This window comes from Hydractinia symbiolongicarpus, chromosome 10 (genome assembly GCF_029227915.1).
Source record: "Hydractinia symbiolongicarpus strain clone_291-10 chromosome 10, HSymV2.1, whole genome shotgun sequence".
Taxonomy (NCBI): Eukaryota; Metazoa; Cnidaria; class Hydrozoa; order Anthoathecata; family Hydractiniidae; genus Hydractinia; species Hydractinia symbiolongicarpus.
Window position 1 is genome coordinate 18,034,230 of NC_079884.1, and position 72,089 is coordinate 18,106,318.

At 36.0% G+C, this 72,089-nt stretch overlaps 3 protein-coding genes across 4 annotated transcripts; 2 read left to right on the forward strand and 1 right to left on the reverse strand.

Annotated features, from left to right (window-relative positions):
* Positions 1–7,004: 7,004 nt before the first annotated feature.
* LOC130612386 (diphthine methyl ester synthase-like) lies at positions 7,005–48,413 on the forward strand. 2 transcript variants are annotated; one of them, XM_057433690.1, is made up of 9 exons: positions 7,005–7,028; positions 9,531–9,672; positions 11,154–11,214; positions 22,113–22,176; positions 33,232–33,340; positions 46,879–46,999; positions 47,664–47,703; positions 47,943–48,046; positions 48,117–48,413. In XM_057433690.1, the coding sequence occupies exons 2-9, from the start codon at positions 9,538–9,540 to the stop codon at positions 48,311–48,313; spliced, it is 831 nt and encodes a 276-aa protein (XP_057289673.1). In that variant the 5' UTR covers positions 7,005–7,028; positions 9,531–9,537; the 3' UTR covers positions 48,314–48,413. The 2 variants fall into 2 exon arrangements, with proteins under 2 accessions (XP_057289673.1, XP_057289674.1); XM_057433691.1 differs by lacking the exon at positions 7,005–7,028 and having other exon boundaries at positions 7,194–9,672; positions 47,943–48,050.
* LOC130612385 (uncharacterized) lies at positions 33,347–46,925 on the forward strand. Its single transcript, XM_057433689.1, has 2 exons — positions 33,347–42,597; positions 42,720–46,925. Exon 1 carries the CDS (start codon positions 38,200–38,202, stop codon positions 39,157–39,159), a length of 960 nt encoding a protein of 319 aa, XP_057289672.1. The 5' UTR covers positions 33,347–38,199; the 3' UTR covers positions 39,160–42,597; positions 42,720–46,925.
* LOC130612387 (uncharacterized) lies at positions 39,165–39,946 on the reverse strand. The gene has a single exon (XM_057433692.1). It carries the CDS (start codon positions 39,848–39,850, stop codon positions 39,500–39,502), a length of 351 nt encoding a protein of 116 aa, XP_057289675.1. The 5' UTR covers positions 39,851–39,946; the 3' UTR covers positions 39,165–39,499.
* Positions 48,414–72,089: the final 23,676 nt, after the last annotated feature.

The following is a 72,089-nucleotide window of genomic DNA, read 5'->3' on the forward strand; positions in this document are numbered from 1 at the left end:
ATATTTCTTGCCGCGTAGCACCTCGTTTTAAACCCCGAGGCTGTGTGGGCTTGTTGTTTAGGTCTAGCCTTATGCCAATCATCGCACTTGGCGGCGCAATCAAGATGTTGTTGTTATACCCCACAATTTTACCAATACGCAGGTTCATATCGGATGGTAGCATGTACACGTGGTGCATCACGGCAAAATTCACTGGGGTCCTGGCATATTGAAGCACCTTTTGAAACTCGGTGATATCGTGGCCTACGTTCTCCTCTCCTATACCGTGACATCATAGCGCTCGCGAGACCCTCGTTATTAACCTTGTCAAACTCTAGTGCGATATTAGTGATCTTGTACGCACTGTCAGCGGGTTTAGCTGCCGTGCTTCCTGAAGACACCGTACCACCATCTTTGATAACGTCACCATATGATGCAAAATGTATAACGAATTGCAGCCTATCGTGTAGCCCTGGCTGGTAGAACGGCAAGTCTCGTGTCAATTCAAACATTTTACCGATAGGGATGCAAAAGGTGTTGCCGTAAGCTGCGACGATCGCTTTTTCCTCGTCCGTTCCTACATGATCAGTCGCTTTGACCTGTAAGGCGCGGATTGTACCGTCGTTGGGATTGATCCCCTCTAGGATCAAGTTATTTTCCCGATCAAACTTGGGCAACCATAGGTCCTTGTAGGTAGCGAGCACCCTGTAGTCGCTAATATTTTGCACCTCGTTGCTATTCAAAGTGATACGAAGATTTTGCACCAGGGCTTTGCCGATATTGCTGACGATAGTGCGCTTCGTGTTTGTTCCCGTAAGTTCCAGATCGAAAAGTAGTTTGATACTAGATGGAAAAATTACATCGTTCTGCCCCATGTTGGGGATGTCAACATACAAGTCCTCGTTCTGATTAATCGTACTAGGGACATGACTTACTTTTACACGCTGCTTCTTGCCTTTTATAGCCATCATTGTTTTAATCTCCGCGTAGGGATCGAGCTTAGTTCCGAATATGTTACTCATGCTTTATTATTAGCTAATATTCGTTTCAAATAAATGCCGATTAATCCAATATACGAAGGAGACGACTTTACGCCAGAGGAAAAAATTTTAGACGAGGATTTCAGTAGGCCTGATGCCAATTTAACGCCAGATCGCCTGGCGGCTCTGCAAGAGCATCAGCAGCAAGATCAGCAGCAATCCGGCTCAGCACGAGACACCACGACAAGGCAGAGGGAAGAGCTGCTAAAATCAAAGGTCGACGATCTTTACGAACACCTTGGTGAGGAGTTGGGGCAGCCAATCGCGAGATATTACAACGAGTTTGAGGCACGGGGAAACCAGCTTCTTTTCGATGGGATAGAGATCACGAAAAGGCATGGTGAATTGAGGAGCGTTGCCGAGATACGGAGGAGGTTAGGTACAAATCGCTTGCGAGCCATGGGGTTTACCGACTATACTACACCAAACAAAGGCAGTAAAGCAATGGCTCAGAAACTCCTTAACGAGATTGTTCATGTTGATCGCCTAGCGGCTCAGCAGGAGAAGGCCGATGATATCGAAATGATGCCGCTGCTCGAGAACGTCCTTGATGAAACGGAGAGCCGGATCGATCGCCTACCGGCTCAGCAAGAGCAAGAGACTCCCTTTGGCACCAGCTTCACAGAGCGTGAAAGAAGAGGGCTCAACCTCGAGCTTCGAACGCTAAAGGGTAACCTAAAGCACTTGAAAAACAAGATGATCTTCTACGACAGCGAGATCGCTAAAGCAGAAGCCAAGGTGAAAAGGCTTGAGACGAAGAAACATGGGGCATCCGAGGAGCAGCTAGCTATATGGAACGAAGACCTTGGTAAGGCTAGGGAAGAGCTAGAACGACTCCAAGATCAAAAGGAAGCAGTACGAGAAGCACACGGTTTACTATCATATGACACTCAGAGCCCACTGAAAGCAATTAAGGAAACGCTGATGAAAATCGCAGAAGGCGATAAATCTCTAGCTGAAAAGCTTAGAATCTTGTTCAAGGAGCAAGGGATTACTATAGCGAGCATCGTCTCGGCTGTTGGTCTACTGATTTCCACCATCGTACTCGCAGTTACAGGTGGAGGTTCCGCAACAGGCGCAGGAGAAAGTGCCGCAGGGAAGGGTTTTATACAAAAACAGCTGGAAAGGCTTGGAAAATTTTTGAAATACTTAGCAGGTAAGGCAGGTGCGGCGCTACCAGGGATTATTGGCACGGTTGTCTCGTTCTTTTTCAGGGTGGCTGCAAAAGTTGTTGAATACGCAGCCAAACACCTCTACATGACAATCGCTGCTGTCGTCGATTTTGTTGTGGCCTACGTTGGGAAGGGTGGTAAGAAGTCGTAGATGATCTAGTATGTTGGCAAAAAAACATATTAGATCGCCTTGCGGCCGTGCTCCTGCGGAGCCGCCAGGCGATGTCAGCGGAAGGGCGATCGCCTAGCGGCTCAGCAAGAGCACGGCCGTCTCAGCATGAGCACCTTTATTTAAGCCATAGATATGCTAAGATGAGACATACCCCCACCGTGATAAGGGTGGCCTTGGTGTCCTCGTGAGGGTTTCCATCTCCTAGACCTGACTGAGGTATCTTTTCAGACCCCAGTTTCAGGCCACCAACCCTCGATATTTCTTGCCGCGTAGCACCTCGTTTTAAACCCCGAGGCTGTGTGGGCTTGTTGTTTAGGTCTAGCCTTATGCCAATCATCGCACTTGGCGGCGCAATCAAGATGTTGTTGTTATACCCCACAATTTTACCAATACGCAGGTTCATATCGGATGGTAGCATGTACACGTGGTGCATCACGGCAAAATTCACTGGGGTCCTGGCATATTGAAGCACCTTTTGAAACTCGGTGATATCGTGGCCTACGTTCTCCTCACGTTGTACCATGGCTTCGAATTTCTGTAGTAGTATCTGTCTCGCTGTGAAATTGTCAGCATCCGAACCTATAAGGGATGCCTTGGCATCAGCTTGGGACCCTAGTAGTAAAATCACGTAAACACGAATGCTCTCGCTAAGCTTCGACAGACCTTCCGATGTCAGGCCTTGGCTCGTAGGCATGATAAACTTGGCCCAATCACCATCTACTTGCGGCCACCATCTACCGTTTGTGAGCGAGGACAAGAGAGCCTTAAACTTGTATTGGGCATTGGGGTCGGCACCATATTCACGACAAATCTGGGCATATCCAGATGTAGAGTAGGGGTTCTCGTTTCGAGAAAAGCCGTCATCATATGGCATGGGTACCTTCATTCTCGCTAGGATACGCCGCATGTGGTAATAGACGTGGAATTTAAAGCTACTGTTGATGAGAGGCACGGAGCCATTCAAGTGTTTGGCGGATAAACCCAGGGCGGTGCTAGCGCAATGACAAGCGAAATTAACTTGTATATTCCCGTAGCCAAGGGCTTGACCGGTCCAATTTACACTTACGGGGTCGTTCAATAGGTTAGTGGGGACTTTTATTGGGTATTTCGTGAACATCGAGAAGGTCACGGGAATGTGCGATTCTGTAGAAACGTAGAGGTCTTGATGTTCTAGATTAATTACACCGAGAGGCCATTCACCTCTATTGGACTTGTATTTTGCCTTGTGGTTATAGCTATAAATGTTCATGTTTCTTTAAGAATAAACATGAGACAGCTGTATGTCACGGATATAGAGAAGCCTACGATTTTTGACGATTACCTAGGGCAGGACACGATAATTGCTCTGAAATCGATAAGTATCAGGCCCGTATGGCTGAATCTTTTCAAAAAAAAGAATGATATCAAGATTCATAAAGCGTTGCCCGGATCGACCGATGATGGGAACTTTAATGTTGGAGTTTTTGAAACCCTCATCACGATCGAGAAGGGTCTATATAGGATCGAGGATCTCGCTGCAATAGTCAACAATCAAGCAGGGAACAGGATCAAGCTCTTCGTACTCAGGAATGGAGCGTACAGGGTTAGGGTTAACAAGGGGTACATTGCGATAGTCGATAAATCACTACTGGACCTTATGGGTTATAATCTTCATACCGAAGCAATGTTTACAGAGGGCGACCATGACAGCTACTACAAAACTGACGTATACCAAAGATTGAGACTCGTTTGCCCCCAACTGGATGAAGACGATTGCCTACTGGATGGGAAGAAATCAAAAATTCTTGCTTTGCTTCCCACCAAAGAGTTAAACGCATGGGGAGACATGCTTACATGGAATTTTGACACTCCAATCTACCTTCCTTTGAAAGGCTCAACAGACAGACTGGAGTTCATGCTGACGGACGAGCATCATCATGAAAAAAATGTTTCGTTCGTCGGAATTACGATGCATTTACTCATAGAATAAATGGTAGATATGAAGCTTTACCCAACTTTGCCGCCAAGTGCGCCTGAGCACGATAGTATACACGAAAGTCAGGTCTACAGACTAAAAAAGATCGAAGAAATTGAGCAGTACCTGCGGTCTGAGATCAAAGAGAGAGAAAAACTCTACAAAAAGTTCAAGCTTTGGGGGATGGGGTTTCGCTATGCTGATCATGGCATGATTGCTGTTACTGTTATCACCTCCGCAGCAGGTATTGCCACGCTTGCAACCGGATTCGGAGCCCCTATAGCAATTGGTCTTGAAGCCGCGGCTCTTGCAGTTGGCATAGGCCAAGTAGGTTTGAAGAATGCTTCCAAAAGGATACAGTATAAGGTGCACAAGCACGAATCCATCAAACTCCTAGCTGAATCAAAACTAGACACTGTATACGATAAGATTTCCAGAGCGATCCAAGATGGTATAATTTCAGACGATGAGTTTACATGGATCATGCAGGAAAAACAGCGCTACATGGTACTCAAGGAGCAGATCCGACAACGAACGAAAAAAGCTGTGAAATCCATCAACGATAATGAACGCGCAGAGTTGCTAGCACAAGGCAGGCAAGAAGCTAAAGATGAAATTTTTAAAAAACTGCAATCTGCGCAGTATGTCAGCGCTACTTAGAGTCCCCACCCGCCTACAGAGTCTAATATGTTGGTCAACATACTAGACGATCACTTCTCCTGTATCTTGATCTATGAGCAAGTCGCCATCATGTACGACACGTCGCTGAGCGAGATCCCTCAAATATTGTTCAAGATTTTTCTCCCATGCAATTTTAGCACAAGGCTCGCAGTACGGTCCGTCCGTTTGTGTCGACGCATCCTTATACTTGACTTTGCATATGGCTTCAACAAGGTCTATTCGCTTCAACGTAGAGTACCCTTTGAGACCTAAGGCTTTAGCTTCTTGTCGCAGTTTGTCCATTTGTTTATGTGAACAGCGCCAGGCTTTCGTTATTTTTGTGACTGTCTCTAGTCACAAAAGATTACTTTTTTTGTCTTTTTAGTCTTCCACTTCCACAAGGTCGTAATCATAGTAAAATTGACCAGGATTCTTCGTAGACTGTTTCTTTCCCAGTGATTTGATGAACATCTGACCTGTTCGACCTATCAAAGCTTCTCTCAGTACACTCGTTGCCCATGCTCGAAATCGTTCACCATCGCAATCGATCAATGTGATGACAGTTGCATCACCTTTTTTGGTCTTGATCTCTTCAACATACTCAATTTTTATGATTCCAGTGAGAACATCACGCCACTTCATAATGCTCTCGTGTTCTGATTTCAAGGCATCAAATTGTTCTGCAGATAGGAAAGGCATCTCTTTATTATAGATTTTTTAAACCTCAACCAGGATCAAAATACTGGACATTACTTCCATAATTTAGAGATCTCGCGCTTTTCTTCCTTATCTAAACACCAATTCCAATATCGATCCGGATGCCACGCCACTGGCATTACCTCATTCCATATTTTTACATAAAAATTACGCTTGTGATGATGCCGCACCAATTCATCATAAATGACATCAAAACCACGCAGCAATACAACAATCTCGATGTGACCATTTTCAGCTGCAAGGTTCATGGCCCAATTAAAGTATGTCGCACCCCACCCTTTGCAAAGCTTAACAATCTCGATGTGACCATTGAAAACTGCAAGTCCCATGGCCCAATTAAAGTCTGTCGCACCCCACTCTTTGCAAAGCTTAACAATCTCGATGTGACCATTTTCAGCTGCAAGTCTCATGGCCTCATTAAAGTATGTCGCACCCCACTCTTTGCAAAGCTTAACAATCTCGATGTGACCATTTTCAGCTGCATTTCGTAGAGCCCAATTAAAGTCTGTCGCACCCCACTCTTTGCAAAGCTTAACAATCTCGATGTGACCATTTCAGCTGCATTTCGTAGAGCCCAATTAAAGTCTGTCGCACCCCACTCTTTGAACAGTTTAACAATCTCTATCTGACCATTTTCAGCTGCAAGTCCCATGGCCCAATTAAAGTCTGTCGCACCCCATTCTTTGCACAGTTTAACAATCTTGATGTGACCATTTTCAGCTGCATTAAGAATGGCCCCATTAAAGTCTGTCGCACCCAATTCTTTGAACAGTTTAACAATCTCGATGTGACCATTTTCAGCTGCATTTCGTAGAGCCCAATTAAAGTATGTCGCACCCCACTCTTTGCAAAGCTTAACAATCTCGATGTGACCATTTTTAGCTGCAAGTGCCATCGGCAAATCAAATTCTGTCGCACCCCATTCTTTGCACAGTTTTAACAATCTCGATGTGACCGTTTTCAGCTGCATTTCGTAGAGCCCAATTAAAGTCTGTCGCACCCCATTCTTTGCACAGTTTAACAATCTCGATGTGACCGTTTTCAGCTGCATTTCGTAGAGCCCAATTAAAGTCTGTCGCACCCCATTCTTTGCACAGTTTAACAATCTCGATGTGACCATTTTCAGCTGGAAGTTCCATGATTGCATTCTTGAACCAACTCATTTCTCTTTATTATGTTGTGACCCCAACCAGGGTCACAATATTGCGTTCGTACGAGAGTGCTGCAGCACAGCGGTAATTGTCCGCGGTATTGACCCTTTGCGCAGAGGATCAATATAGCGAGGAAACAGTGCTGCGCTAGACCCTTGAAATTAGGGTTTTGAGTGAAAAACGGTGAGTGTCCTAGAGAGCTCCACTTTCATTGTGTTCTCTTGTCTCTTAAGGAGACCCTTCACCCTTCATGCATGAGAATAAAGTATATAAAGTATATAATTATAATAAAGTATATAATTAATAAACTAAATAATTAATCATTAATTACAAGTGATAGGTAAATGTATAATTAGTTGTGAAATGTACCTCGTGAATAGAGGATATGAGTATGTAATTCATGCATGAAGAGATCTGGGTCATGCCTTGGAAACCATTCACAATATTATGATCCATGAGGACATAAACTTGTGAGGGGCAACCAAAACGTGCAAACTATTAGGAAATTACCCTCTTTGCCGTGGGCAAGCATTTTGGTGTTATTACCTTGTTATGATTACTAGCAGGTGATAGGTAAATGTATAATTAGTTGTGAAATGTACCTCGTGAATAGAGGATATGAGTATGTAATTCATGCATGAAGAGATCTGGGTCATGCCTTGGAAACCATTCACAATTATTATGATCCATGAGGACATAAACTTGTCAGGGGCAACCAAAACGTGTAAACTCTTAGGAAATTACCCTCTTTGCCGTGGGCAAGCATTTTGGTGTTATTACCTTGTTATGATTACTAGCAGCATGTGTTATCTGTCCTGCCTTACTTAATTATTTTCTTACCCGGCATCCCGATCCATTCCCCAAATTTACAAATTGCGTTCCATGCGTATGATGTTGTATACCAAAAAATGTGCCATAATACAATATTCTCGATTAATAAGTGTGTTTTTACTGAGTAACCAAGACAATTAAATACCATAAAAATAGAACTTTCTAAGTCTTGTAACATTTTTCTGTGACTTGCAGAAACAACAGGTTGCCATACATTTTTAGAACTAAAAGTGTTTTTTTTAGATGGTCATTTCTTTTCAGAAAGGAAATATAATTTATTTTTAAAAGTTATACTCAAGAGGATGATAGTGTTAAAAACATTCACTCTTAACTCTTATACAATTTGAGGTGTGAAAGACGGATCAGAAAAAAAGTTAGTTATATATGTGGATAAAGTCAATATTCCTTTTCGAATAATAAATAAATAGTTTTACAATTGAAAAGATCTTCGTTTCTTAAGTATAAATAGGTAATAAAAAAAATCGATTTTTGAGGGGTTTGTTTGATTCCGAGCATGTCGCATGAAAAGATAATCATTAGTTTCAATAGATTCAATGTTTTCAGGAATCATAAAGTCTTGGACAATTTCTTACATTGGTACAAGGGCCGTTTGCACCAAGTTAAGCTAAAACATCCTCTCACTTCTTAATAATTGAATTCTCTTGTAAAACAGTGTTTGTTTGGGGCAAAACTGCTGACTTTTGAGAAGACATACATTTAAAACGGAAGCCAGGAACAATAAATACCAAGTGCAACTATGAAAGGATCGGATAGAAAATAACAAGTTTTACGTACCTGTTCTGCACTAATGTTTCCACTAAAAGAGCTGACCCTACAACCTTTCGTTTCTTTCCTTGCTGGGCAAGTCAAATTCGAAGTTTTTATTTCTAAGAATTGATAATTCTTTAAACTATTTGGTTGATTTCTTTTATTCAATATATATGTGTGATATGCTTATGTGTAGACTTAAGGTATCCACACTAAAACTGCAGAAAACAGCTTTAATAAAATCTGGATAAAAGTTGCCAGAGAAGAAAATATCAGTTGTTCTTGACGTATGTCAAATGTTCTGGAGCGGTTGAAGAAGATACTTGAGAGGTTGATTTTAATCCTCCGACACTAATGGTCTAAATTTTAGGTCGTTTGGTCTTAAAAATTTCAAGTTATATAATTAGAACTGCTTGGACAACGCTACTCACTAACTAGCTAATTTTATTTAATTACATTAATTTCTTATGAACAACCAAGTTTATTAATGCTCTAAATTGTTTCTGATTGAAACAATATATAGTTGTATTAATAAAGGCTTTTGTAACTAAACATGCGCATTAGCTTCTCAAGTGCTGCAAATATGACTGGTTGAGTGGGACCTATGATTGCTTGACTGCACTATTGATTCAGTGCTATCTCCCTAGCACATAAGTAGACAAGACAGGATACTATGTCTTTAAGCATGCCATGAGGAAAAGTTAGATGTTCTTCTTGTGACCTACTTTCTACTAACACATATGATGCACAGACGTAGCTCAAGTACCAACTGCCAAAAAATATGTTAAGTGTAACCTTCTATCTTCAGTTCATATGATAAGAACAATGGTGGGTGGGTTATATATATACCAGTGAGTAAAAGTAAACTAATTTTTGTCATTTGGTTTTAAACCTTTTACATACTTGTATCGTATATATAATTATGCTAAAATATTACCACTGCTGATGAATGTATTGAAGGCCTACTGTGTGTTTTATGAAATTGATAAAAAGTAAGGAAGTGTATAATTCATTGATTGTTTTTTCTGACATCCTGCTGTTATGCAACAATTAATATGTGAAATTTATTGATGCCTTTATAAAAAGACAAAGTATGCTTTATCTTGTTGGACTTGGACTTGGTGATTCAAAAGATATAACAGTAAAAGGTCTTGAGATTGTCAAGAAAGCTCACAAAGTATTTTTAGAGGCATATACATCAATCTTAAAGGGTGGAAAAGAGGAACTGGTGAGGTGTTTCTTATCCTATTTGTTTTTGTTTAATTAAATAATCCATGACATACACATGTTTTTTTATAAGTATTACTGCTACTCTGCACTTGGCCTTATGTATTATACCTTTCACTTTTGTGGCTGTTCTTTTAATGCTAAAAACAGCAACATCTGAAAATTTAATAGAAGGCTGCTCTTTTTTCACAATGTGTTCAAATTTACAGTTTTTTAGAAAATATAAAAATAAAGTAAAAACTATTCAACTAGATTTATCAGTTGCTCTATTAAACAATTAAAAGCAATTTTTTTGCATTCTAGTAAGTTTAGGAATAAGCACCTTTATTTGTTTTAAAACTTGGTGGTTTTTTGGACACTTCTGAGAAACTTTTGTTTCAAGAATGGGTGCTAAATTAGATGGGACTCTTACTTGAGCACTGGTTTTTTATTTGGTTATGTACAGTATACATTTTATTTTATTTTTTGAAGAGAATCGACAGATAATTCACTGTGAAGGTTCGATTTGGCACCACCTCATGATTAGGCACCCCCTTTTATGAAAATGTTTTAAATAAGCTCCCAGATAATCTCCCTGCCATCTAATTGCATAGAAAAGGGAATGTTTATTTAAGTAAGATGGCTTTTGAAGGGGGACTTATTTAATGTTCAGCAAGCATAATTGAAACTATATTATATATAAATTAATAGCAGAACCAACAAAATTAGTTGTTGGTTGTGTCAACGATCGGAAATTTAAAATGTGTATGACGTATTTATATTGTACAACGTTTCCTAAGAAGCAATGCCCATTTTCAAGTAAATGCAATGTCAAATGTTTCAGTATTTAGTTTTAGTATTTATTCAGTGTTTATATTAAATAAGCTTTTCTTTTAAAAGTGTATGTGCCTGTATCGACAAAAGTCAATGTTAGTCATGTTTGTTCCTCACAGAGAAAATATTTTATTAAGCACCACTGTTAAAGTGTCCTTCTTAAAAAATGGCTCCTCCTTTTAACTACCTTGAATAAGCACACCCTTTGGACGGAGGAGGGATTTATAATAATTGTCTTGTTGCTTAATTGAGCATTATCGTATTACATTGTAGTATTTCTTTTTTAAATACTAAGTACATGTTTTTTCAATGAGAACTACAAGGTTGGTTACATACTTTTGCCTACTGACTAATAAAACACAGAGAAAGTTTAAAAAAAGTTAATTTAAAAATTGACACAACTCTTGCTAAAAAGCATTTTAAAGGTATATATAGGTGGAGCTCTTTAATTTTCCAGAAAAACTCTTTCAGATTTAAGAAACATTCAGGTTGAACCCAAAAAATGTTTCTTATGATAAAACATGTATGCTATCATAATACCTAACAAGCAGTCGTAATATATACAGGTATAGGAGTTTTAAAAGCAATGTGGTAACATTTTGTGAATAAATACACTAACAAACAAATTTTCTTTTCTGGTTTTAAACTAAATGTTTTCAATATTCTTAGGAAACTTTTTATGGAAGAGAAGTTGTTTTAGCAGATCGTACTCTGGTAGAAGAAGAAGCTGGTATGTGTTTGATTGCAAGTTTTACATTACTAGTTTTCCAGAATATGCAAGGGCACCCGCGACACTCTTTACGTAGCTAACTGTATCATCTCACAACTATCAATCAATACACCCTATTGCACATAATCATTTGAAGTTTTAAATTTAGCAAATTAACAAAGCACCTGTTGTCTTTTAAGATGTTTTGATAACAAAATAACACAAGAAAAATTTCATCATAAATTTGAATACACGTTGCTAATATTTATTTTGTTCCAAGTTATAACTTTGTCTAAAACTCGAAAATTATATTTATAATGGTGAAACATCATTCTCTCATGCAGGACATATTAAAACATGATAAAAATTACTCTTAGACAATTGCAAGAGGCACAGTTTAGCATTCCCTCACTTCGTTAATTCAGAATGCGTTGGTTAAGGATACAGTAACCTCCTTCAGGGTCGCATATTTTCCTGATATTTTTAAAAAAAGAATCAAAAATATTTATTGTTAAGGTAGCGGTATGGTAAATTACACCTCTTCTGTATAAAGCATTTCCTTTCAAATTTCCTTTTAAAAAAACATAAAAGTATTTATGTACTTGTTAACAAAAGTTTGTTCTACAATATTATGAAAAAAGGTGGGTGTGGTCAACTGTGAAGGGATCAAAAGTATACCAGTTTACAAAAAAAAAAATGTGCACATCTTCAGCATAGTCTGAATTAAAATCATGTGTCTCATTTTTTTCTCAACTTTAATTGTTTTGAAAATATGCCGTAAAAAATCTGTAATTCTCAAAGCATTTTTTTCTAATATGATTGGGGTTTTTAGGGTGAAATATGTTTATGAATTTTTAAAAACAGGAAATGTAATCGAGAAAATGATTCTGTTCAACTTTCATTTTTGTTTTCTGAAAAATTTTGTTACAATAAGAGTATAAAAATGCCAAAAGCAAATAAAACACTGCAGAAAAAAACAGCTATATTATATAATTTAACTTTTTCTCCAGTGCTTTTTGACTCCCTTATATCTCACACTTTATGCATAAATATTGCCTAAACAGAAAATTTTCAATGCTGAATGTCAGATTATTTTTAGTAAAGGTGAGTCATAACTCACTTCGTGCACAGAAATGTTTGATCGCCAGAACAAAGACATATGGAGTGGAACATTTTGTAACGCTAAATCCTTCAATTTTGATGAAACATTTTGGAATAAAAATTAGTTCATTGGAAAGAGCAATTTTTGAAGTGAAATGTTCCTTAAAAAAAAAAATTAAAAAAAGTAATTATTTACCATACCTTAACAGGGATAAAATGAAGAAAAATCTTCTTTATCTTTTAGTGTTTTCAATAGTGTGCTCAAAGTTTAAAATTCCTTAAATATATTTAATCTGTATAACAATTAAAGAGAGTTATGCAGAATGAATAAAAAATTGCATCTATACATATAACATAGGAAACATTTACACTTTAATAATCTATACAAATATTATTATTTATCATCTATACCTTTTTAATTTATTTATTTATTTTTTCCTTTTTATCCTGTTATGTTATGTTATCCTGTTGTCTGTTTAACAATAACTAGAGCAAAAGTTCTGCAAAAACACTTTACCTTTATTTCAAATAAAATATTCATGAGTTATTAATTATTCATAACATTTAAGTGGGTGTAACCATGATTCTTGCAGGTAAAAGCAAAGGTCTTTGATTTCCTTTTTCTTGAAATAAAATTTTCAGTCGTAACGGTATATATTTTTGTCGAACACTCCCCTCCATCTTGTCAAAATTGTACGAAAACAAATTTGTTGCCAAATTTGTTGCGACAATTATATCTTTGGCCACAAAACTTTGCTTTTTCTAACGCAGAAAGTGAGGAAGTATCGAGTTATTGATCTATCATGCTTAAAAATAGATAAATCAGTCATAAAACAGCTAGTGTAACACAAAGCAAAGTTTTTTAGAGCTGAATAAGAGCTTTGCAATGATATTTTTTTCAACAAACAAAAATTTTACTGACGGGAGTGTTCGACAAAAAGGGTAAATTTTTGTATATAATTTTTTTTTACTTTTTGGATTTTTTTTATGAAAATATTTTATCATCATTCTAGAGATAATTTATTCGGCTTTCAGAATATATGTATATTTGCTAGGGTTAATATAGCAAGCAGAGGAGATATTTTAAATATACTGAGTATGTGTCTCGGGGTTACCGTATCCTTAATTCAGAATGAGTTTGTTTACATCCCCGCTGATTCTTTTATAAAAATTTAGATTTCCCATCCTTGCATACTACATACGATTACAAATATATAAAGGATTAAAATGATAATGAAAACTATAAAAACGGGGTTGCGCAGAAGGCAAATAAGGAGCATTCAGAACCGATTCTTGTGTGCGAAAGAAATAGCCCCTAAGTGGACATAATTTGCTTGAAGGAATAATTAGAAAGTTAAAGGAGTGGTCCAGTGGATTTTTGGATCAAAAATTTAGATTCAGGTACATCAAATTAGTTAAAATAGTTTGTTCTTTTAAATTAATTTATTTTGTTAGCAAGATCTGATATTTTTGCAATGTACTTTCAGGTCATGGCTATTATAAATTCAATTTAACCGTGAATGTTTTGCATATGTGTATGTGTAAAAGTTTGTTGTTAAAACATAAATTGGATTTGTCATTGCTTTAATTATAGTTTACTGTTGGACCTTTTGTTGTTGAACTTGTTAACCAACTTTTTAGCCTCCAAAGTCCACCATCATTTTTACCTCTTTTCTCTGTAAGATTAAGTGGTTGGAAAATTGACGTCATATTGGCTCCTTGATTTGGTGAATCCAATCTTTTATCTTTTATGTTCGCTATTTATGCATGGTATTAGTATGTTCTTGATGAGCTTCATCGACTCCTCTTCTTTGATGTAATGCCTTTTGTTGACACTGAGTAAAAAGTTTCTTAGAAAATCATATCTAAACAAGCTTTGGGTTGTTTTCTCTCTGTATATGTCAACTGCATTCCAGGGAACTGGCCATCAAATGTGATTGTAACCATTGCTGTTATAGTGTGTTTTTTCGTCACTCCATTTAATGGTAACTTATTTATTGTTTTACTCAAAGTAGTACTACTTTGGTACTTGCACCTGGGGCAAACTTAAGGCGTTTAATCAAAGTTTAAAATTAACTTCATTTTTTGAATGAACTTTGCACCTAAGAAAATTCATTGATATTTATTTGTAAAGCTAATTTTAGATAGCGTTGCATTAAAACTTACTGTAGAAACAGCTACAAGTCTTCTTATTACAACACCAAGATTTAACACGGCTCTAATGTATCATTGAACCATTTCATTAAGTATTCCAAGGGGAAGGGGGTGGGTGTTTTTGTTTGGCGTAATAGTACAAACTTCTTTCATTTAAGCGCCAAAAGTTTCTGCTCATACCTCTTCTGAAGTCCTCCAACAGTGGATTTGTTTAGTTTGTTGAATGTGGTTTTGAATGCCCTCACACACACAGCTGAATCATTCATGCTTCTCTATCTCCTGTGATCAAATCTATCCATTTGCCATGTATCAGGTCTTGCCATGAGTCGCGAGTAATTGCTCGCGTGCGCATAGTGCTCACGTAAATGCTTGTTACCCGAGCATTCTATCGCTGGCGTAAATATTAACATTTTGGGATAATTGTAAACGTTTTTCTTAAGAATTGATTGGTCTTTTAATTGAAATTCCTGCACGAACGCTCAACCTGAAACTGAAAAGATATTTGGTGTGATTATTTTCCACCCATCATGCAAAAGTTCATTCACCATTTTGAAAAACGCGTGCGATACGTGCATTAAGGTTAATCTTTGTTGCACATTCATTTTGCAGTAGAAAAGTGGGGGATGTTTTAAATCGTGAACCCCAAACACGATGATCGAGCGTCTACTGGTATAGCGACTCTCTCAATCTTAACTTCCTTTTCTACATGTCCGAAATAGTATGCATGACTATACTGTCGTTTTCATAAATTTATTGTTTATTTTTCAGCAAATAGGAAAAAATATGCTTCGTTTTCAAATTAAAAAAATATTTATATATCTGCATGGTTTAAATAAAACTTCCAAATTCATTCGGAAAGTTCAGGTACTTGTCAGGTACATAAAATTTACCTTAAGGGAATTAATTTTTCGCGGATTTGGATTTGGCGGTTTTTGGTCAAAACCGCAAAAAATCCAAATGTGCCTCATCCGCGAAATTAAATTCCTGCAAAATTTCGAAAACACATTCATCTGCGAAATTAAATTCCCTTTTTTTCTTTAATTTTTTTAATTTTAGATACCGTAAAATTCAGTAAATAAACCTACCCCGCAATTATGAACTATGTTTTGTGTTTCCATGTGAATTTTGAAATACACTCGGAACTTTACGGTATATATGTTAAAGTCTAAAATTTGTGATTTGAGACTAAAATTTGTGAGGTTGATGCATTGAAAACACATTGCTTCTATTAAAAAGGGTTCTAATATCTTTACATCGTGGAGCTGGTTTTTCCTTGATTTGTGTTTTCTTTTGATTTTTATTGGTGGTACAGCTATAGCAGCCTCAACAACATCAGCTCTCTACAAAAAACTCCCGATTATAACTTCATTCTTCGGCTCGCAATAAAGTACAGTGACGATTTTTCTATATCGATCCATTACTATATGGTTCCTCACAGTGCCTGGCATAGACACAGTCACCATGCAAGGAATTTCAAGTCCTCCTTGTAATAAAGGCGATTTTCTATAATGCGTCGCAATCAGTTTTGTATTAACGGTTCCACCTCAATCGAGTAGGAATTTTGTAGCACGTGAGAACTCTCTTTGTCCAACTATTTTCCTTAAATTATCAACCTGGCATGTTTTAATAATAAAAGGATCATACTCATTTCCAGTTTCATGCAAGCAAATCAAAGTTTCGTTCTCAGTTGATTTCCACATTTTATATTTATATTTATCATCAGCTGCTGTAAAGAAAGGGTTAGGAGAGTTGGCCAACATTGATCCTTTTAATGATATTGATCCCCTCCTAGCGTGTAACTCATTCCAAAATGAAGTTCGTTTGGAAAATAGTCTTGAAAGAGACATGTACATACATGAAAACAATCTGGATAGTGATTCTGATTATGAGGATGACCAAGAAAGTTCGCTCTTTCTTTTGCACGAGAATTACTAGATGAATCTTTTCGTAATCTTCTTCAACGTCTGGCTTGTACGTAGGATCAGTATTCTCACAGCTATGTTAAGTGTTCTCACAGCTATGTTGGTGAAGAATTCTGGAGTCAGGTCTCTCATTTTTTCAATGGTGGTACTATTAAGTTTGAGGACAATGTTATCGTCGTCACAATCAAACTCGTAATTATCATCATCAGTTTCATCATCATCAACATTTTCATCGTCATCAACATCGTCGTCTTTGTTCCAGTCACCTTGGTCTAGGAAAAAAGAAATAAAATTTAATAACGATATGATTGATTCTAAATAAAATTATAAGGAATAAATTTAAATTACCGTCAAGACGTGTTTGACAGTGAATGTTTGTTGTATCTGGCGTTACTTGTACACATTGACTTCTCTGTCGAGGTCGCATATTAACTTGATACCCCATATTTCTGACACTAATTGGAGAAGTCTGTGCACCAATGGATCGCAAGACAACTTTTGCTTTACTAACGACAATAGCAGAATCAGTTTGTGTTCCACATGTGTTGCTAGCTTCCACTTCTTTTTTATGCTCTTCCATCACTACGGCAGTTTCTATGACCTAAAATTTCAGATAACATGAAGTATATGCTCGACATGTGACTCCTATTAACAAATATCTATAAATTAACTCTTCTCTTTCTCTGCATTGGGCCCTTCGAACTGAGGCCTTTCTTTCCTTTGGTTGTTCTCGAAAACAAAATATTGTTGGGATTGCATTTTTAACAGCATTTTCGGGATTTTTCACGGGAATATCTGGTGTTGCATTTCTTAACTTGGATCAAAGCATTTTTCTTCAAGATGTTTTAAACAAACAAAGACCTTTTTAGGTAAATTTTTTCTCCGCAAAGCATCTATCCACTCGTGTATCTTCATTTGACGGCAATTTAAATGAACTTTCTCTGGATTATTGCCATAATAGTTAGTACAACCTACAGCAGCACACCACGCCATTTTAAGAAATATTGAAAAAAAAATTTGAGCACATGTTTTTAAAATATAGCGACGGGGGTTAAATTGTATAAAATAAATCTTAAGTTTCTATTATAAATTAGTAATAGGTTTAAGAACAAAACGAACAAACATCGCATGCGGTGTGTGAAAGAAGGCTTCTGTATTTTATATAAAATTGCTTACGTCACAGTAAATCGGTTATGCTATATCGCACTTGATCGTGTTTTTATCAGAAACTATCATGGCGGTTGAAGAAGGCCGCTCTGGTGGCGAAGGTTAAGCTTTGAAGAAGAATATTGTGCATAAGAATTACTTTTTAAGATATATTAATGCTGAATTATTGTTTTGTGCTATATGAAGTTTTTATATGCAAATATTATAAAACATACTATATTCCCTTTAACTTCATCAAACTCAATAAAAAAGTCAAACTCTTCTTTTTTGATACTTCAGTGTGCATACCATCTATCACACTAATTTAATTAATTGCCTTTAAGAAGTTTTAAGCCATTTGCTACTTCAATTATAGACCTTCCAGAAGGCCAAACAATATTAACTAGAACTAAATAATGCATGATTGCCTTTGATACTCGACAAATAATTCTCAGTACTGTTGCCTCGGTAATATTGAAGCGATCAGATACTACAAAGTGGTTCCCTTGAGCACTATGCCTCAAAAAAAAAATACCCCACTTGTTTGTGCAACTTGACCATTGATCTTTCACCATATTGAAATTTCCAATCTTCAAGCACAATTATTCCACTGATGTTTTCCTCAACATAAAATGGCTTTTAAAGGGTATCACTGTCACAAAGTATCCTGGTATCCCAACAGCATCGATACGGTTAGTAGGACTTATCAGCAACCAATGGTAAAATTATGTCAGTTATGTCCTATTCATTTGTTTATCTTCTTCGTTCTCTTCACTTTTGCTTTTGAGGCAGCCATATTTGTTTACAAAAAAAGAGCCGTCTGCTATGTTTTTGTAATTATGCAAAAATTAAGCCAAAGAATATAAGCTATATTTTTAAACTACATAAAATATTAGAGCACAGTGCTGTTTCTTTGGTCACTGGGGCACCTGGAGCAGTTGGAGCATAGAGATTTAAATCTCTGCTGTGAAAGAAGTAACCCCTAATTTTCTTTATTTTCTCTCAACTCACCATTGTTGTTGTTATTTTTACTTAACTAGCAAACCCAAAGGATCATTTTAATTCATGATGTGTTGCCTGCTACAGATTAGGTCTTGCTACAACAGCTGCTCTATTAGAAGAAATTGAGTAAAAGTCATGTGTTGGTAAATATAGTGTATAGATATATAAGGACCGCTATAAACTGTTGTATATTTTTAAAACGGGTAGTGTGAGTTTTACGTGTTGCTATAAAGGTATGGGTTATTACCAATTCAAGAGATGATTGCAACTTTGTGCTCAAGTTTCATTAGTTTGGTCGTTTTTCAAGTTTGGTCTGTAAATTGCAATGAATTTTTTTTTTGAAATATACTTTTCATGAGATAAAATGAGCCCCCCCTTTATTTCTTTTGCTAAGTAGTTATACCTCATCTCTACAATAATGACTGTTTTTTGTCTGTTCAAAAACGTTGCACCACAGCTTTATATTGGACACCCATTTCATTCTATAGGCAGACAAAAATGCACTAATAGTGATGCAGGAAATATGTTTATAGGCAACAGAGGAAATTAGTTTTTTGGATACGACTATCTAAATAGATAAACACTCGAGAAAACTCAAAACCAAATTATTTATAAAACCAACTGACAGCAGAGCACTATTACATTTTACGTTGTATCACCCTCACCATACCAAAAGGGGTATAATTTATTCGCAAGCACTCCGCTATCGCATGATAACAAGTCAAGATAGCATTTTAAAATGTGAGCTCGATGAACTTAAAAGTATTTTGCTGACCAGAGGATACAAAGGTCGGCTTGTTAATGAAATATTCGAGAAAATCGCCAAATTAAAGCAATCAGACGTAATTTCTAACTCCATGCACAAGTTTAATAAAAAACGAATACATTTCAGAACCGCTGACAATAGTGGTGATACTGACAGAGAGCAAAACAAAGACAAACACATTCTACCTTTTATTTTACCTTACCACGAAAAATTTACAACGCTTAAACGAATACTACACAAGTATTGGTTTATAATTGAGAGCGACCCTGCTCTGCGACTCGTTTTTCCAACCAAACCATTCTTGACTTTCACCAAGCATAAAAATATACAGGAATAATTAATCAGAGCAAAGATGAGATCTGCTGACCACTGCCTTTCATTATAATTTTTATAATTTATACGTTTATTCGATTTGTATAACATTCAGTTTATTAATATCATAATAAAATTGTTACAACCAAAACAGTTTTTTGATATTTTAGCAAAATACTGTATGCTAACGTTTTGCTGTTTTATTTGTTAGTCTGATATCCAAATATATATCATATCCTTTAAGATAACATGTCTGATGTTAATTGAGTTGTTAGTCTTCCAGGGAATTGCATTGTAAATAGAACTTTGAATGGAATGTGTAAAATAGATTGTCAAAATCATTGCATATAAAAGATCTTTTTCTTTGTAGAATTTCCCTGTGAAAGTTGAAATAAATCTTTGCATTGGAAATAGAATTTTATATATAAGTCTGAAATAAAATGCAATATTAAGTACATTTTGTAGAAATGGAGAATAAAAATTGTTTTTGTAAAATTTGTTTAAAGGTATTTAATTAGAAACAAAGTTTGTATAGACACAAAAAATTGTCATATGGTTTAGTCCATTTATAACAGCTATATAAAGAATATAACGTTGCATAGAATGTTTTTATAGAATATGGCAAATGATTTATTTTATTTTTATGCCTTTTTGTGAAACATAACTCCCTGACTTAGTCATGTGAAAAAACAGGGGATGTGTTAAAAACAATAAAAATAATCCAAGTATGTGTGACGTCAAATATCTAAAAATTGCTCTTGCTGAAGTAAATGTCTTTATTTTCTTTATTTAAAAATACAATCAACATTGTTGAATTTCTGTGCCCGAAGGCGTAGGAAATTCTTTGAAACCGTCGTTTTTTCTTTTGGAGCATTTTTTGAGAAAAAATCGACCCTGGGATGTCACGTTCCTCTGATTTTTTGTTACCTAAATGTCATTTTACGCCAAAATTGGTTTAAAAATTAAAACTACTCTATTTTCCACAATATTTGGCACAGTTAACAAAAAAAGTATACTGAACATGATGGTGACATCAAAATTTCGATTTTTTGGCCCCCTTAAATGTCATTTTAGACCAAAATTTGTCCAAAAATTAAAACTACTTTATTTTCGACAAAATTTTGCACAGATTACAAAAAAATATGCTGAACATGATGGTGGCATCAAAATTTTGATTTTTTGCCACCTGAAATGTCATTTTAGGCCAAAATTGGTCCAAAAATTTAAACTACTTTATTTTCGACAAAATTTGGCACAGTTAATAAAAAAAGTATGCTGAACATGATGGTGGCATCAAAATCTTGTTTTTTTGTCAACTAAATGCCGTTTAAGACCATAAACGTGTCAACCATGAATGATAGGCTATAATTTTTGTTCGCAATTTCTTTTAAAGTGTGAGTTTATTTTGACACGTTTTGTTTTGTTTGCGTTTGTTGTAAGATGTAATGTCACTTGTGTGTTTTATCTTCAGAGCTTCAAGCACCAAACCTCTTCGAATGTTTGGCACGATAACAACGAATTAGCAGGTTGTCATCAAATATTTTGGTAGCGAGCGGAAATTCTTAGAGCCCCCAGGGCTTTTTGTTAGACTTTAATGCGAGCTAAAACAACGAAATTTAACAACTTTTTTTCAATATTGCATCAATACTCTGTCAATCACCAAATATATGAATTTTATTGAAGAATGCAGTAAATTTAGGTATTTAAGTATTTATACCTATATTCTTTTCTTATAACTAGACCGTCAATACGCAAAACCTGATAAATGATCAAAAAAATTCCACCTCATGCATCAAAATGTCCAAATTGAATCAAACTTGGTACACTTATAGTACGTCATGGAAGGAACAAAATGGCAATAAATTTTTGCTTATGTCAGCATTTTTTCTGTGACATCGTGACATTTGTCCAAAATTGTAACACTAATGATAAGTTCCTTATTAATTTCTTTATTTCTTTTTGATGCTGTTATTCATTATCCTGCCTTTTCTATAAGAGATTAAGTCGATCTTTAGCTGCCAGATTCTTGTTGGTCATGTATTTACTTTTTTAAGATATGTAGGTTTTACTTGGAGCAAGCCTTAAAACAGCAAGGGTGATCTTTAAACGGCTGATACAATTGTCTGGCACCAGTCAGTGTTTTTTCAAAAATGGGTGAAGATTTTTTAAGATATCTGGGAGGCTGTTGAAACTCTAAGGGTTTCATTCAGCTGTTTTTTCTCGTTTTTTTCAGTAGAAACTTATTACAGGTTGTGTGTCAAATGCTTTATGTAAAGAATACTGGTAGCCTTGTTGTGAAGCTTTCACTTTCGGTGTGTATCATTCCTTTCTGCTTGACAGTCAGCATGAGAATGCGTAAATATCTTGCTTGAGATTGCTCTGCTGGCACAGCTTTTGTAATCCTCTTTACAGAACCCTCATGGACGGCAGTACCAGCGTGAACTGAAGAGGCTGTCCTGGGGAAATAATTGTAATAATATTTTCTTGTCTCACCTTTTTGTTGTTTTTCACTGTAGATGAAATTCTATCACAAGCGAAAGAAAATGATGTTGTATTCTTGGTTGTTGGTGACCCATTTGGGTATGTATACTGAGTACAATTTTAATAAACGCACTAGAAATATTTTTTAAGAAGACTGGACAGGGACAAAAATTTCAAAATTTGTTTGCAATGCATGACAAAAACAGGCTACTTAACAAATTTTCTAAGTTAATATCAAAATGCATTCACATCAACAAATACAAACTCCTTCAAAAGAACACCAAAGACGTGGAGATTGAAGGCAACACTTGCTATGTAGTTAAATTGTTTTTTGTTAGCTTTTTTATGGGTACACATTTCACTTTTTATACCCGAGGATTGCTTCAGTACCTGAGACAATACCTATTGTTAGTCTGTTAGTGAGGTGGGTTTTTAGTGGCCTTTTCCTGCAACACAAGATTAAAATCATTAAGTTGTACGAGCCCATAACAATGAAACTTTTACAATTAAAAAAACACTTAAAGACGACAGGAGACATTATACGTGGAAAGATAACCACTATAAACACATAATATAAAGATTGACACTACACAACTAACGACGTTGAATTCTGCTTTCTTGCACGGCAAGTTCAATATCTTCGTCTAAATTATGTGTCTTTCATACATCTATCGTGTTCCTCTGACACATAACAACATGGAACGAATTAACGAAAAATTTAATCGGGTCTTTATCCAAGCACTAACAATTGATTTCAAAAGCTTGCGTTTTTCGGCAATTAAATCCGCGGCATGCGAGTAAAAACGACTGCATTCCCTCGACATTCCTCCGAAACATGAAAACACTAACGGTGTAAACGAACTGTGATCAACATGAATAATTCGTTCATTATATGATCGTTTTTTTTCGTTTTCATTCTGTCAGATTCTTGTGATAATTGGCTAATAGATTAAAAACCCTTACATCTGCATACGCCATTTGTCCTTTTACCCAAAAAACTTCCTGCTGCAACATCAGTTCTTGCTTCGTTGGTTGTTATTGCAGTCCTCAGCCTAAATATTTCACTGTTCAAAGGCTGTAGAAGCGGTTCCACAATAACTTCCTGGCATACCTCTTTACTATTCCCGCTGTGCAATTTCGAAGCTCATTGTGTCTGTTGATTATAAATCCGCCTTGTGGACAGGAAAGAGCGTCTTGGACAATGAACGGGGTGGAACAGACACATATCGTTGGTAATCGTTCAAGTGGGATCACATCCCGAAGCCATAAAGCATCCCAGAAAGATTGTTTGTCAAGTGAGAACCCATGTTCTTTAAGTGGAATAGCAGTTAACCAAATCGATGACCCATTCTCCAAGTTGGCTTCAAGGGCTTTATTTTTTTCAAAGTCGGTAATTTGTTCTTTGATTTCATTTAATTGATGTTGATAATTTTCTCTTTTTATCCGTGTCTTCAATGCAGCTACAACATGTTTAGCTCAGTGATTCTAAGCAGCAATATTTTGAAGCATACATTCTTTTGTGTGACTGGTTATCGTCAAAGAATGTTCATACTCACGATCCGCCATTTGAGAAGGTATAATAACACCTAAGCCACCATATCTGGCTGGCAGAGAGTACAGCAATCTTTCACTATCATTAAATTAATAATCGTTTAAAATAACACGAATAAACTCGTCAATTTTTCTGTCTAATTTCTTCAAAAGTACTGAGATGTTCGGAACAGTCCGCATGATAAAAACATATCTGTGTCTTAAACAATGCATAAATGCACTATATGCTGCATGTGGTTGGGTTCTTGCAACAGCAATTAAACTGTCCAACTACTTAACCCACGAATTTACTTTGTCGTTGGTATATTTTTCAGTACAATCATGATTCCCAATCACTGCTCCAAGGTGACGATTGCCATCTGAGGTTATAAAGATCTCAGAATCTGATAAAAGTTCCTTTGCTTTATTAAAGTATTCATCTTTTACAATTAACATAGACTTTTGGTCATTAATCTCATAACCAATGTAATGACCATATTTCTTTATGAGAATCCCACCAGGTTTTAAGCTGTTCTAATTTTCCCATACCGGTCAAATCATCAGCGAACGCAATTTGTTTAATTTTGTGTGAATCAAAGCTTGACATTACTGAACCTAAGAGTGGTATCAATCCCAATGCATACATGCTCATGTGACGTTGTTGCCATTTTGTAATGGTATAAACTTTTATGACCACTGATTTGCTGAATATGAAAATGGTTAATGTTTTGCTGAGAAGGTTAGTAATGGTAGTCTCCTTGCACTGTGGTGTAATATTTTTCTATTTTGTGATATTAAGAGCCTGATTATATGAGGCGAGTTGGCTTGGTGTTGGCCCGGTTGGCGGGTCAACCCGGTTAAAAAAATTTCATATTATATGGGAAAAGTCAACCCGGTTCAAGACCTACACTGCTGCCGAGTTGGAAAAAAAATGCGTGTAATTTTTTAAAAATGGTGGATGCAAGATGTAAACAAACAAGCGATATTAAGTCAAAATTATCATTAAGTATTTTGGTCGCCAATAGTTTGTTTACCAAATCCAAGGTGTTCTGTATTTGTCATTGCTTCGAAGAAATCGCCTAATACAGAACATATTGAAATATTTTGTAACAAAAAGAAGGAAACTCTTGAAACGTTTGAAACACCAACAGGGAAATACACGTAAACGAAGATCTGTATGGTTTAGTCCAGGGAGAATCCACCAGTGGTGGATCAATACATACCAGCTTTATAACAACCCATTTGTTTGGAAAAAAATTTTCGTATGAGTAAGGAAGATTTTACTAAATTTTGCGATGAATTAAGACCCTTTCTCACACCTGAATCCAATACACCTAACCACCGAGCTTTATCATTAGAAAAGAAAGTCCCTGTCGTTTTATATTTTTTAAAGGACACTGGTTCTATCTGGATGACAGCAAACTCTTTTGGGATACACCAGTGTACTGTTTCTAAAGTAGTTAAAGAGGTGTGTGCAGCTATAACTATGCACCTGACACCGAAATTAATCAAACAACCTGAAACTTCTGAAGAGATGTACAAAAGAGCAGCAGAGTTTGAATTAAAATATGGAATGGTACAGGTCTTTGGCTGTATTGATGGAACACACATTCCAATTAAGACACCAGGAGAATGCAGTCAAGATTATTTTAATTATAAGCAGTTTTTTCACTTAATGTCCAAGCTGTTTGTGACTTTAGAGGTATGTTCATGGATGTTGATTGCAGATGGCCAGGGTCTTGCCATGATGCTAAAGTATTTGCCAATTCAATGATCAGCAAAAACATGAAGGAAAATCTCTTGCCAATAACTCACTGACAAACAGTCAAGTTATTTTCAATGTATAATGCTGAGATGTGCACGTAATCCTATAGAGAGGAGTGCGCTTGGAAGACTGAAAGGACGATGGGGAATTTTAACCAAAAATATGAACCTTGATTTGAACATTTTTTATGTTTTTAAAAAGTTGCAATTTCAAATAAACACTAAAACTGAAGTTTCCTGTGGTTGTATAGAAAAAGAAAGTCGAAAAGGAAATTCCAGTATGCAGTAATATCTTGCAAGTCAAAGAAAACTCTATTCGTAAAACAAAACACATTTAACAAGTCAAAGAAAACTCTATTCGTAAAACAAAACACATTTAACAAAATTTGGGACTTTATATACGTATATAATATATATTATTAGTTCACTACTTTACCTTAACTAATGTGAAGCTTTAATGATGTAAAAACAAAACAAAAACTTTATGTTAATAAATATACATGGCAAAACATTAAATGGTTAAGTTTGTAATGTCTAGGAATTTAAAAAATCCAAGTATGTGATACTGGATTGTGTGCTTTGGCTATTTGCCTTATTGGGGGCATTGTTATTACTATTAGATTGACTTGGAAAAGTATGGTGTGGGTAAACCATATTATGTGAAGTTTGTCTCCTTGGAGAGTTTGATAAAACCTCAACTGATCTTCTCATACTTTCGGGTACTTCAATGAAAGAGGTACTCATTGCACGTATTGCTCCTGCAAACATTTCATTAGATTGCTTGATCGAATCATAAAGCTCTTTACGAAACATTCTCTACTTTCTTTTAATAACAACTGATCCCGCTGTCTGGCAGACAAACTTTTTTCCAGATGTTGCCTTTTGTCGTCAATTAGTTGGAAAGGGTCCTTTGCATGAGGTCTCTTTTGTTTTCCTTTATTCAAAACTGGAGTTTGCATAACTTCACTTTCCAAATTCTCATCATTGACATCCTCAGTGTTTGAGGAGGTAGACATACCACCACTTGATATTGTCTCATTCTCGTCATAGGGAAACTCTGTACTAAAACCAAAATTTGTCACATTTACAGATTAACAACCAAAGCGTAATGGCTGTGTGGAATCTGAACCACCATAAATACTAACAAGTTCATCGTAATACTCCACTATTAATTTTCCAGACCCACTTCTAGAATCACTTAATACGACACTTGAAAATGCTTGCCTAATTTTTTAATCTTCTCCATAACACGATTGTACCCCTTTTTAATTCGTCCTTTTTCGATTTTTATGGCAGCTATAATATTGCTCCTGCCCTGTTCACACATCGTTGGTTATTAATGTAGTTTTTTCTGGGCCAAAAAGATCAACGTCCTCTATATTCTTTCGAGCCATCATTACGCGAATTTCCTCATACTGCTTAGGTTTATCAGCATTAAAGTCCTTATTATTAAATGTCATATTGACTTTGTATTCCTTTAGGAAATTTATTAGCTGCTCCACAAGTTCTGAAGTCCATTTAAACTTCTTGTCTGCTGCTTCGCTCGCCATTATTGTTTTTCTTCTGTTTTGGATGGCAATGCGCATGCTTGTCTTTCCCAACCCAGCCCTGGCTCGGCAAAGTGATATTATATGAACCGAGTCAACCCACCTAACCAACCCGTCCCGGGTTGAAAAAACGAGCCAGCTCGCCTAGGCGGGTTGACTCACCTCATATAATGTCAAATATTTTTTGTAGTGATCTGCCATTATGCCGAGCTGTTTAATTTTATCATGCTGAGCATGTGGCAAGCCAACACCGAGCCAACCCGCCTCATATAATCAGGCTCTAAAAATTCTCTTGCTTTCTTCATAAAATCCCTGATGCCTTTTTTTTCCAGGAGGCTATTCTTAATTCCAAATTCTGTTAACTTTAAAATTAATATTATGCTGAGCTTGTAAAAAAGTGGCGAACTTTCTTGCACATGTCAGGTGGGCGATGATACAAAAGTTGAAAATCTTAACAGGTCACAAAGTTGCAAAGGCTTCTTTTCTTAAAAAAATGACCTTTTCTGTTCAACTGGCCCTTCAGCATCTCGTGTTTTTATGCTTCTTTCTGTAAGCAAAAGCTGGTATTTATCTCTTTTATGTCAAAACTTCAGTTGTCTTCCTTCGCCTTTGGGCAATGGCAAAATTGTTAGGTTATGCACCACTAAACAGTTCGTTGCAAACCCACTGAAATTTGTGTTGCAAAATAATCAATATCTACGAGGTGTTCTACTTCTTGTTTTGACTTGCAGCATTGCTTTGTATTTCTTTACATTTAAAGTTGCCATTTCAAATTTTAAGATTCAAACATTTCCATAACGTTTCGGTGGGCATTATTGGCGAATCATCAGGGACACAAATGCAACTTATCAATAAAGCCTAAGTCTTACAAATTACAATTTTTTTGTAAATCCTTAATTACTAGTTGCTTTTACAATTTCCTAACAAGAATTTCTCAATATTTTCTTTAATTTGTTTTTGGATGCGTCAGTAAGAATAATTAGCTTCTTTATCTAACAAACACTGCATCATTTCGTGATATTAATGTACGATGACAATGTGTTGCTGGTGTTAAATTTCAATATTTATCTATTAGACACCTGCATGCCATATTTTTAGGTCCCATACCTTTCAGAGGCCTTTATATTGGCCATTACTCGAAACTACCCCTAAAAATCTTTATGAAATCCTAATAATGGGGAAAATTTAATAACTCCTGTTAGGATTATCTTTAGAACTTGAAACTTGCAACACAACGTTGTTTTATTAAGAAGAATCATTTTGCATAGTTTAGACACGTGATAATCCGATTTCCGATTTTGTCGGATTTTACCCGAAAATCGGGAAAAAACGGATTGTTATGGAATTTTTGGCACTTTTTTATGTGATCCACGTAAAAACCGGAAAATATGTTAAGTAACTTTTATTTAGCTTTTAGAAACTTCAAACAGAATGCAAAAATTAGCTCTGGAACAAAAGTAATTAAATGTTAAGCAAATAGGGGCATTTTTAACAAATTTCAAGCTTCTGATGACGTCACAGAAAATGTGCTGACGCAAGCAAAAATTTATTTCTGCCATTTTGTTCCTTTTATGACGTACTATAAGTGTGCTAAGTTTGATTTAATTTGAACAACCCCATGAAAAGTTATTGAGGGGGGGGGGGCAGATTCTGCCCCCCTCCCCCGGTCATAGTATGTTCGAAAAACCCCGGACTGAATAGGGTTAACCTAGGTTTGACCCATCACCACCACGTTTCCAAGTTATTTTACCTCAAAGTTATGACTGCATTGCAATGGCTTCATTAGTTTAAATTAAGATATTGACGTTATAAATTAGTGATATTCACGAAGAAACGTTTATTTTGTCGATTAACATTTCAGACTTGCATTTTTCAGTGACATCAAAATAAACACATCCACTTTACCTGTTACAGACAGACACAGTCTTTGTATTATTATATAGACTAGTCGATAAGGCCTGTGGAAAAATCCACTTAGACAAAAGGCTATTGAAATAACAGGTTGCTTTAGATGTTTTGCTGACATCAGCAGTGCATATACAAAAAAAAATGTTCTTAAAATCTTACACAAAATGTCAAATGTCAAATCTTACACAAAATAAAAAAGAACAGCTTGCAGGTGCAAAATCTAGTTGATATAAAGTTACAACAACGGCACTCACAATATGGACACTCACAACACCAATATTCACAAAACGGACAGTAAGAACACCGACAGTTAGAACACCGACAGTTATAACACTGACAGTCACAACACGGATAATAACAATGTCAGAAATGTATCTCAAATATGTACATCTTATAAGTGATTATGTTGAAAACCCTCAATATTTTATTCTGAAATATCCAAAAGTTGGCCTGCAAGAGTTATAGCACAAATCAACAAAAATAAGTTGTTTACACATTTTAAATATTGTCTTATATATGAAAAAGCCATAGTTTGGAAAACATCAAATTTAAATCTAGAAAAATCAGTCATTTCAGTTGCATCCTCTCCCGCAAAAATTTACACAAAATGTAGAAATTAGCCAGTTAAGAACACAAAAATTTTTTTTTCTTAGAATGATACTTCCCTCCACCAAATATTTTAAACCGAAATGTCAAAAAAGCGGTAAGCAAGGAGTAAATTTCAAGTCAACAAAGATCCTTATTTTGAAAACATTGTATACGGTACTTTATCACAAAAGTTTACACACAATGTAAAACAGAACGGTTTTTGAAAAAGCAAATCCAAAGTAATAAAAATCAGTATATTTGGCATGTTGATTGTCTTTACCCATAAAATCATACGGAAAAGTCTGTCATTTCGTATATTGCATACAGTCCTCGGCCATTAGATTTTATACAAATTATAAAAAATGCAACTTGGTAGGTGTAGAGTCTTGTATAAATTTTTTTTTTTTTTGTTGAAAAATATATATTTGAACAGAGTACAGAAATGACTTTTGTAGATATAAATTTAATGTGTTTTGAACTTTGCTTTTTAACATTGGTGTAGAAGTACTGTTGAAAGAGCTGATTTTTGTTGATTTTGAATTTACTCCTTGCAAATTGTTCTCCTTTTCAGATTAAAATATTGTGAAATTCTCAACAAAAACAAAACGTGAAGAAACCATGGAATTTTCTTCCAGCAAAACTGACATCACATATATACAGTTTTTCCCAACAAAACATTATATATATACACAAAATAACAAAAACATCTACTTACACAACAGCTTAAAGTGAAGTATATTTCTACAAAAAATCGTTTTTTTCAATATATTGCATGTGGTCCATGTTCACACCGGTTTACACAAAATTGTGTAAAAAAACAACCCTTGTATACAAAAACACAAAAAACACTCATATATTGGTATTTTACATCTTCTAAAATCCATGCTTAAAACACTAGCTAAATAAGAAGAATGCCAACATAAATCAAAGCTTAGCTAAGACAGCCAGTTAAATATAGTTAAACTGTGGAGACTTGCTAAGTAAAGCACATTTAAAGAGAAAGTAGATATGGCTATATATAAATTAGGATTATAAGTTATCTGATCTCTATAATAATACGCTAGGTGTGTCTGTCTGTGTGTCTGTGACAGGCAAAGTGGATGTCTTCATTTTCCTTTGATGTTACCGAAAAATGCATGTCTAATATGTTAAATTTTCTGACGTTACGACGCGACGAGAATAACACTACTTTAACGTCAATATCCTATATTAAATTAATGAAGCCATTACGGTGCACCTAAAACTTTGAGGCCAAATAACTTGGAAACGAGGTGGTGACGTCAATGATTTTTCACCGCGTGGGTAACTACGGACCAACTAGGACCAATTTGGGTAATTTTCCTAAACCTGGGTCCCCAAATCCGTTTTGGAATGGACGGGTTGATGACGTCATCGAAAAACCTTCAAACCCTAATATCTCTGCAACCGTTTATCAAAAGTGCATGATCCTATACATTTTCCTGATCAGAGTTTAAAGATCTATGCGATGAAAGCAACCGGTATAGAAATTTCCAAAAAAAATTTTTTAGGTTTTGACAGGCCAATGCTGACGTCAGCAAAATTTTCAAACCCTTATATCTCATTAACCGCTCATTAAAAGCACATGATCATATAAATTTTCTTGATCAGCGTTTTAAGCTCCACACAATAGAGGCAACGTGAAAACAAGCTTCTGAATTTATTTATTTTGTATTTGCACTGCTGACGTCAGCAAAAAATGTAAAACAACCTATTTTACCATCTTCCTTCTGCCTGAGTGGATTTTTCCACGGGCCTTATCGACTAGTCTATATAATAATACGCCAGTTCTGTCTGTCTGTGACTTTTGCAAAGTGGATAAAATTTCTTTGATAAAGTCTATAAAACATCGTCTATAAATTTGTTCTGTAAATTACCAAACTTTGACGTTAAAGCAATATTGACGTCAAAGGAAAGTATATTAAGATTAGTGAAGCCATTGCATTGCACTTTTAAATTTAAGGCTAAATAACTTGGAAACGGGTGGAAATAACTGACGTCATCTCCTGCGTGGGTAACTAAGGACCACCTTTGACCAATTTGGGTAAGTTTCCCAAACCTGGGTCCCTGAATCCGTTTCGGGAATGGACGGGTTGATGACGTCATCAAAAAACCTTCAAACCCTAATATCTCTGCAACCGTTTGTCAAAAATACACGATCCTATACATTTTCTTGATCAGCGTTTTAAGATCTATACGATGGAGGCAACAGGCATACACATTTCTGAAAAAAAAAGTTTTGTGTTCTGACATGTCTCTGCTGACGTCCTCAAAATTTAAATGACGGTTATTTTTCTCTGTTATCCTGCCTAAGTGGATTTTTCCACGGGCCTTATCGACTAGTATAACAATAATAATGTAAAAATTATAAAATGAATTCAACAAGCCATAGTTTTCTGCTTCGCCAGCAAGTTTGTTTGATACCTAACAGCTTAGTGTAACATTTTAAATTTTAGGAAAAATATTAGTTACACACCATGGGATACATTAATTATGCAAAATATAAAACTTTGAGGCTTTTAAGTGACTTTTTTTCTGGAAAATGAGATCTGCTTTACAACACGTAGGTCCAGCTTACATTTAAACTAAAAATCTAAAAAATATCAAAGTTCTTACTTTTTCTGAATTCTAACCAACTAAGTCTTACCTTCAAGGTTTACTTATTATTATTATTATTATTATTGTTATTGTTATTGTTATTGTTATTGTTATTGTTATTGTTATTGTTATTATTATTATTATTATTATTATTATTATTATTATTAATATTATTATTACTTACCCAGGATGGGCTCTCCACTTCCTAATGATACTGTTATCAATAAGGGTTTTGCGAAGGGGGTATTAGTGCATTTAAAGCTCTCATTTAAGCTACGGAAGCTGTGCAAACTTTATTCTCATGCTGAACTTCAAGCAAAAAGGATCGATTCACACTTTTATAGTCTTTTTTATGTCGTAGTTTGAACCCAAGACCTTTGGCACTGGTGGCGAACGCTCTAACACAAAGCCACCAGCTAGTGATCTTATGTTTAAATGATTGGCAATGGTTTCTGTCTTGTAGCTTTCAATTTACTTCGTATTCAGATGTATGCTTTAGTTGGGATTTTTTGGCATGTGACAAACGTTTTTTTTGGCATTACAAAAAATATTTCACGACTATTCCCGAAGGCTGTTGACATGTTCCTTACGAAAGAAAACAAGCTATACAAGATCTTAATTGGCAGTATAGTGATTGCAACATTACAGAAAGGAGATGCTTTTAATATATTTGCTTACATTTTTTTGCCGCCAGCTTCTTTTGTTTGTTTCAGGTTTTGTAATGATGAGGGGTTTGTTTTCTTTTAATTTTATTTCTGGTTATTTTAAAGTGTTGCTCTTTTTGTGTATATACCATGAAAATTGTTTTAAGTATGCTTTCAAACGTTGGTGGTAATGTTTATTTAAAAAAAACTCATTGTGCTCTCTTTGATGGGTCGGGTATTTAAAATTGATTCAGTTTAGCAGCTGCACAGGGTTTTCTCTGTATGATGCACCCACTCCTGCCGAATTTGCTTTTTAACGCTCCTGCCTGCTGTGATGTACTAAATATGCATTTTCTGTAGATCAGACCAGAAAGTAAATAACCCCCCCCTACCTAAATTCTATTTGAGACGAGTGTTATGCAAAGTAGTAAGAAAAAGGCAAATATTTGTCCAGGCAGAAATAAAAACCCTACTTTCGTTATAAAAAATAAGTAAATATTGTTTAATGTAGGAAGATTAATAATTGCTGTTTGTAATTGATTTTGTTGTTTGTATAGTGCCACCACACACACAGATTTAATCATTAGAGCCCGCAAGAAAGAAATTCAATACAAAGTTGTGCACAATGCTTCCATTATGAACGCTGTTGGTTGCTGTGGACTACAGGTTAGTAAGCATGTTTTTTGTAAAATCGCTGCTATGTATTCTTGAAGTTCTTATTGTGTTAATGTTTTTAATTTTGATTAACCTAAAGTTGTAAGCAAAATTAAAACAGCCGACTTCTTCCTCACTTTTCTAAATTTCATGGTGTGTCAGTTGCTGACATATTACATCCGACAATGTGATCAAGATTTGCTCTTTTAACCCAATCGTAATAAATGAAAATAAAATAATATGAATACATTCGAAATAGACATTCAAGTTACCAACCTAGGAGATAAATTTGTGACATTGCCGTGCAATAAGAGACCAATGAAACAATTAATGCATCCAGTACTGTTAAAACGTCTTCACGTAATATCAAATTATGGAATATCTATTTACTAGCAGTCTTAAATGCATGTTGATCTATTCAACCGCTGTTTTGCTTTATCGACCACAGAAAATTGTTCAGTATTCCAATGCAGCAATGATGCTTATCAAGTAACATCGCGAATTTACATTGGGTTTGTAGCCAACACTTGTTGATGTATAACCAACTGTACAACCAGACACACCCGAAAACATGGGACATAATATTTTAGCTGAGAAAAGCACTTCTCGCAAAGTTTTTCTGATAGTAAACGCACTTTTCGGAGGAACTGTGTGAAATGAATAATCACTCAGAGGTAGCAGATGATAATAGTACAAAAACCTTTTTATGACGAAAAACATTTAATTAGCAAATATTTCTTGGGTTTAAGCCAATAAATAACAAATTAAGTTAAATAAATTTTCTCCCTGATCTTTGTCAGAGCATCTTCAGATCATAACTAAAAACGTCTTTCAACATGCATGTACAAAATGTTAAAAAATTCTCTTGATAAAATAAAATGTATAAAAATCTTTATTAACAATAAAAGTCGTTAAAAATTATAGTATGTTTTCCCAAATTTCAGATAATCGTCTTATTTCATCTTTTTTGTTCAATAAATCCGATTTGTGTTGTTTAATCGCTAATGCCTCTTTAAATTTTCTTTTATTAAAATTGTTTTCTCATAGAGAATTTCTATTTTCTCAAAGTTCATTTCGTGTTTTGTTTCTTTTATGTGTTTGGACATTCCAGAGACGTTTTTTTTATCGTTTTTTGCGCCATTTTTGTGTTCTTTTATTCGTGTTGTCAACTTCTTTCCTGTTTCTCCTATGTAATATTTTCCACAATCTCCACACGTTACTTTATATACAACACCTGATTCATTGTCTTGGTTTCCGTTTTTCAATATTTTGTTGCCTTTTACAACATTTTTTAGCGCTTTGTTTTTCGTATGTGTTAATTTTACATTAAATTTCTTGCATACTCTGGCGATTTGTTCTGAGATGCCTTTTTCATAGGGTAAAAAACAATCGAATTGAATTTGTGTCGTCATCTGTCTGGTTTCTTCCATTACATTTTTTGTTTAATGTTTCTTTTATCGTTTTTGTTACGATGTTCTTGGGAAACTCATTTCATTGCATAGAAACTCATTTAATTGCACTTTTAAAACAAATGTTAATAAAGAAGCCTTAGTACGTCTCGTGAAAATCTCAGTTGAATTTATGACCTTCAAAATAGGAAACAAATTCTACAACCAGGCGGATGGTCTCTTCATTGGATCACCTGCGTCGCCATGTTTTGCCGAAATCTACATTCAAGGAATAGAAGAAAAGAGTATCTACTCAATGTTACACGCACCAAGAATTTGGCTAAGAAAAGTAGACGATACTTTCACTGTTACAAAGCATAAAACCGAGGACACCTTAAATGAGCTAAATAACATTCATTCAAAGGTAAAATTCACAGCGGATGAAGAAAAGGATGACCAGATCCCATTTTTGGATTGTTTAATAATGAGAAAAGACCTACGCATACGGGACAATACACTAATTATACGTCAAACCAACCTTTACACGTAAAATTATCGATAATTAAAACTTTAACGAGAAGAGCAAAAACCATTTGCACAGAAGAAACAGACCTCAAAGAAGAATTGAATTATATACAAAAAACTATGCAATTAAATGAGTTTCCCAAGAACATCGTAACAAAAACGATAAAAGAAACATTAAACAAAAAATGTAATGGAAGAAACCAGACAGATGACGACACAAATTCAATTCGACTGTTTTTACCCTATGAAAAAGGCATCTCAGAACAAATCGCCAGAGTATGCAAGAAATTTAATGTAAAATTAACACATACGAAAAACAAAGCGCTAAAAAATGTTGTAAAAGGCAACAAAATATTGAAAAACGGAAACCAAGACAATGAATCAGGTGTTGTATATAAAGTAACGTGTGGAGATTGTGGAAAATATTACATCGGAGAAACAGGAAGGAAGTTGACAACACGAATAAAAGAACACAAAAATGGCGCAAAAAACGATAAAGAAAACGTCTCTGGAATGTCCAAACACATAAAAGAAACAAAACACGAAATGAACTTTGAGAAAATAGAAATTCTCTATAGGGAAAACAATTTTAATAAAAGAAAATTTAAAGAGGCATTAGCGATTAAACAACACAAATCGGATTTATTGAACAAAAAAGATGAAATAAGACGATTATCTGAAATTTGGGAAAACATACTATAATTTTTAACGACTTTTATTGTTAATAAACGATTTTTATACATTTTATTTTATCAAGAGAATTTTTTAACATTTTGTACATGCATGTTGAAAGACGTTTTTAGTTATGATCTGAAGATGCTCTGACAAAGATCAGGGAGAAAATTTATCAAACTTAATTTGTTATTTATTGCCTTAAACCCAAGAAATATTTGCTAATTAACTATGAAAAGGCAAACCTATAAAGAATTCATGAAAAACATTTATTGATATCACATTTTTTATTCATGACTTTCTTGTCTGTTAAAAAAAAAAAAATATATCCGTCTGCTATCATTCATTAGTACAAAACAAGCAGAGAATATAACAATTTTTTTGTGATGTTTGATGAAAAGCTGTAGTTGGAAACAGCATTCTCTATTTAGGTTTCTGTTAAACCATGTGCGAAAATTAAATAGCAGAGACAAAATGTGTAATGTGTTAAATTACATTCTTGATTGTACAATTATTCTATTTACACATCTTAAAATAATTAGAAATTTATCGCCTGTTTTAAGTAGAATATTGCATTAGGCAATAAGAAACATAAATTGTGGTTGCTTGTCTGGTGTAGAAATGTTTCTCTCAGGGCTGAGAGAAGAAAAAAAATGGACCTCTATTCGTTGGATTTTAATTTTAATTCCACGATGCATTCTACTCTCTCAAGTCTTTTCCTTATAAGAGAGTAAGACTGTTCCAAATTAGTGGAAAGACCCAATATTGTCTGGTATTTGTAAAGAAATCTTGCTTCAATTGTCAATAGCACTTCCGAAGCTTTTCTATTTATGGCTAAAAATATATTAAAAATTATTAGAAATAGTATGAACTTCTTAATTCATAATCTTCTTAATCCATACTTTTTTCAACAATATCAACAACATTCTATTATGTTTTTTGTGTTTGTTTGTTCTGCCTGCTTTAATAAATATGGCTTGAAAACTTGAAAATATGAAAGTTATTATTCTAAAGTTAAAACCGTATTATACATATGTTGACTTAAGTACTACTCATGCCGATACAAAGAGTTCTGCCGAAGAGGTGTTCGACAGTATGTGAACACCTTCACACACATGCAAGTAGGTTAAAGTGTGCTAGCAATATCTTGACAGTAAAAAATTTAGTGGAGAGTGACTTTGGCAGAGTTGGCGGAATTTAATTTGGAAAATTACAAAATAAATAATTTTGGTATGCTTTTGAAATTGAAAAAAGGAACGTTTTTTGCGATATCAACCATGTAAACTTAGGTAAAAAGAATGTCAGAGGTCATTGAATACTAAAATTAAAAACTTAGCCACAGGTGGATGTTGGAAAAAATTAATTTTGGCAGGAATTTATTACAGTATTCTTTCGAATTAACGGACACTTTAAAAGGCAGACACCTCTGATTAGTGGACACTTTGTCCATGCACCGCCCGTTTTCTGGACAAAGTCTCATAAAAAAACTTTCTAATTAGCGGAGACTTAACTGGCGGACACTCTGATTAGCGGAAAAAAGTTTGAAACGAAATGGCAACTATAGGTTTTTTTTCTCTCCAATTAGCGGACAGTCCAAAAATTAGGGATCAGCCTACAAAAATAATGAAAAAGTGAATAATTTTGAAATATTTATTTTAAACACTTTGAAACTTTACAAGAAATGTCTTAGCCTCAATTTTCTTCGCAAACCAGTCAATCAACTTTTGTTGTCCATAAAAATTAAATATAAATGGTATTTCCAGACCGTATCCACCTCCACGATTAACCCTCTTTCCACAAACCTCAGCTGTTATCGAAGTGTTCGGGAATTTCAAGAACATGAAACATATTTTGATGAGAGCGATAACGATTGTGAGAATGATGACATTGAAGAGAAGATCACCACGCATGAAGCGCTGACCATGATTTATAGATTAATAAACTTGAAATATTTCAATATAGAAGAAAGAACTTCTTTATCAATCGGTATTCACAGGGAAACTTAACGCAAGCAGCAGCGTTACTTTTTAGTGCAAATACGTTCAAACGAATGGCTAAATATTTCAACCTTGCAAGCATTCAATGGATAACTAAAACTAGTTATTACACAATTCAAAGAAAATTCTTAGCAGGAGTAGTGCATAAAAATTATTCTAGAATGAACACAAAATTAATAATTGAAATAAAAATTAATGGGTCCAAGTCATCTCAGTGGCGATGGAAGATGTGACAGCCCTGGCCACAATGCAAAATATCTAACTTATTCACTAATGAACCAGAAGACCAATGAAATTATTGCATTATCAATCACTCAGGTGTCTGAAGCAGGGAATTCTTACAGAATGGAAAACACTAGGGTTTACTAAAGCTCTTACGTACTTGAAGAGTCAAAACACTGTAATAGAACAGATAACAACAGATAGGCATAAACAAATACGAAAGTATATAAGAGAAGAACAACCTGATATTATCCATCAATTTGACATTTGGCACTTTTGCAAAAACATTAAAGCAAAACTTGTAGCTGCCAGCAAAAATTCTTCCTGCAACATTATCCAGAAATGGATAAAATCTATTTGTAATCATCTATGGTGGGCGTGTGCTACTTGTAATGAAGACGAGGAGCTTTTGCGTGAAAAATGGATAAGTGTTTTATTTCATATCCAAAACAAGCACAAATGGACAGGCAGTAATAAGTTCACGAAATGTGAGCAGCCTCCTTTGCCAAGAAAAAAAGCAAAAGCTAAAGAATGGATTAAAGCAAATTCCGACGCATTTCTTGCTTTGCAGTCAATAGTTTTAAATAAAACGCTATTAGCGGACTTAAAACATCTTACAAGATTTTCTCACACAGGTACATTGGAAGTGTACCATTCTTTGTACAATAAATGGGCACCAAAAAGTCAACATTTTTCACATCTTGGAATGATCACTAGAAGCCAGTTGGCAGTTTTAGATTTTAACAAAGGTAGCAACTTGGAACAAGCAACTACAAGTGGAGGAGAAAAAAGATATAATGTTAATTTTTCCAAAATCACTGGAACATGGTCATCAAAACCAATTAAAGCTGATAAAAACAATTCATATTTGCACAAAATGGTTGAACAGACCCTTGAATGCACTTCAAACGGATTGACACTAGAGCTTCCAAAAGTGCCACAAAACCTGCCAAAGAACATTGCTAAAACTCCCAAGCCGAACAAAAAGGAGCTGATCACAAACCAGGTCTCCAGATTTCAGAAATAAAACTATTTTTTTCTAGACATTTATATTTAATTCACCATATTAAATATAAAGATGACACAAGTCTTAAATTTCCATGTTAGTCTTTCTTTCCTTCGGAGTAAGGAACATAATTATTATCAAGCTCTGGATATAAGTTTCGTATTTCCCACAAGGCACAAGACGGAATAACACGTCGATTTCCTTTCCCCAAATGTTGGTACAGCCACCATGTAAACTGTTTGTATGCAGCATATCGCATTGACCTATTTTTTATGTTTTCTTCTAAATGGTCTCCTTTTGATTCGTGTAATCCAACAAGAAGATTTTTTAAAACGTCTGCATTCAAACAGAGTGTCTTAAATTATTCTAATTGTGTTACACATAGTTGCTGTTCAATTTTGTCTTGCAAAGCCCCAACTTCTTGGCAACACAAACAATCAATATCTCTTTGCTCTACTTTACATTTTCCACAGGTGCACCACTCTGTATTTCCAGTTCTTGTCTTTTCTTCTGCTGAAACTTCATCATTAGTTAAATCTAAAAATTCTTCCTCGTCTGAAGCTGCCGACTCAGAGGAAGAGATATCTATTTCTGGTTCAAAAAGATATGGTTTCAACGCCTTCATCATTCCTTCCATTTCTTCAACATCTTCATCTTCACTTTCTTGTTCAAAAAATATTTCATCATTTGAAAAATTTTCTGAGTCAGACATTTTTTAAGTATAGTTTAAGTGTGGGTTGTTTTCTGTTTTTAAACTCTTTTCAGCACATTTCTTTCTTAAACATTAACACATATGCCTCAATGACGTCAGAAAAAAAGGCTCAAAAAATAGCTTATGAAATTGGTTCAAAAGATCTATTGTTATGAATTATTTATTACTTTAGTAAAAGTTTTTTTGTTTTCTTTACGTTAACAAAATCAGTTACACATGAATTTAAAAAAAAATTTTTTTAACTGAACCACTCCTTTAAAGGCAGTCTTGAAATTATTTGAGTCAGGAAAGGAAAGTCAGGAATCTATTAAAAAAAAATTTTTTTCAAGTAAAGTTTTTTTAAAAAATCTTTTCGTTAATTTAGTTGATATTATGATGTTGATATTTGTTTGTTATTTTAAAAAAAGTTATATTACGTTCAATTTAGTTGTTTCTTCTTTTTTCGTGTCTATGTCCAGCACGGTACCTGCTAATTTTTCAAGTTACATATTTCATATACAAAATTGCATTTTCTTAAAATTTTGATCTTACATTGCAAAACTTTCTAAAAGGCGGACACCTCTAATTAGCGGACACTTTGTTCATGCACTAACGTTGTCCGCTAATTAGAGAGAATATTGTAGTTTAGTTTTCTTTCTGCCAATTTTTTTTCCTTAACAGTACCGCATGCAAAATGCTAAATTTGATAAGACACTGACACCTGAAAGCGCACAGAAAATACTGAGCGTGTGTTCATTTCCTGCCAAAACCTGGATACACACCATGTTATTGCTTAATTAAAGATATTAAGGGCTAGGTACACGGTATATTTGATTTGATGTACTTATTTTCTGAATACAATTTTTTAAACGTTTTTTTTTCTGTATGTGTACACAATACGACTAAAAGAACATATGCAACAATTGAATAGTAAAATAAGATTAAAAAACTCAAAAGGAGGGGGAGGGACAAAACAGACGTAAAACTAAAACTAAAGATCTTCATAATCGTTGAAATCCGAAGTTCTTTTCATTCTTATCTTTATATTTCAGGCTTATAATATCCAAAAGAGCTTCTTTTTGAAACTCTAAATTAAAATGTTCAGTCTTAACTATCTCTGTCTCCTTTTTATCCATATCCAATTTTATGTACTAAAAAAAATGTTAAAGGCCTTCTCACTTGCTGCAATTGATTTTACAGCGCTGATTGGTTAAAAGTTTGTGTGCAGCCGTAGTAGAATTTGAACATGTTTAAACTTTTTTTGTGGCATGTAACTTAACTGGTACTTTTTGTAGCAATTCTAGGTGTTTACACACTTGTCACCTACTTCACTTACCCTTTACTCTGTAATTAGTTAGTTACTGATGAATTACAGTATTTCCCTGCCTTCAAGACTCTCCATCTATAAACTAGACGACTTACTGTATCACTCAGTTGAATATTCATCCTTTTACATATTTGCCTTAAGTGATTATAGTTTGGTAATGTAACAGAAAAGAAACTTTACCTTGCAGAGTCTATTTGACAATTAGCTAGAGGCGTAAAATTGGAATGCAAATGTCAAAAGTATAACTGCAAAATAATACTTTATAGCTTACTCCAGTAATTTTATAGATGGATTTCTTTGTTGAGCTAGTTTCGACAGTCTATAACAGCTGTGTGGCAGGCAAAAAGATGTGCCCTTAATTAAAGCAAGGTCCTATTGTATCTATATTCTTTACACAAATATATTGTTGGGCTTGGATGAAAATGAACATATGAATCAGAAGGATGCAAATCTACCTATACTCAATAGTGCAAAGCATCAACAACAATTCTCTGACTAGAAAGCTGCTGAAAAGACCTATTTTTTAGCAAGCCAAAGCAATTCTAGGTAGCTAGGTACCACTAAAAACCTGTGAAAAAAAGATTTTTTCGCTGATCGAAATCTTGCGTTTCGTGTTGTGTTACTTGATTTCATGTAAACAAAAAATACTTTTTATCCCAGGCTGTCAAATCCGACGCGAATCCGCGAATCTGATTCGCGTGTCGACTCTCGTTACCTCTGATACCGCGAATCCAATCACATTCGCGCAATTAATAACATTAGTCACCATATTTCTACTCTGTTTCTACTCTTCCAATATTGGTGAATCTACGAACAAATACTTCGTTCGCTGCTAACATAGTCATAAGAAACAGAGATAGTCTGGAGACTCATCGCAAACTCGATTTGAAATCGTGTCCCTTGCTGTATTAGTACCCAGACAACTTTTGAGGGCATTAAAATGGAAACAACGCGGAAACTTTCTTCAACTAAGGCTTCATTCACAAGTAAATTCGTTTGTTTTGGTGAAAATGCCTGGGGCAAATTGCTCGATTTATGGGTGTAATGTTTCCAGAAAGACCCCAAATACGTCTATTTTTTGGTGTTCCGAAAGGAAACGATGAATATAGTAGTTCATGGCGTGAGAAACTCATCCATGTGATAACCAAAGATCGTGTCGTAGACCAGAAGTTAAAAGTGCAGATTGGGAAGAGAACATTACACATATGTGAACGTCATTTTGCAAAAGATTGCTTACTTCAACGTAAGTACAAATGCTTTTTCCCCACAACATTATTTTACAACGTATATATACAAAACAATTTAGAATTATTGTTTAAACACAAATATGCATATTCTACATATTCCATGTTCAACTTTTAGATGATACAAAGAGAACGTTTAAGCCTGGCTCAACCCCAACATTGAACTTGCCACAGAATAGTGTTGCTTCTTCAACAAGGTAAAAATACATTAACAATCGTTAGATAGACAACTCATTGTGTCGAGTGTGAGACCTATTTTGTTTATTTCATATTGTGCATTTTTTTCATAAGAATTATAGCTACTTCCTTATTATTTTAGCACTGGTCCAAGTGCTTCAACAGATAGCATTTTTGAGAAAAGAAATGAAATTGAACCTCAAGAAAAAGCTTACAAGCCACAGTACACTTCACTTCAGAATTTTGTTTCACGGATCAAATCTTTAAAGCTACCTGATTTTTGGAAAATTGAGAAGAGTAACAGTGTCTATGCACTTATTGTGAAACAAAATGATGATTTTATGATACCAAATATGTTGTTGAAGATCTATCTTTCACTATCGGAATATTAACATGGTGTTTACACAGAGAGCATGAAATATATAAAAATAACAACAAATCAATGAATAATATAACATTGTCCCAGCTTATACACTTGTTGTCAGATTTTAACAAATGTCCAGGAATTGCACAGCAGCAGCTACCTAAAGAAGCACTTGGTTCCACGAACATTTGTAGTGCATAAACATGCAGAAGTTCCTTTACATCAAACTGTATACCACAGGTGTTTTGACTGTTTTGGTTTGGTAAAGGGTGATAGTTGTTGTGTTAATTGTAGCAAGGCAGCAACTAAGGCACGAAAAGCTTCAAAACGAAAGTCTAACATGTTGACCGAGCCAGCAAAATCCAATGCTCCAATTTCACTTACATCTCCGGAACGAATAAAATTAACTTTGCAAAATATCGTGTGGAGAATAAACAGGCGAAATTCAGAAGTTACAGGATGAAATCGCAACATCAGCTATTCCAATCACTACAGATCTCTGCAATGATTTGGTATCTATTATGTCTAATGCTGATATTTCCAAAATACCATCTTTTATGAAGTTTTTCTGAAAATATGCACAATTTGCCAAAACTGGGGCTCGTTACCATCCCTACTGTCTATCATTGGCACCTGCTGCATACGATGAGATTAGACATGATAGCCAGACCGGCACAGGCTTTGTTATACTTCCAAGTCGCAGACGCTTGCGAGATTATAAAAATTACATGCGTCCAGAACGTGGATTCAACAAAAACTATAAATCTAGGTAAATAGGTTACTAACTAACAACTGATTTTTTAAAACTTCTTTTTCTAGCTAATAGTGTAGTCTACCACACGATCTCAGCAAATCCACCTCAACTTTGCTTTTCCAAATTCTAAGATTTACTTTTCTTTCATCTCTACTTAAAATTTACTTGAACAAAAATAAAGGACATGTTACAACACACAAAATAAATGGTTTTTCCAATATTTGTACATATAGTAAGCAACCTACTTCGTTTGTTCGTCTCCTGAACTTGAAAAAACTTTTTACGTTTGTTTTGATCGTCAGGGGAAACTTGGAAAGAAAACACGTGATCAAAATAAAATTGCTTTATTTTGATCACGTGGTTTGGTTTATCCAATTAAATTTTTTATTTGATCACGTAAACGTAAACAAACAAACAAAACTCGCGGCTTTTCTCGACAAAGAAGACATATTTTTTTTCGGTAACATCAAAGATTTTTTTTCGGCAACATAAAAAAATGAACACATCCACTTTGCCTGTTACAGACGCAAGGAACTGGCGTACTATTATATAGATTATAAGGGAATAGTCGATAAAGTCCGTGGAAAAATCCACTTGGGCAGGATAACAATGAAAAAGAACCGTCATTTGAATTTTGATGACGTCAACAACCTATCCATAAAGAAAATAATTTAGAAACTTATTTTTACGTTTGCCTCCATTGTGTAGAGCTTAAAGCACTGAAATTGTACCTTAGGTGGATAAATTTTGGCGAGGATTAAATTAAAAACCCGCCAAAATTAACATAATTTACCGATGTAGCTGCAAAAGATAATGTACCAAAAGTCACTTTGTCAACTTGGGTCAAGAACAAAGAGAAACTTATGGGCTCACTAGACAACGAAGCCAACGCTAAAGACAAAAGTTGAGAACAGGTAGCTTTGAAGTGGTAGAAAAGGCTCTTTTGAACTGGTTTAAGAACATGCGATGTCAAAAAGTCCCATTATCTGCAGCCATGATCCACGAGAAAGCGATTACATCAGATGGCTGGCTATGGCACTGGAAGGAACGAAACCACATTGCATTCAAGACCGTATCAGGTGAATCAAAATCAGTTACACCAGACATAGTCGCCCGTTGTGGGAAACTTCTCTTCTTATTTTTTTTATCAAACTGCGAGCCCAAAGACATTTATAATTGGTGGAAAGTTGATTAAAATTGGCATTACTGTGTTGGCACTAGCTAATGCAGTTGAAGAAAAGTTACCGATTTTCATTATTGAAAAGGCCAATAATCCACGATGCTTCAAGAACGTCAAGTTTTTACCATGTCACTACAGAAATCAACGCAAAAGCTGAATGGATTGCGATTTGTTTAAAGAGTGGGTCAGAGTCATGGGCAAGAAATTTTATACTGAAGGAAGACAAGTTGCATTGATTATCGACAATTGCCTAGCAAAAGTCTTTCGAAAGTCTTAAGGTGTCAATTGAAAGCCAAAGATGATAACCCTTTTAAAGAATTTGAAGAAGAAATTGAGAATTTTCGTGCAACCAACCTGATCTTGTTTGGAGTTGTAACTGTATATCCGATTTTCTTCTCAGACGATGGATAAGGATATTGTTATCAAGGCAAAAAGTACAAAAACACGTCACTGGCAAAGCACTTTTGGCATTTCACCACATGGTATGGGCTTATTATTCAGTGATTATGCCTAGAATCAATTTCAGACTCAGAAATTACTGCGAAAACTGGTATTCTGGATTTTTTACAAGAAGAACACGAGGTTTATGTCGGACAAAGGCTTTACAATTAAAGGACTATGTACAAATAAAGGTGTAACGCTTACTGACCGAAACAAAAAAAATCCTTTATTTAAGACAATTTTAACATTGCTTTTACGCGTACACGTTGACAGATTTATAGGCCGTGTGCGAGAATGGACTATATTGAACAATGTTTGGCCAATAAACAAAATGGATCTCCTTAGCTCTACTTGGACAATGCTTTGCGATATTGTAAATAAAACAATGCCTCCAATTGGCCCTAAAGAGTAGTGTGATCTGTTATTGTCATATTTCTTTAAACAGTGCTTAAAACATAATACTATTGTATATGCATAATACTCTTTCCAGATGGATGTATTTTTTCTATTAAAGTTTGTTTTTGTATATATATTTAGTTTCTAAGGAATAATTTTTTTGAACAAGCCATAAAGTATTAAAATCCATATTGTCTAAAGTTCAACAGTTTGTACTGATTTAGGGCAAGTCCTAAGTGATTTTAATGCTCCAAAGATTAGATTTTTTTCTAAGAGTGCTTTTGCAAGTTATTCCAAAACTCTTGTATCTGTGTATGGCATATACATATCATATATTTTTGATCCTTTATAATACAGTCGCAAATAAGTGCGATAATGTCTAAAAGCTGATCATTCCCTACCTAGCCGTCTATGCTCTCACCATCTACGTTTGTAGCCAAAATCTAGTATTCGGTTTGTTTATGATTTATACATATATTTAGAAAACGTGACATGTAGAAACATATTAGACAAAATTTGTCAACAAAGTTTGACCTGCAAACCACATATTTAAATGGCTGTTGTAACTCTGGTCGTTTTATCTTTCTTCGTATGTATGTAATGTAAAAAATATAGCAAAGGCGCTATCCTCGTGGTAATCCATTAGATGTTCGGTCTTTTGTTTATAATCCAATAATATTGGTGATATTGGTTGTTAAATTGTAGATACTAGCTAAATTGCGAGATCGTCAGTTGATTACCACCGTCATCAGAATTTTCAGCCCTGAGTATGGACTAATCAATAATTCCTCGTGGTAGCAGGCCATGCTTTATCAAGCATTCTCTATCAGTTAGGCCGCAAAGATTGGTTTATAAAAATCGCGCGAGCGATCATAAAGTCGGTAAAAGAATATCGCATTTGTTTTTGACCCGCTCTTTGCCGACAGCTAGAATGCGACTATTATTAATATAGAGACTTGTCGGAAAAACTGTCAAAATTATGTGTACTCTATGCTGGTACCGAAATGAAGCTGCGAAAAATACGGGTTTAAAAAAGGAAATAATTGTAGTCAAATTATTATATGGTCTTTATGGTGTGGTCAGCATATCTTACGCTTAATTTGTTTATAATTTAATCATACTAACAATCAATCTATAAAATAGATATTAATATTTTGTTATTACAGCTTTACAATTTTGGAGAAACAGTATCTATAGTGATGTGGTCAGAAAATTGGAAACCAGATAGTTTTTACGGTAAAATAATTGAGAACAAAAAGAGAGGTTTGCATACTCTTTGTTTATTGGGTAAGTTCCATACTAGTATTTCCGAAGTCCAAAATCCTTGCCAATCCGTGCGAAATTGGTCACGTGATGATCGATTTTGCACGGATTGGCAAGGATTTTTGACCATGTTGCACACACAAAAGTACATCTAACGATCTGATGTTTTTGTTTATATCTCTCCTTCGTTTTACGAAATACTCAAAACGAGTTTTTCTGTGAATGTGTTTAAATTTTTATTTTTGATGATTTTTAATATTTGTGAATAGATGCCTTTTTATATAAAAGGGTGGTCATTATTCTTATTTCCCCATTGATCTAAACCATTAATTCTAAACATCACCCTGCTAACATATATTCTTATAAAAAAACTTGTATGTGATTATATGCGTACAATACCTTCTTAATTAGTTGGTCTTGCGAAATGCATTCTTTTCATAATTTGTGTATGTCTCCCTTTAGCTTTTGGTACCCGTTTTTCGATGAGTCACTGACATGGAGAATTCTAACAAACAACCTACAAAACAGTTTTTCAATAAATAACATAACCTGGATAACTACTGTGAAGTTGAGATCTTGTAAAATTAGAATAATACGCTTGGAAACTTCTTAGCAACTTAGACTAAAATGAAAATTGGGGTTGCTCAATATAAAGAAATGCGTACTTAAACTTTCTGTTCACTTTTAGACATAAAAGTTAAAGAACAGACTATCGAAAATATGATAAGGTATTTCTTGTTTCTGTTTTTACTAAAAAAATATGTGAGATCAGTTTTCCATCTTGAGTAAACAAATAGAACTTGAAAAGTACCAAAAAATCATCGCCTTTCATCCTGAATTGCAAGTTCTTATCTGCCAATTGGGACAATATTTTGCGGCAAACTATTGCCTCATGAAAATCCTACTCTATTCCGATACATATAGACATACTTAATAACTAATATATACTTAATAATTTTTTTTACAGAGGAAGGAAGATTTACGAGCCACCTTGCTACTTAACTGCGCAGGACGCGATGCAACAATTACTGTATGTTTCGGATCGAAGACATGCGGAAAATAAAGAATGCAGTAGGTGTGTTTTTCAAAGTTTTATTGCTACCCAGACCACACAGCTTGAATTCGTTTGTTCATATTTTAGCAATAAGCGAAGACTGTTATGCTGTCATACTTGCGCGTGTGGGATGGGATGATCAAAAAATAGTAACTGGAAAAATATCCACTTTGCTGAATGCCGATGTTGGTCCTCCTATTCATTCTTTAGTTATTCCTGGAGAAATGCATTTTTTAGAGAATGATATGTTAAAGTTGTTTGCAGTGAATAAAGAAGATTTTTAAAGCAGATGATCAGATTACATGTGCTGTCACGCGGTTCTATCACTTGATGACATCACGTCGGAAAATTAAAAAAAGTCAATCAGATATGTATCGTACAAAACTTCTTTTCTCTTTTCCACTTTCACAACATCGAAAGTTCGTTTAGCATTTTCTAACGGAAACCAATTATTTGAAAGTTCAGTTAATTTGAATTCAACTTTCACATTACCTTCTGGACCTGCTATTATAAATGTTTGACTTTCTAAAAACTTAACATCAGAAGTAACTTGTAAGACATATGTCTTTATTATTTTAGAATTTTACTCAATATTACCACCAAACAGAAGGAAATTTTCTGGGCTACAGACAATACGCTCCCCAACATTAAGAAAAACGACACGCTGTCCTTCTTTGGAAACATAAACTCTATAAGCTTGTTTTCTGAACTGATTAACGTTTAAATAAAAAATTACAAGTCGTAGAGCATATTGGTCTAACTGGTGATACACACCATCCATTTTTTAAATTGTTAATGTGTATCAAAACATTATCATGCATTGAAAGAGACCGGACGTGTTTTAATTTGCTCTACAGAAATAATTTAAAATATCACTCGTGTAAGATAAAAATCAATCGTAGAAAATAAAAATAAATGATAATAGCTAAATAAAAATATGGAGAAAGAAGACAACCTAACGATCTCAGTTGAGCTAGTTATAGATATATTCAAAGAAATTTTTCTACAGTAACAAAAAGATATTTTGAAGATTATTAGTAGTAACAGGGCAATTCTGAACGACAGACTTGATACAATGAAAAATGAAAAGCCCTTGCAGGCTAAAAGATTTCGGATTCTTGTTCGTGTGTAATTTTGTTCCCTATACCTAGGTCGCCAGTAGCCTGTTTTGTACAGAACTTCTACAATGTTATTCGGTTATTTAAAATAAATTGTTATCCCATGGTATTATCTTGAACTTGCAAAATGTTTTATGTAGTACAAATATACAAAAAGTGATTTGTGAAAATTAATACTTTAAGAATACTGCACTACACTTTACATTCATAAGAAAGAAATAGAGACGTTTAAGCATATCAATTTATTAAATATGATTGCTTGTGGTGTAGCTATATTTTGGAAATGTTTTATTATACCTGTGACATGACTAAAATCTTTATCAAGTTCAAGATATCTAAGATTTGACCACAAAGTTGGATCCTACAAGTCAAAGGTTAAGACTACGTTCATTGGTATAAAATTACCAATAGAGACTAAATCCAAAATGCGATTCCGTGGTATTAATATTTAGATTAGTGGGGGGACCCGGAGTCGAAACATCGGCTTAAACCACAAGTACGCCTGGAAGAGCGATTAATAAGAACTGTAAACTGTGCCACACATTCAGGTGAAGCGCTTTAGTATAAGTATTTCATAAATTATGTGAGGTGCAGAACATTATGGTGTTTCCGGTGAAATATATTTTGAAAAAAATAGGCGCACAACATTATGGTCTTTCCAGTATAATTGAATTTCCGCGCCCGAAGGCATAGGAAATTCTTTAAAACCGTCGTTTTTTTCTTTCGGAGCATTTTTTGAGAAAAAATCGACCCTGGGATGTCACATTGCTCCATCACAGATGTAAACTTCGTACCCAAGCTCCTTAACTACTGGAAAGTCTCGTATTGACGTTCAGGCTAAAATTGGTATTTGTTTTCGACAAAATTTGGCACAGTTAACAAAAAAGTATGATGAACATAATGGTGACAATTTTGATTTTTGTCACCTAAATGTCATTTTAGGCCAAAATTGGTCCAAAAATTAGAACTATTTTATTTTCAACAAAATTTGGCACAGTTAACAAATAAAGTATGCTGAACATGATGGTGACATCAAAATTTTGGTTTTTTGCCAACTTAAATGTCAGTTTAGGCCAAAATTGGTCCAAAAATTAAAACTACTTCATTTTCAACAAAAATTGGCAAAGTTAACAAAACAAGTATGCTGAACATAATGGTGACATCAAAATTTGGATTTTTGTCACCTAAATGCCATTTTAGGCCAAAATTTATCCAAAAATTAAAACTGCTTTATTTTCGACAAAAACTGACACAGTTAATAAAAAAAGTATGCTGAAAATGATGGTCACATCAAAATTTTGATTTTTTGTCAACTAATGCCGTTTAAGACCATAAACGTTTCAATCGCAAGACTTTCAACCATGAATGATAGGCTGTATTTTTTGTTAGCAATTTCTTTTAAAATGTGAGTTTAATGACACGTTTCGTTTTGTTTGCGTTTGTTGTAAGATATAATGTCACTGGTGTGCTTTATCTTCAGAGGTTCATGCACCAAACCCCTTCGAATGTTTGGCACAATAACACAACGAATTAGCAGGTTTTCATCAAATATTTTGGTAGCGCGCGGAAATTCTTAGAGTCCCCAGGGCTTCTTGTATATTTTTCAAAACATAACTTTCACAACTTTAGCTGAAATAAAGACACAGTTTACAACTCGTTGATACCCTGTTATAGCAAAAACAGTTGGCCAACCTTTTCTTATTTTTCAGAGAACGTTACCGCTAAAAGTTCAAAAATAAATATTACTCCGGACTAAGGATTAGTACAGGCAAAGAATGTCATATCCATACCTTTTTTTGAAAAAAATTTTATGGTTACTTCGGCTAAACAGAAACTCAGGAAACAGCCATCGTTAACATTGGACTAAGCGCTTAGTACAGGTAAACTGTGTCATCAATGCGTTTAGGCGTAATACCCTTTTAAACTCACAGTAAAAACGCAAATATGCAGTAAACAGTTCTACTAGCAAGAATACTAAAAACAACAACAAATAAATACAAAGAGCAGCCAGCATACGCAAAAACAACTAAATATATACAACGATAAATGAGTGAGCATACTACTATATAAAGACGAAGTAGCTAATATAAAGCTGAGTCTATATTACAAATATATACATAGTAGGTAATGCGAATATCCAAATCCAAATGTATGTTAAATTGTAAATTAGGAATGTGTGGTAAGGTGCAATGCCATGATACGCTGGGCGGACATGCGCTGAGATAGTGGCATGTGTAGGTAGAGAAACATAGAATCTGACTTCCAGTCTCCAAGAATGGAGATGGAATCCAGTGGAACCCACGCTTCCAGTGCATATGTGGCACCACCCGTCGAAATGAGTGAGTCCCATACAGGTGATCAGGAACCCCAAACTCTGTCAAAACTTTCTTAATACAGGCCATAAAAGATCGATAGGTAAAAATACTAGTAGCGAATGAGGCAGAGTCGTGCCAGCATAATGCTTGAAAGTTAGCTGGTACATCAGGCGTAAGAGAAAACGTGTGAGCGACAGCAGCAACTGGGCACAAAGGTGATGATGGAATAGCCACCAGCGGAACAGTAATAGTACGCTGTCCCAACTGGATGGTTTTACTCCAGCGAACTAGTATCAACAACTGTGAATGGGATAAACAAAATAAGACCTAGTAAAGTTGATGCGAGCATTGAAAGCAGCTGACGATGTAGGTAGTAGGTGAGACTTGCGAAATAGACCAAAAAAGGATACAAGGCAAATAGCCGAAAGTGAGGCATGCTTACTGGAATTGAGATTTAAACGAGACCGGATACCAAGAAGCAAATTTATGGTAATAGGAAGACGGGGCTGTGGTGGAACACCAAGCATCCGCTTCATACCAGCCAGAACAGAGGAGAGGACCCAGTTATCAGAGGTTATGGAACCCCATCTCCCGGTGCAAAAGTCCAACAAAAATTAGGTACACACAAACTGACTGCGGAAGGAGAAAACGGGCAAGGTAGGCAGCGTACATACAGAGACTTGATGTATTAGCAGGAACAATTGGGAGGTGCATGAGTTTACAAAATTTATAATATGCAGAGCGATGAGTGCGGTAGCTCTATTTTGTGTTAGCAGAGTAGGTGGCTTCACGAAAAAACAAAACATCAGAGAGCAGGTCATGTTTGAAAGAGGCGAGATCTAGAACAACAATAAAAAACGTCCTAACCGATAACAAAAAACTTAGCTAATAGATAATAATAACAGGACTCAGACATGTGCAAAAAGGCAGAGATATTTGCAGAACATATCCCTTGCAGATCAATTTGTTGCATGAAAGCAAGGATATGTGACGCATCGTCTAACCGGGAAATGTGGTCGGCTGTAACATTTTCCATCCCCGGTATATGGTAAACTTTTAAGCGAAAGTTGTAAAGAGCAGAAAGCCAAAACAGGTGCCAAAGGTACTTCATAATAACAATGTTGGATGTGGTACCCTTATTTAACATAGCAACAGCAGCAGTATTGTCACAGTACACATAGATGGTTTTGTTTTCCAGGAAGAACACCATCGCATCGCAGAAAACACTATGCAGAGTGCTTCTTTGAAGTTGATGTGCATATGAGCAATGGCCGGGTGATCAACAAGAAGGTGGGAATAAAACCAATCTCCTTGAAAGTAAGCACCCATACCAGTGGAACATGCGTCTGTTTCTAAGTCAGTAATGGGACGAGTGTCACAGAGGTCGCACTTCCCATTAAAAACGTCCAAGAACTGTCACCACAGTCGATTTCCCTGTGGAATTTAGGTGTCAAGCGACATCGCGAGGCAGGGGACGACAAAGTGTTCATCAGATCAAGAACGCATCTTAAAAAGGTACGGCCATCATACACCACCTTAAAGGCCCAGTTAAGGCGTCCTGCAAGTTGTTGAAGCTGTTTCTTGGAGGCTCTTTTCCGGAGGGAGAAAGAGTTGACCGTTTCCTTTAACGCAGACAATTTATTAGCTGGTAAGAAAACCGTGCAATCAACAGAATTAAGAAGGACGCCAAGGAACACAAGCTCCTGACATGGTGTAACAACTTTAGATGGACGGAGTTGGAAGACCAAAGACACAGTAAAGCGGTCGAAGCATCGAATGCGGCTTTGCATTCACTCCAGTTTCTCCCAATGATGAGAAAATCATCAAGGTACACAACTAGGAGGTTGAAGCCTTTCTTAGCCATTATCCGCCGAACAGCTTGAGTTATGCGGTGAAAAATACCAGGAGCACTCCTACCACCAAAAGGTAGGCGTGTATCCACAGGGTAAGAAAAAGTTGAGGCACCCTTGAATTTCCACTTTAAACCTAGGGCAGCATAGCTAGAAGGGTGCACCGGTAATGACTGGTATGCACGTTTTAGGTCAATTTTTGCCAGAAAACAACCATTACTTATCAGCTTGACAGCGTGATCTATGGTTTGAAATCGTTGTTTTTTAACGGTAATGTAGGTGTTAACACCTTTACCAGGAGGCATTGAGCAGTCATGAATGAGGCGCAGGTCCTCACTATCAGGGTTAGGAACAGCCCCCAAGGTACTAACAATAGTAGGCCTGGAGTCTGTCAAGACACAATTGCCAGCACTAATTTCCTCTATGATAGTAGCCTCCACCTTATCAGCAGAGAGAGGATTAGTAGCTGAGGAATAATTATGCATTTCGGCAGGCGTAAGAGAAATGTCTGCAGGCAAAAGCTGGAACCCATGAGTAATTCCATCAAGAAAGAATTCCCTGTCTGGGTCATCAGCTAGTTCAGTGGTCCATAATTTCAAATTGAGAGGTGAGGAAAACATAGGCAAATCTAGTCATTTAGAAGGTGTGTGTTGACAACCTGGGTGTTGCTTGCCACAAACCTGATTACCAACCTTGCGGTTGCAGGAGTGTGAGAATTTGCAATCCGGTTTTTGACAACCCTTAAGGAGGTTAAAGTTTAGACAAATCTCGATTCCAGTCTGGGTGTGTGTACCTAATGCAGGAAGCGAAGGCCCAGTAAAACTAGGCTTAGACCCCCCTGTACTAGACAAAGCGCGTGATTGCATTGCCCAGCGGCGCATGAGCATAACCTCGTGTAGATAGCTGTTGTCGAAGGACCATGGGTAGCCATAAGTGTGCTGAAGAATCCGATATTCATCATCATACTTCAACACTGACTCCCAGGAATACTTCCGAGCCAATTTCATAATTTTAATTGAATATGAGAGGTAGTCTCGCAAGTCAGAAGACGTAGGAAGCCTATTACTACACAACAATTCGTAAAAAATTCGCATATTGGCGATTGAAAATTGTTCGAGGCTGACAGACTCCAATTTCGGTTTTGCATGACCAATCGACAACATAAGCCTAGTTTGTGCATTAGAGTCAGTAGTGATAACTTTTTCTTCCTCAGTAGGCCGCAGACGGGACATAAAATCGACAATTCGTAAACGCTTACCCTGTCCAGTATCCGAGGTTCGAGATGGTCGCAAGAACAGCTCAGAGGAACGATGTTCTTGCTCGCGATAAACGTCTGTGAGGGAGCGTTGTGATCGTTGGTCCGAAGGATGGCCAAAATTTTCGTAAGACATCGATGGGCGCAGAAGATGATCGATCATAAATGGCTGCCGTGTTTGAAGGTTCGGGTCATCACAGGAATGATTAGCCGTGGCTGATGGAGTAACAAGTGGCTCTGTTCGTGGTCGGACTGAACGCAGTTTTTGGATTTGAGCCTGTCGCTCAGCGATCTATTGGCGAAGTTTGGCTTCGTCGGATTTGATGCTACGCTGAAGAGTGGCATGTTCGTCTTCAAAGCGATCCAGTTCGTTACGAAGGTCAGTGAGGTGATGAGCTGCTGACTGGTCCTGTGTCTCGTTTGAAGACTTCTGGTGGATGGATTGACGCTGAGGCGTTGTAGACCGTCAGATGAAAGGTGTTGCTGCTTGACATGTCGATCTGAGTTCATTTGAGAGGACAACACTTCTCGACCTTGGCAAAGTCGACTTGGAGGGTTAAAGTCATGATTGTCAACTGGCTCTCGACAACCAGGACAACGCGGTCTTCGACGCTTAGATTTTTTCTGTGCTGCCAGAGGAAGGATGCCTGCTTGTGATGCAGCATCATCGTTGTCTGAGGGGGCAGCTGATGTATGTACAGAGGATACCAATGCCAGCAAAATGTAAGTGAAAACATTCATTTTTTAATATAAAATTAGTAGCTTGCTAGCTATGCAAAATTCAGCAATGAGTGCAATGATTAGCAAATTCGGCTGAAGAACTGAAGAGGAAAATGAAAACCATGTGCCAACTATATATGCTCTGAGGGAAGGGATTGTGGGAGGAACCTTCTAGAAGGAGTAGGGCTGACCCACATGGAGTGGAGTACTAGGATACTCAGTGGGGGTATGTACATACTGTGGAATTTAAACACTGATAAACAAGATTTATGAGTCACTTCAAAAAAACTTTATTGCAACTTCGGTTTAAATTAAGAACACGGGAAAACAGACTGTCGTTACCCTGTCCAGCTAAAGAAATTACTCAGCTATTCTATTTTGCAGAGTAAGTTTTCATGAGACTAATAAAAGGTGTCGCTACCTACTAATTGCATTTAGCATAAGAAACATTGATTAAGAATTTTGTTGTAGCTAGCCAACAACTGCATTTGGCTGCTTTTACTCTTCAGCCAGAAGTAGCTAGAGCTACCTAGAAGAGAGCCACAACCCCTACATAAAAATAAATAATAATATACCAATCTTTAAAATAATAAGAATAAATAAGGCTAGATACAGATAGCTGGCTTTAGCGGGAAGCTGAATTAAAATCTACGTTAGCTAGCTAAAATCTGGAAATTGGTTTGTTTCAGATTTACACATGGCTAGAAAACGTGATGATATTTCATCTTAATATGTGAAAACATAGACACAATGAAGAGAATATCTTAAACATTGATAGAACTGAAATTTAGACAGTTAAATAATTATATTAACCCAACCAAGTATTCCTCTTTCTTTTCTTCAAAAAATTTTTGATTCGCAGCTTGGTGAAGAAGCCAGAGCATAACAAATATAGCGTCCTTGAACTCGGTCCCTCGAATGGAACGACTCGTACCTTAACCCCTAGAGCTCGGTTTAATTGAACAAAATCCGCCTCGTTAAAAACATAACTGGCAACAAAAATTTAAAGGCGTATCCAGCATAGCTCATCAAATAATATTAAAATATCAGTCTATAACAACATTTGTGATCAAATTCGTAACGCAGTTTTCATTCTTTTCCCAATTTAAAGAATATTAAGATACGCACACAGCCGGAGTAGGTCAGGTAGGACTTTAAATGTCGTGACGTTACGGCAATCAGTTAAAAAATTGGTCGAAATAGAAGAAGAAGGAGGAGAAGAAGAAGATCTGGAGGGGAGTGTTACCGTAACACAAGACATACAGGAAAAGAAAATTAAAGAATTAAAAAAAAGGAAAACACAGTAACAACGAAGAAGAGAAAGACAGAAATTAAGAGAACTGGAACAGGAAGATAGAAAGAAATTTAGGCAGCTTGAAGATAGACAGAGACTTAAGGATCAGTGGGTTGCCGGAGAATAATGGTGAGAGCTGGGATGACACGGAAAAGAAGGTATTGGATTTATTTGAAAATAAGCTTGGAGTTGGAAATGTTATTATTGAGCGCGCGCATAGGATTGGAAAAAAGAACCAGGAGAAAACAGAACAAAACACTTAAGCCTATACATAATTTTTAGTGATTAATTTTTAATTCTAAAATGGCTGAACATACGAACTACGAAAACTTGGAATTCGACCCATTCCAGGGTAACGAAACTTTACTTTTAAACGATTTAACTGATCCAGACATAAATTTTATAATAATGAGATAACTAGAAATGCAAAATATGATAATCCAAATGCCGACAATCTTTCTACAGAAATAGATATAGAATCTTTTTCAATACTTCATCTTAATGTTAGAAGCATACAAAAATTTTTTGAAAATTCTAAACATCTTTTACATAACCTGAAAGTCACATTTAAAATTATTTGATTTGCTGAAACGTAGTGTAATGATATAAATATAAGAAAACTCAAATTTTCAATTGCAAAATTACACAGTAATTCATCAAATTAGAAATTGCAAAAAAAAGGCGGAGGAGTGTGCATGTTTATTCATAATTCTATTCTATTCAACCTAAAATCAGACACGTGCGCTAACAATAACTGTTACACCAGGATATGTCGCAATCAACGTGATATGTCGCAATTAGCGGCAAATGTCGCAACGTCGCCATTAAATGTCGCAAGTCGACAGTAAATGTCGCAAACCCAACGGTAAATGTCGCAACAGCAAATGTCGCACCAAAATAGATGATCATCGGTAAATGTCGCACAGATAGAAATCAACATATTACTCTCAAAATGTTCTACAACATAAGAAACACCGAGGGAAGGAATAAAAATTTTGAAGAAGCTAAAAATGTTTTTCTTACATACGCAAATAATCCTAACAAACTAAACTTTAATGTTATCTCCAAAAAATTACCACTTATGAAAAGATCAATTCCTTACGGTTTTGTGATGAGTGTAATGAAAGGGAAGACGTTAAAACAAAAGTTCGACAAATCGTCAAAGTAAACTTAAAACGTAATTTTCACTGTAAAAACGTTTCTTTCGTTCTTTGTTACAGTTGTTAACACAACAAAGAACGCCATAGAAAATATTACAAAAATAAGAAAATATGTAATATAAGCAAGTTTTTAGATGCCTTTATTGTTTAGGCCAAGTGATGGATAATATTGCAAACCACCCGTATGTTAACGCTTTCAATGTGATTATAGCAGTATCCCATCTCACCAGCCTTCCCGTGCACCTTTTTGGTCTGCTTTTGATGTTTGACAAAATGTCTTTCAATTCCAAGCATATCGCGCTGCACCTCCCAACACTTAACTCAATTAAGTCCTTAACGTGCATCCTCATATTCGGCGGAATATCATCTTTTACCATTTCTAGATAAATTTGAGCGACGTAGTCGTCTTCATCTTCCACATTATTACTCTCTACAAATTCGTTACCATCTTTCATATCACTCTCTACAACTTCGTTACCATCTTCCATATTATCACTCTCTACAACTTCGTTACCATTTTCCATATTATCACTCTCTACAACTTCAGTACCATCTTTTATATTATCACTCCCTACAACTTCGTTACCATCTTCCATATTATCACTCTCTACAACTTCGTTACCATCATCGATGACTTTGTTTAACCTTTACCCTGACTTTGAGGATGACAAGCACGACAGTTAATAATTTTTACACCAACAGCTTTACAATTTTTTCCGTGTTTCCTCTAAATTCTCCACCATTATTGCATTGCAAGTCTTTCGGTGGCCCATGTTCACGATAGATTTTCATCTATTCATGGGACACAGTTGAACTTTTTTTCTGCAGAGAGGTCGTAGCCAAAGAAAACGACTGAAAACATCTTGAACTGTAATATATACCGATAAACATTTCCCCGATATTCAACAGCGTCATTTTTCATGTCGACAAGATCTATTTGATGTCTCTCTGACACTTTGTTCGATGTTATAGGCTGGAGAGAGGGGCCGGTTGTCGAAACGCCTTTTCGTGTTCTAAAGAAGACAAATGCATACTAGGTTAGCTCTATTACTTGCGACTACTCACAACAGGGTGTTTCAACATCTTTTGACCCAGCTTCGGTTGTATTTATCCAATTGGAGAATTTAGCAATCGTTAAATTTCAAGGAGTCCAATTGAAGCGTTTTTTTCTGTATATAATAAACTTTAACTTAGACTGGCTATTTAAGTTTTGATGTAATTACATGTCCCTCAGAACACCCGACAAAGCGGGCCTGTATACGCTGTGTAAGCTTTCGTTTTCTGGAATTTCTCAATTCTTCTTTTCTGATCAGTTGTTTCCCCTCCCACATAGACCGCGTTTCCGCTCGGCCAATCCGTACATCCTTGCCTTATTAAAAGTAAAACGAAAACTACACACTAGTGCGACAGTAATTTTATCACATCACTATCTTCAGAATCCTACCAATACACATCTTAACACTCTATGATATAGTTGATGGGTAAGCTAACCTGTGTTAAAAGCATATTGATAAATTTTACCTTGTTTTATCCATCGCTGGTATTTTCTTATCACGGACTTCTTCAGTGCCGTTCGATCAACTACTGGCGTTTCAAAAGAGTTAGTTATTATCCGTACTAAAATAGCATACTCTTCTTCGGTGAAAGCTTTTATGATCCTCTGCTTAACGGCAGACGCGCCTCCAAAATAAGCGAGAAAAACTACAAGCATCACTACAGTGTTCATCGTTTCAAGAATGCACGATTCACATCTAATTTCAAGGCAATCAAAACAGTTTAAAAGTTCAAAAGATAGTTCATTGTTTCAATACCTTTAACAATAGGGACACGCGCCGCTATTCAAAATTTATGATGCAAAACTATCACATTGAGCATTAATATGAAAGGTGCAGGTGGTTTATTCTTTCTTTATAGTTAAGTGTTATTAAAAAAAATGTTATTTAATCAAAAAAAGTTTGAAACCATCAAAAAAAAATTGCGACATTTACTGTTAATTGTGAATTTCTGTGCGACATTTACTGTTGATTTTAACGTTCTAGGCACAAAATATTTGCGACATTTACCGTTGGGTTTGCGACATTTACTGTTGATTTGCGACATTTACCGGCGACGTTGCGACATTTACCGTTGATTGCGACATTATACGTTGATTGCGACATATCCTGGTGTAACACTTGATTTTAACACAAACAAATCTATAAAAAAAATTTTTAACTCGGTTTTTCAAAATGGGTTTATCCCACTTATTAATAAGCCAACTCGAGTGACGAGATCTAGTGCTACAGCCATAGATCATATCATAACCAACGATTTCACAAAATACGACAATTAAAACAGGGATAATTAAAACAGATATTTCTGATCATTTTCCAATTTTCATTACGTCACAAACAAATCATTTACACAATTGCTCTGAAAAAATAAAAATAACAAAAAGATTGATCAATGATAAATCTATTAGTTATTTTAATGACCTGCTGTATTGTGTGGATTGGAGCCCTGTTTTAGAGAACAAGAACGCTGATAAAGCTTATGAAATCTTTCTTCAAACATTTCAACAACAATATGATCAGGCATTCCCAGAACAAACAACATTTGTTAAAACTAAGACTTTGTTAAACCCTTGGTTAACCAAAGGTTTGTTAAAATCATCTAAAAAGAAACAGCGCTAGTATGAAAAGTTTTTTGAAAAGCAGAACTCTTGAGAATGAAAAAAAATATAAACATTATAAAATTTTGTTTGAAATTATTAAGAGGCGCTCCAAGAAATTTTACTATAGTGGACTGTTATGCCCCACTTTGTAATATCTGCCCCCCTTTTCTAATTATCTTGCCCACTTTGTAATACCTCGGAGCTGCCCCACTTTGTAATAATGTCTTGCCCCACTTTGTAATTTTCGATTTTTCGCATGCTGACCAATATGCAATTTTTATGACGTCATCTTTTGTTATGTTATCGGTGTTCTGGATGCTCTGTCTTGTTATTTGCAATGAAACGCGTGTCACACGTTAGTAGAATGATTACTTTTAATTTTTATTAGCAAGCGTTGTAACATTACATGCACTGGCTTTCTTTTTGTGAAAAAATGTACTAGCTGAAGTGTTTTCATACCATAACATAACAGAAATATAATACAAACAGTAGATAATGTGTTTTTTGCATAACATAACATAACATAAGAAATAAACTTGTAGCAATCTTAACATAACATGCAGACTAATCAGTTCGAGGATTTCAACGTGACCTGTTTTACAGCAAGCAACGTGTCACCTCGGGTATATCTACAAATCAAACTCAGGTAAAAAAGCACTACTTCTAAATAAAATGAAAGAAAGATAAAAAATGTGAACAAAGACACGACAATTTCTACCTGTGTGATTTATTGGAAGCAATTTACTTGTCAAAAACATTAGAACATAAACGAAGGCTATCGAAAATAAAAGCTGGAATGAATAAAAGACTAAACTATTTTAATATACTATATCGCGCAACCTCCTTCTAAAGCTTTTTTCTATGGGAGCGTCTGAAAGGCTATTGATGAGCAAAATAAACCAAAAATTACAAAGTGGGGCAAGACATTATTACAAAGTGGGGCAGCTGCGAAAATTGCAAAGTGGGGCAATGATGAATTACAAAGTGGGGCAGCTCCGAAATTACAAAGTGGGGCAAAAGTTATTACAAAGTGGGGCAGGTATTACAAAGTGGGGCAAGATAATTACAAAGTGGGGCAGATATTACAAAGTAGGGCAATTATTACAAAGTGGGTCATAACATGGACTGATAAAAAAACATAAAAACGATGCGAAGAAAACTTGGAGTATAATCAATGAAGTTATAGGTAAAACAAAATTAAGCAAAGAAAAACTTCCAAAAAGGTTGAATATTGATGGAAATAAAATCGAGAACAAGTGTCTAATAGCTGCGGAGCTTAATGATTTTTTTGTGGGCTCAGTGGGCTCAAATCTGGCTTCTCAGATTGAACCTAGCAATTTGAGTTTTAAATCCTTTCTCACTGTTAATAACACACAAATGGAAAATAACGAACTAAGTAAAAATGAATTATTCAAAGAGATCGACTCACTACAATCAAATAAAAGTCCAGGTTTTGATGACGTCAATAGTAACGTTGTTAAGCAATCAAAAAATGCTATAAAAATTCCACTAATGCATATATTTAACCTTTCCCTGCTGCAAGGGTATTTTCATGAAAAACTTAAAATTGCAAGAGTTCTACCAGTATATAAAACAGGCGAAATGACTAATGTATCTAATTATAGACCAATATCAGTTCTTCCATGTTTCTCAAAAATACTAGAACGCATAATGTACAATAAATTTTACTCTTTTTTAACTGCTAATAATATTTTATACGACAATCAAATTGGCTTTCAAGCAGGTCATTCTACTGATCATGCAATAGTTAAACTTGTTAATGAAATATCAAAAGTGTTTGACGAAAACAAGTACATGCTAGGAATTTTTATAGATCTAAGCAAAGCATTTGACACCGTAGATCATAAAATTCTACTAGAAAAACTCAAAAACTATGGTATCAACAAGTCAAACATTCGGTGGTTCGAAAGTTATTTATCCAATAGAAAACAGTACATTTCCTTTGACGGTGGAAGTACAAATTACAAAACAATCATCTGTGGTGTTCCACAAGGTTCCATATTAGGACTACTCTTATTCCTTATATATGTAAATGACTTAAACAAAGCTTCGAATATTTTACATTTAATTTTATTTGCAGATGATACAAATCTGTTTTATGCACATAAAGATATAAAAACATTATTTTGCACAGTCAATAATGAACTCTCTAAGTTGGCAGAATGGTTTAAGGCAAACAGACTGTCCCTAAATATTTCTAAAACCAAGTACACACTTTTTCACAGGCAAAATAAAAAAGATATACCATTGAAATTTCCTGATTTATCTATTAATAATATAAGTATAAAAAGAGCACAATCCATGAAATTTTAAGGAGTTATTCTTGATGAAAATATTGGCATCCTATTTAAAGCAAAATTTGTTCTAGATCAGAATTGTTTAAAAAACAATTATTCTTCTTTCATTCACTGCTATCTAAATTATGCAAATATTGCGTGGTGCAGCACCAACGCTACAAAATTGGCAAAATTACAAAATAAACAAAAACTAAAATTAGAATTATTTTAAATGTTGACAGATACACTCACTCCAGAGAGTTATTAAAACAGCTCAACGTACTGAATGTATACCAACTAAACATTTATCAAACTCTTATTTTTATGTTTAAGCTTGAAAACAATATGTTACCAAGAATATTTAATAATATGTTTCAGAAGATACAACATAAATATCCATCCAGATTTTCAATAACAGTTTTTTTCAACCTAGGCCAAATTATACACTCACATAGTTCTCTATAACTAGCAGAGGACCTAAATTATGGAATACATTTCTTGGTAACGACATGAAAACTATTACATCACTTAACGAATTCAAACATAAACTAAAACATAAACTCTTGACTACTGACAATCTATACTTATTTTAGAACACACGACAGTTACAACGTACGACACATGTAACACAACTCCTTATTATCTTCAATGCTAACTTTTTATATAGGTTGGGGGCTTGGTGATAAGGCTATTATAGCCTTCTCGCTCCTGCCATTTTTTACCTCTTTAGCTAACATTCTTAGCATATGCAATCCTATCTTTAGATTATACGATATAATAGCTTAAGATTTGTATTTTATTTTTACGGAAAACTGTAAATTCTTCAGCGGCAAAAAAGAACAAAAAACTCCAATGTTAACTTTACGAATATATTTGGACAAAGACTGAAAAGGTACATAATTGAACATATTTTGTTCTTTGGATGATTTTTTGTTAGCTTTACAAAGGAGTGGTCCCACGAAAAATCACAAAAAATTATTTCATTTTATTTTATTGGAAATGTTTAATTTATTATCATCATAAAAAACTTTAAAAAAAAAAACAAAATTTTATTTTACTCTTATTCAACCCTGTTTTTACAATCCTGTTCTCTGTAACCTCGTCCCCAGGGCATCTTGTATCTTTTCTGACCTCGGGACGGCGATAGGAGGCCTCGTCATGTGACCCTCCAATACACAGTTTTTCTGTGTGTAATATTTATTGAGATTTGTCTCAATTAACCAAAGCTTTGTTTATAACCTTGCAGAGCTAAGCGAGCTCGGCGTTTTACGTCACACATACGTGCGGCGAGTTTGTTTTGATTCCTCCCATACGTAACACACAAACTGCTCGCATAATTGTTTTCTAAATGTATAGCTATACAATCATATTATTTAGGCTGCTGTTTACTTGAAGAAATTCAAGCAATTTAGTTATGTGTATTTTACTGAATTGGTTGGCTAACAAGCACTGGGTTGCAAAACTTGTAGCTAGGGGAAACTTGGAAATTGGTAAATGATTTGCCTAACTTATTTTTTGTTCTTATAAAAAAGGCGGCCTGTATTTCTTATGATAGAAAAAGGAAGAAGTGTTTTTAACGATGTCATTTTCTTTCTAATGATATGTAAAAACTTCTATTTACAAATTGGGTTCATCGTCAAAATCACAAAACAGATCAAACACATTTCTAGGCTCCTAGTCTTCTTCCGGCTCCCATGTAACGTGGTCATCGTCTTATTCGCCAGTAACTCAGCTATAAGCATTCCGTATCTTCAGGTCTATCATCTGGACGGCCCTCCTCCTCCTCAATATGTGGTTCATATGCTGGATTCGTGAGCATTTATTAAAAAAACAAATTCCCATATAAATAAATGAGTGCATTCGGAGATAAACTCAACCCTTACGTAGAAATGAAACAGCTTTTTGGTATCAAGGGTAGAAAGCAACGCGTTCAGATTAGTAACACACCCTTTGCGATTAATCAGAATGAGGACTTGTACGTGGATATACCCAATATGCGACAGAACGAGGTTATTTTTCCAGGGAGTATCAAGCTACTGCTTGATCTGGAAGTGACGACTATCGGTAAGAAACGCACGATCGTCTCAAATATCGGCAAGGCGTTGGTGCGAGACCTACGTATCACTGTGAATGGAAACGAAGTACAAAATATCAACGACTATTCCACGCTCGTAGTCTACCGGGATCTCTGGCTACCCAAGTTCAATCGTGAGAATAACCTGATTTTAGAGGGTATTAACCCAAACGATGGTACCATCCGGGCCCTGCAGATAAAGGCCATTGACCATGCCGGGACGGACGAAGAAAAGGCCATCGTCGTCGCGTATGGTAGCACCTTTTGTATACCCCTGGGCAAGATGTTTGAACTCACAAGAGACCTACCCTTCTATCAAGCAGGGTTATACGATCGACTCCAGTTTGTGATTCATTTTGTCTCACATAGCGACGTTATCAAGGATTCGGGGACTGCCGCGGTCTGATCGACTGCCGCTAAGCTCGCGGATGCCGCGTACAACATAACTAATATCAAGTTGGAGTTTGACAAGATCACTCACGAGAGTCTCGCGAGTGCCATGATGTCACGGTATAGTCGTCTCGCTTTGCCCTATGAACGGATACTCCGTAGCAAGGTGGTTACCATGAAAAAGGGTGATACCAGCTACAACCTTCATATCAATACCCCAGCTAAAAGTCTCAAAGGTGTCTTACTACTCTTTGTAGACCCAGGAAAGGTTAAAGCTTACTCCGGTGTCAACGAGGTGTTCCATAACCCCAAAATTGAGAAGATATCGATCACTGTGGAAGGCGAGCCCAACGAATTGTATTCACACGCTATGCTTCCTAAGGACCATCTCGAACAGATTGTGAACCTCTTTGGCAGTCACGACTCTAACGTCACCATTGGCCAATTCTTCAATGAACGGTTCGCCCTGTTTGTGGACTTTAGAGCGTCTCCTGACCATACCCTACATGGATCTGGCAGACCTTTACAGCGTCTCAGTTACGGCATTACGCTGCACATGACCAAGAAAGCCGACGGAACTGGGGATATACGCTGCTATGTCTATCTGCTTCAAGATGCCCAGCTGAATATCTTGGATGGTAGGTTTCACTCTGTGGAATATTGAAATAAATGGCAACTCTCGCTATCATGGCAGGGGGAGCACTAATTAACGCGTTGGCGTTCAGCGGGACAAACTACCTATTCAGCAAACTTTCAGGGCATGGCGAGGCAGAGAGGAAAAGGCACGACGAAGCGATGGAAACACTTCAAGTTGCCCAAGCTCAATGGGTACAAGACCGACAGAGAAAAATCGACTGGTTTAATAAGCAACGGGAAATGCAAATACAGGCTGGGAAGAACCTTCGTGAATTGGAAGATGACATGTACAAGTACTACATCGCATCGAACAATAGGGTTCCAAAATTGTCGGATTATTACACACCTTCAAAAAAACAAAAGGATGGTGAATTGACCTTCATTGTTGGCTCCTTGATTCTTCTGGGATTTCTAGCCTACAAGTGTATGTAGAACGTTTTTGACATATAATAAATCACATAGCGTTACCGAGGAGGAGGCGGAAAAATTAAGTAAAATTTACTATATACCAGAACATCTCTGGACTGGACGCAAAGCCATCAAATTGCTCGCGAAGCAGAGTGGCTTATCCAAAAAGCTAGTCACTCACTGGCTGTCTAGGCAACTGCTCTGGCTCCAGCATATCAAAGGCCCGAAACGTATCGATTATCCGCATTTCACCATTACGAGACCGAACGACATGCATCAATTTGACATCTTGTACATGCCCTATGACAAGCTGTATGGAAATACGTATAAATACATCCTCACAGTTATTGACGTGGCTTCAAGGTACAAGGTAGCGAGACCTCTAAGGACGATAAAAACTAGCAAGGTCGCGGATATGCTCAAGGACATTTATAAGGCAGGACCTTTACGATACCCTAAAACCTTTCAGTGTGACAACAGTAGCGAATTCAAATCAGCAGTGACTAAACTGTTAGAAGTCAAAGACGTGGAGATTAAACGGGCCACCACCAAATATCACCATACATTTACAGCATTTGTAGACAGCTACAACAAGGTACTTGCTGAAAGACTCTTTAAACCCCAAGATGAGCAAGAGTTGGTCTCTGAGGAGACTAGTAGCATTTGGGTCAAGCACCTATACACTATCGTCAAAAGTCTCAACAACACCAAGACTGCCATGATCGGCAAGATACCTAGCAGGGCGATTAAGCTCGAAGAGGTACCACTCGCGAAAAGTCAGCAATAACCTGAGGAAAAGCCCTTACCTGAGGATGGTCTCTATTTCTATCTGTTACAACCTGGGGAGGAGCATGGTGACTCGAAAAGAAGTGCTACTGACGCCCTTTGGAGCAAAAATACTTACAGGTTGGATCATATTGTAGCAGATAGTCGCGTGCTGTACTATTTGAAAGACGGTCCTGAAAGAAGCTTCGTGGCGGAAGAGTTGATGCTAATTCCTAAAGATGTTGAAGTACCTCCAAAGGATGTTAAGGCCTGGTAAATAGTATTTTCAGGAGTGTATCTAAATTTTCATCCTCCAAATCTTTACTCGGATCTCTTACATACAGTAAAGAAGGCTCGGTATAGAACGGGTACCCATAGACGATACCTCTGATAACATCAGGTTCAATTTGAAGATCAATGTCATCAAAGCGTCTTTCGTTTATCTGAAAGTTGAGGATATCGCCTATTTTTGTCAAGTCAGCCAAATTCGATAGCTGCAACTCCTTATCTTTGATAACCTCATAACAGAGTGCGCCATACTTGTTCCTTTTGAGTTTAACTATATGCAGCCCTAGTCGTTGAATATCGTTCTCTAAATCCTCACCGATATCGCGTCTCGAGAATGTTGCCATGCTTTTTTCCCTGACGCTACCCTATTTAAAAGCTCTTCATCATCAGGGTATACAAAGCCTTCGTAGAATTCTCCCCCTCGAAACCTAAAGTTTTCCAAGCAGGTAGGACAATAACCAGTCACTGATGCTGACTCGATACAACATCGTAGTACAGGTACTTGAATATCATACATATTTTCCCGTTGTTTTTGTTGTACGTATGCTTCCATAGTTGAATTTCCGCGCCCGAAGGCGTAGGAAATTCTTTAAAACCGTCGTTTTTTTTCTTTCGGAGCATTTTTTGAGAAAAAATCGACCCTGGGATTTCACGTTCATCTGAGAGGAGGATAGTATTGAACTGACTAACTAACCCTGTCCCAAATGGTCAATTGAACGTCACAGATTAAAACTTCGTACCCAAGCTCCCTAAGCACTGGGAAATCATCTAACTGATGTTTCAGGCCAAAATTGGACAAAATTTGGCACACTTAGCAGAAAAGCTATGCTAAACATAATGGTGACATCATAATTTTGATTTCTTGTTACCTAAATGTCATTTTAGGCGAAAATTGGTCCAAAAATTAAAACTACTTTATTTTTAAAAAGAATTGGCACAGTTAACAAAAAAAGTATGCTGAACATGATAATGACATCAAAATTTTGATTTCTTGTTACCTAAATGTCATTTTAGGCGAAAATTGGTCCAAAAATTAAAACTACTTTATTTTTGACAAAAATTGGCACAGTTAACAAAAAAAGTATGCTGAACATGATGGTGACATCAAAATTTAGCTTTTTAGTCACCTAAATGTCATTTTAGGCGAAAATTTGTTCAAAAATTAAAACTACCTTATTTTCAACAGAATTTGGCACAGTTAACAAAAAAAATTATGCTGAACATGATGGTGACATCAAAATTTTGGTTTTTTGTCACCTAAATGTCATTTTAGGCCAAAATTTGTTCAAAAATTAAAACTACTTTATTTTCAACAAAATTTGGCACAGTTACCAAATAAAGTATGCTGAACATGATGGTGACATCAAAATTTTGTTTTTTTTGTCACCTTAAATGTCATTTTAGGCCAAAATTTGTCCAAAAATTAAAACTACTTTATTTTCGACAAAAATTGGCACAGTTAATAAAGAAAGTATGCTGAAAATGTTGGTCACATCAAATTTTTGATTTTTTGTCAACTAAATGCCGTTTAAGACCATAAACGTCTCAACCGCAAGACTTTCAACCATGAATGATAGGCTGTATTTTTTGTTAGCGATTTCTTTTATAATATGAGTTTATTATGAAGCATTGCGTTTTGCTTGCGGTTGTTATAACATATAATGTCACTTGTGTCCTTTATCTTCAAAGCTTCATGCACCAAAACTCTTCGAATGTTTGGCACGATAACACAACGAATTAGTAGGTTGTCATCAAATATTTTAGTAGCGAGCGGAAATTCTTAGAGCCCCCAGGGCTTCTTGTTGTTATTTCAAGTGGTTTTTAACATAGGGCAAAACGGTTCTAAAATGTTATTTTTCTAAAGGTGTTTGGTTGGGGGTGGAGACCGCCTATACCGAGACATGTCGGTTGCCCTTGGCTATGTTTTCACTCGCCCACATTGGTTGAGTGTTGGTGTAGTGCAATCTCATAGCAACCTCAGCAAGCGATTGAGCGTCTCCATTTTCTCGATACTTGAGTGGGATTTTGTGATCGATATGCCACCCCTTACTATAATTTTCCCATGTCATACCCTCGGAAAACTGAGCTTCAATATGGGCCCGCAGCTTAGCCATATCACACCCGAGATACTCCTAAGAACTAAGCTCCTTGTTTCCCTGTATAGCCCCGGAAGCTCGGCTGCGTACAACATGGGCAAGATGTCCAGAAGGGTAGCATTTACACGTTGATCTTCGCCTTTGATGCGAGCACCTTGTACGTTCACGTGACGCTTTGATAACATTCAAGCATTTGATGCATGTTTTTGTCCGTTGACCTCTCCCCCTGAGCCTAAAATTGTCCAAAGAAAGATAGTTTTTACGTTTTGAGCATTTCCTAGCCTCCTCCATGTTGTTTTTTGTCATATCTTCAGGTAGGTTTTTTTTATGGACAAATCTTCCATACAAAAAAGTTTAAGTGGTCCATTGCCTGCTTACGTCATATCATTTCGCGAGCTCTAGGAGACGTTGATGAGTATAATGTTCACTAAGCCTGAAATGTCTCACACGCTCTGGGTTGACTTCAATACAGCCACGCTCCCTGAGCCAGTTGTAGTGTACAGTAGCATTCGGGGTCTCCGCTAGTACCACAATCTCACCTTTGGGATAGTCAACAAGCTTGTTCTGTATTTTTTGTGCCACGTACCCATGTTGACCACAGATGGCCAGGTATGGAACGGGATCGTTGTTGTTTTTCTGGATAATGACCATGCCGTTATCCTTCCAAGATCTTCGAGGTAAGGCACAGCGCGTTGCAGTAGTGTTCCTACTTGGTCCTGGAGCACTACAATTTGTCGATCCCTATCCTCCAGTTCGTCTCCTAGCACCATGAGTTGCTCGTCCCTATCGTGTAAATCATCCTCGAGGAGCGCCAGGGCCATATCCCTTTCCTCGAGGGTTTGACGATGCTTCTTAAGTTCATCTTATAATTTTTCAACACCTTTTCGAGCTAGCCATTTTGTCAAAGCCACACCCTTGGGTTTTCTAAAACGGTGCACAATTTCTAGTGCGCCGTTCAATGTAACGAAGACGTCATGCGGATTTTTCCTTCCTCCTAGCATACCTGTCCGGGGGAGGGTGGCACCTTCCCTTGGTATATTTTGTCTTGTTGTAGTTTCTTCAGCCAAATATTGAAAATTGCTCTTTATATCAACAAGCCCCAAAAACCTACCAAGATCAGCTCTTTTGAACAGAGGCTGATCTTGCTTGTCAAATAGAGTCTCGATTGCTCCTGCGGGTACTGCTTTGAAGAGAGAAAGTTGCGACATTTTAATATACCAATGTTCGGCCAGAGGTTTTCAATTGTGAATTTTCCAAGTCCTAGGTTGTTCAAGCCTCACATACAAACAGGCATGCTTGGACTTTTTCAACTCAGTCTTTATATCTCCCCAATCGGGGATCATGTTCGTCTCGTCATCAATCATCTTCATATCAGACCTCTCGTGTCGGTACCAGAGGAAGAGCTGTTTCTTCTGCCTTCGGAGGTTCTTGGGCAAGGCTGTGTACGACTGAGTGAGTAACCACAAACTCTGATTGCGATGCCTACCACTGATGGCAAGTTCAAGTAGAGATTGCCTCCGCTTGTCGAGATTTTCATCAGCTATACAGTCGTCATCGACGAACAACGTCTCTTCGCCTGCCAGTAAAGACGACAATTTTTTAATCCATTCAAAGAGCTGATCCTTAGGGTCTATTAGGAACACATAGTCATCTTCTCAAAGTGAGCCTCTCTCAAGGTAGATGCTATTTCACTGTATAGTAGGACACAATATGACTATGTTGTAGTAGTGGTGTTTATACTCGTTTTCAAGCAGGTCCAGGACACGTTGCGTTTTCCCGCAACTTGTCGGGCCTGTAAAGATTGCAGTGTGGGGTTCCCTCACAACGTATAGCATTTTATATTAAACGTCCTGTTTTTTTATGGATTTTCGGGATAGTGGATAGGCAATCGGAACAAATCCACGCACCGCCGTGGTTGTTGACCAGAGGCCCCTTACAGACGAGGCAGTATGTGGTCTTCTATATGAGGGAAAGGGGATCAAACACTAGCCTACCTTGTAGGAACCGCAATACCTTCGATATCTCTCGATGAGGCGCGCCTTTTCCTGAGAGATGGGGCAGGGTACGAGGTTAAAAAAGGGTATCTTGATGGGTGTTTTTAAAAGTTCGACGTATCTCGCCATTGGTGTCCATTTTTGCAGAGGGTCTTGTAATACCTAAGAATTTCTTCACTGCCAGAGCGTATACAAAGGTAAAACTGAGATCTACAACAGTTTCGTAGAGCATATCCAAAATTTCCTTCTTTTTGGGGGTTATATTGCTGGCCATGTGAGTTGTTGCCTTTGTAGTCATTTATTTAATGCATTTTGAAAATGTCAATTTGAGGTTTGCACTTTTGGTGGACCGCGGGGCGGACCGTGGGCTTGTCCTCATTCTTGCCTCCAAATTTAAACCAGGCTCCAACAGCTATAGCGAGTACGGCAAGCGTCCCTACCCTAAAGGTAGACATTGTCCAACGTCCTGATGCAGGTCCGCCATGGCGTCTTTGATGATGGGGTCCTCCTTAATATCTTGCCTCAGGTCCTCAACACTATCCATATCCACGAAGTTCCCAATCAAGTTTGCATACAAGTTGATAACATGAGTAGTTAAAGCCTTGGCCGCCTTCTCCCCTTTCTCCTGGAGCTCTCGTTGAACATACTCGGTGTGTACCTTTTCGATTGCCTCCTCAGGAGCCTTGTCGATAAACCCTTCTGTGCATTTTTTCGGCAAGAGATTTCCTTTGCCTTTGCGCAAAGTCT

What these genes read in the sequence shown, in the direction of transcription:
- LOC130612386 (XM_057433690.1), top strand. Translation starts at nt 9,538, where the DNA reads ATGCTTTATCTTGTTGGACTTGGACTTGGTGATTCAAAAGATATAACA. An exon ending in TCTGGTAGAAGAAGAAGCTG is followed by an intron (nt 11,215 to 22,112) that starts GTATGTGTTTGA and finishes TTTTCACTGTAG; the next exon opens with ATGAAATTCTATCACAAGCG. An exon ending in TTGGTTGCTGTGGACTACAG is followed by an intron (nt 33,341 to 46,878) that starts GTTAGTAAGCAT and finishes TTGTTATTACAG; the next exon opens with CTTTACAATTTTGGAGAAAC.
- LOC130612385 (XM_057433689.1), top strand. Translation starts at nt 38,200, where the DNA reads ATGAAATTATTGCATTATCAATCACTCAGGTGTCTGAAGCAGGGAATT.
- LOC130612387 (XM_057433692.1), bottom strand. Translation starts at nt 39,850, where the DNA reads ATGTCTGACTCAGAAAATTTTTCAAATGATGAAATATTTTTTGAACAA.